At 39.5% G+C, this 72,089-nt stretch overlaps 3 protein-coding genes across 8 annotated transcripts in view; 2 read left to right on the forward strand and 1 right to left on the reverse strand.

Moving 5' to 3' along the window:
- Window positions 1-20,495: 20,495 nt before the first annotated feature.
- grhl3 (grainyhead-like transcription factor 3) lies at window positions 20,496-37,959 on the forward strand. Of its 2 annotated transcripts, none has more exons than XM_017716750.2 (15): window positions 20,496-20,673; window positions 22,545-22,713; window positions 22,830-22,894; window positions 23,992-24,247; window positions 24,429-24,514; window positions 25,002-25,146; window positions 26,271-26,382; window positions 27,100-27,194; window positions 28,453-28,611; window positions 30,065-30,146; window positions 31,151-31,281; window positions 33,042-33,159; window positions 33,457-33,542; window positions 33,857-33,921; window positions 36,895-37,959. In XM_017716750.2, exons 1-15 carry the CDS (start codon window positions 20,657-20,659, stop codon window positions 37,010-37,012), a joined length of 1,704 nt encoding a protein of 567 aa, XP_017572239.1. In that variant the 5' UTR covers window positions 20,496-20,656; the 3' UTR covers window positions 37,013-37,959. The 2 variants fall into 2 exon arrangements, with proteins under 2 accessions (XP_017572239.1, XP_017572238.1); XM_017716749.2 differs by having other exon boundaries at window positions 20,498-20,673; window positions 25,002-25,152.
- A 7,192-nt stretch (window positions 37,960-45,151) lies between these two features.
- Window positions 45,152-52,626, forward strand: si:dkey-221l4.11 (claudin-23). Its single transcript, XM_017716771.2, has 2 exons — window positions 45,152-46,947; window positions 48,945-52,626. Exons 1-2 carry the CDS (start codon window positions 46,699-46,701, stop codon window positions 49,380-49,382), a joined length of 687 nt encoding a protein of 228 aa, XP_017572260.1. The 5' UTR covers window positions 45,152-46,698; the 3' UTR covers window positions 49,383-52,626.
- Window positions 52,627-56,734: 4,108 nt separating this feature from the next.
- The window catches only part of cnksr1 (connector enhancer of kinase suppressor of Ras 1), a 62,158-nt gene continuing 46,803 nt past the window's right edge, over window positions 56,735-72,089 (reverse strand). For 2 of the 5 annotated variants that reach the window (XM_017716751.2, XM_017716755.2), the window contains 11 exons: window positions 70,130-70,245; window positions 68,924-69,039; window positions 67,282-67,315; window positions 65,072-65,247; window positions 64,321-64,394; window positions 62,494-62,565; window positions 59,831-59,904; window positions 59,143-59,216; window positions 58,887-58,989; window positions 58,419-58,594; window positions 56,735-57,875 (listed from right to left, as the gene is read on the reverse strand). In XM_017716751.2, coding sequence (XP_017572240.1) covers window positions 57,567-57,875; window positions 58,419-58,594; window positions 58,887-58,989; window positions 59,143-59,216; window positions 59,831-59,904; window positions 62,494-62,565; window positions 64,321-64,394; window positions 65,072-65,247; window positions 67,282-67,315; window positions 68,924-69,039; window positions 70,130-70,245 — 1,324 coding nt within the window. In that variant the 3' untranslated portion in view covers window positions 56,735-57,566. The remainder of the gene's footprint in view (window positions 57,876-58,418; window positions 58,595-58,886; window positions 58,990-59,142; window positions 59,217-59,830; window positions 59,905-62,493; window positions 62,566-64,320; window positions 64,395-65,071; window positions 65,248-67,281; window positions 67,316-68,923; window positions 69,040-70,129; window positions 70,246-72,089) is intronic. The other 3 variants (XM_037542240.1, XM_017716753.2, XM_017716754.2) reach the window with 3 other exon arrangements.

The raw sequence follows: 72,089 nt of genomic DNA on the forward strand, positions 1-72,089 counted from the left end.
AAAATAAAAAAACAGTGACACTGACCTCAAAATAAAGAAAAACAGTGACACTGAACTCAAAATGAAGAAAAACAGTGACACTGACCTCAAAATAACGAAAATCAGTGACTCTGACCTCAAAATAAAAAAACAGTGACTCTGACCTCAAAATAAAGAAAAACAGTGACACTGACCTCAAAATAAAAAAACAGTGACACTGACCTCAAAATAAAGAAAAACAGTGAGACTGACCTCAAAATAAAGAAAAACAATGACACTGACCTCAAAATAAAGAAAAACAATGACACTGACCTCAAAATAAAAAAACAGTGACTCTAACCTCAAAATAAAAAAACAGTGACACTGACCTCAAAATAAAAAAATCAGTGACACTGACCTCAAAATAAAAAAACAGTGACACTGACCTCAAAATAAAAAAACAGTGACACTGACCTCAAAATAAAGAAAAATCAGTGACACTGACCTCAAAATAAAGAAAAACAATGACACTGACCTCAAAATAAAAAAAACAATGACTCTGACCTCAAAATAAAAAAATCAGTGACACTGACCTCAAAATAAAAAAATCAGTGACACTGACCTCAAAATAAAGAAAAACAGTGACACTGACCTCAAAATAAAAAAAACAGTGACACTGACCTCAAAATAAAGAAAAACAGTGACTCTGACCTCAAAATAAAGAAAAACAGTGACCCTGACCTCAAAATAAAAAAACAGTGACACTGACCTCAAAATAAAGAAAAACAGTGACACAGACCTCAAAATAAAAAATCAGTGACACTGACCTCAAAATAAAGAAAAACAGTGACTCTGACCTCAAAATAAAGAAAAACAGTGACACTGACCTCAAAATAAAAAAAACAGTGACACTGACCTCAAAATAAAGAAAATCAGTGACTCTGACCTCAAAATAAAAAAACAGTGACTCTGACCTCAAAATAAAGAAAAACAGTGACTCTGACCTCAAAATAAAGAAAAACAGTGACACTGACCTCAAAATAAAAAAACAGTGACACTGACCTCAAAATAAAGAAAAACAGTGAGACTGACCTCAAAATAAAGAAAAACAATGACACTGACCTCAAAATAAAAAATCAGTGACACTGACCTCAAAATAAAAAAACAGTGACACTGACCTCAAAATAAAGAAAAACAGTGACACTGACCTCAAAATAAAAAAACAGTGACACTGACCTTAAAATAAAAAATCAGTGACTCTGACCTCAAAATAAAAAAACAGTGACTCTGACCTCAAAATAAAAAAATCAGTGACACTGAACTCAAAATAAAAAAATCAGTTACACTGACCTCAAAATAAAAAAAACAGTGACTCTGACCTCAAAATAAAGAAAAACAGTGACTCTGACCTCAAAATAAAGAAAAACAGTGACTCTGACCTCAAAATAAAAAAACAGTGACTCTGACCTCAAAATAAAGAAAAACAGTGACACTGACCTCAAAATAAAAAATCAGTGACACTGACCTCAAAATAAAGAAAAACAGTGACTCTGACCTCAAAATAAAGAAAAACAATGACACTGACCTCAAAATAGAGAAAAACAGTGACTCTGACCTCAAAATAAAGAAAAACAGTGACACTGACCTCAAAATAAAAAATCAGTGACACTGACCTCAAAATAGAGAAAAACAGTGACTCTGACCTCAAAATAAAGAAAAACAGTGACACTGACCTCAAAATAAAAAATCAGTGACACTGACCTCACAATAAAAAAACAGTGACACTGACCTCAAAATAAAGAAAATCAGTGACACTGACCTCAAAATAAAAAAACAGTGACACTGACCTCAAAATAAAGAAAATCAGTGACACTGACCTTAAAATAAAAAAACAGTGACTCTGACCTCAAAATAAAGAAAAAATGTGACACTGACCTCAAAATAAAAAATCAGTGACACTGACCTCAAAATAAAAAAACAGTGACACTGACCTCAAAATAAAGAAAATCAGTGACACTGACCTCAAAATAAAAAATCAGTGACACTGACCTCAAAATAAAAAAACAGTGACACTGACCTCAAAATAAAGAAAATCAGTGACACTGACCTTAAAATAAAAAAACAGTGACTCTGACCTCAAAATAAAGAAAAAATGTGACACTGACCTCAAAATAAAAAACAGTGACACTGACCTTAAAATAAAAAATCAGTGACACTGACCTCAAAATAAAGAAAAACAGTGACACTGACCTCAAAATAAAGAAAAATCAGTGACACTGACCTCAAAATAAAAAAACAGTGACACTGACCTCAAAATAAAAAAACAGTGACTCTGACCTCAAAATAAAAAAACAGTGACACTGACCTTAAAATAAAAAATCAATGACACTGACCTCAAAATAAAAAAACAGTAACTCTGACCTCAAAATAAAGAAAAACAGTGACACTGACCTCAAAATAAAAAAACAGTGACACTGACCTCAAAATAAAAAAACAGTGACTCTGACCTCAAAATAAAAAAATCAATGACACTGACCTCAAAATAAAGAAAAACAGTGACTCTGACCTCAAAATAAAGAAAAACAGTGACACTGACCTCAAAATAAAGAAGAACAGTGACACTGACCTCAAAATAAAAAAACAGTGACACTGACCTCAAAATAAAGAAAAACAGTGACACTGACCTCAAAATGAAGAAAAACAGTGACACTGACCTCAAAATAAAGAGAAACAGTGACACTGACCTCAAAATGAAGAAAAACAGTGACACTGACCTCAAAATAACGAAAAACAGTGACTCTGACCTCAAAATAAAAAAATCAATGACACTGACCTCAAAATAAAGAAAAACAGTGACTCTGACCTCAAAATAAAGAAAAACAGTGACATTGACCTCAAAATAAAGAAAAACAGTGACACTGACCTCAAAATAAAAAAACAGTGACACTGACCTCAAAATAAAAAAATCAGTGACACTGACCTCAAAATAAAGAAAAACAATGACACTGACCTCAAAATAAAGAAAAACAGTGACACTGACCTCAAAATGAAGAAAAACAGTGACACTGACCTCAAAATAACGAAAAACAGTGACACTGACCTCAAAATAAAAAAATCAGTGACACTGACCTCAAAATAAAGAAAAACAATGACACTGACCTCAAAATAAAGAAAAACAGTGACACTGACCTCAAAATGAAGAAAAACAGTGACACTGACCTCAAAATAACGAAAAACAGTGACACTGACCTCAAAATGAAGAAAAATAGTGACTCTGACCTCAAAATAAAAAAATCAGTGACACTGACCTCAAAATAAAAAAAAACAGTGACTCTGACCTCAAAATCAAAAAGCAGTGGCACTGAGGTGCTTATATATGTGCTTATATATTTAACCCCCGAATACCGATGCTGTTCTTTATGAACTCAGATTGACCTCGGAATGCCCCGGTGGGAACAGTATTTTTTCTGCACTGCCCCTATACTCCGGCCTGCAGATCATTTCCCTGAACATCCAGGAAACTAAGAGTGTATTAAGCGTCACGTTACTGTCTCACTGTCAGCTTATCAGTGTCAGAGAAAATCACACACTGCGAGGAAACATGAGACAAATGTAGCTTACAGGAAAGAGTTTTGAGTATGTGTGCGCATGTGTGTGCTTGTGTGTGTGTGTTACATATAATATATATCAGATATTTTATTATTACATATATGTACTTAAAATAGATTTCTTCACTTTCTGAAGTGAATGCAGTGCTGCATATAGGAAATTTTGTTACATATAGGTACCTACAGTATGATACATATGAGGCACATTAATTACATATAGATATCTGAACATATACATATGGGACATATTAATGTTACATATAGATACTTGCACATATATAATACATATGAAATGTATTTTTTTAAATGTTTATGTTACACTCTGGGTTTTCTTCTCCAGGTATTCTTGCAGCTTGGCCCTGCAGGGACAGTTAAAGGAAAAACAAAGTCAAATTGAAACTGTCTTTAGAGTTGCATGTGCATGTGCATGTGTGTGTGTGCGTGCGTGCGTGCGTGCGTGTGTGCGTGCGTGCGTGTGTGCGTGCGTGCGTGTGCGTGTGTGTGTGTGTGTGTGTGTGTGTGTGTGTTTGAATGAAACTACAATTAGATTTAGCACAATAGCGGTCTTTAGGGTGGCACCCAATTGACTTCTCTTTATCTTACCATCACAATGTAGGACCCCTTACACTTCTCCCCTGGTGTGTCTGTCTGTGTGTGTTTCTCATGTTTGAAATGAAAAGGATGTTATTTATTATCTTCATATATGCTCATAAAGTCCTATGAACTGAGATTGTTCTAAACAGTCAAGCTCCATGGGATTAAATTACTGCTCGCATTCAGTTATGTGTTTATCACTGTGTGTCCTTGTGTGGGGATATACCACCCCCCCATCCCCCCTCCCTCCAACTTTCAAAACAGTTTTGGTCTCCCCAGCATCTTCTCCCCTCCCTTCCCCTTTCCTGGGCCTTAAAGGTGATCAGGTTTACATATGAAATCTCTAAATTATGCAGGTGCACTCTGGCTGCCCAGCTGTCATAATCAGGATGAAATTAAAATAAAGATTTCCATGATTACACTACACATATAATGTGTCATTCCACCCATTCCCTTTGTTACTCTACATATCGCCGCTGTCCAATGAAAACCATTTTTGTTGATTTGTTTTAGTTTTCTACCTCATTTCAACAAACCAGCTGTCCTTCACATTGTGTAAAAAAATTATGATGAATGGACCTATAGAAATACTCTAAAATCACTTGGAACACAATCTCTTTACATTGACTTACATTGAAAGGTAAGGAGTGTTTTTGCCTTCTCCTTTAAAGTTCATGTTTTGGAGATACTTGTTTTTCATTGGACAGAGATGATATATTCTTATGATTATGCTACATTCAGTTCTATGAATATGCTACACTCTTTTCCATGGTTAAGGCACACTCATTTGCATGCTTATGCTACACTAATTTCTTTGGTAACTTTGCACCCATTTTAGTGGTTATTTTCATGATTATGTTACACTCATTTCCATGGTTATGCTACAGTCACTTCCAGTTATGCTACTGTCATTTCCAGTGTCATGCTACAGTCATTTCCATGGTTACGGTACAGTCATTTCCATGGTTATTCTACAGTCACTTCCAGTTATGCTACTGTCATTTCCAGTGTCATGCTACAGTCATTTCCATGGTTACGGTACAGTCGTTTCCAGGGTTATGCTACAGTCATTTCCAGTGTCATGCTACAGTCATTTCCATGGTTACGCTACAGTCATTTCCACGGTTACACTCCAGTCATTTTCAAGGTTATGCTACGGTCATTTCCATGGTTATGCTACAGTCATTTCCATGGTTCTGCTACAGTCATTTCCATGGTTACACTCCAGTCATTTTCAGGGTTCTGCTACAGTCATTTCCATGGTTATGCTACAGTCATTTCCATGGTTCTTCTACAGTCATTTCCATGGTTCTGCTACAGTCATTTCGATAGTTATGCTACAGTCATTTCCATGGTTACACTCCAGTCATTTTCAGGGTTCTGCTACAGCCATTTCCATGGTTATGCTACAGTCATTTCCATGGTTATGCTACTGTCATTTCCAGTGTCATGCTACTGTCATTTCCAATGTTATGCTACAGTCATTTCCATGGTTACGCTACAGTCATTTCCAGGGTTATGCTACAGTCATTTCCAGTGTCATGCTACAGTCATTTCCATGGTTACGCTACAGTCATTTCCACGGTTACACTCCAGTCATTTTCAAGGTTATGCTACTGTCATTTCCATGGTTACACTCCAGTTATTTTCAGGGTTCTGCTACAGTCATTTCCATGCTCACACTACAGTAATTTCCATGGTTACACTCCAGTTATTTTCAGGGTTCTGCTACAGTCATTTCCATGCGCACAATAGTCATTTCCAGGATTACATTACAAGCCATTTACATGATTATGCTACACCCATTTCCATGGCTATGCTGCCATTCTGATGGTTGCAACAAATCAACAACAAACATCCTCACACGCTAACTTTGTCCATCTGGGTTGAAGCATTTGGCTGCGATACTCAGAGTATGAGCTGTACAGCGTTCACGCTTTGCATATGACCATGGTTACACTCCAGTCATTTTCAGGGTTCTGCTACAGTCATTTCCATGGTTATGCTACAGTCATTTCCATGGTTCTGCTACAGTCATTTCGATAGTTATGCTACTATCATTTCCATGGTTATGCTACAGTCATTTCCATGGTTACACTCCAGTCATTTTCAGGGTTCTGCTACAGTCATTTCCATGGTTATGCTACAGTCATTTCCATGGTTATGCTACTGTCATTTCCAGTGTCATGCTACAGTCATTTCCATGGTTACGCTACAGTCATTTTCAGGGTTATGCTACAGTCATTTCCAGTGTCATGCTACAGTCATTTCCATGGTTACGCTACAGTCATTTCCACGGTTACACTCCAGTCATTTTCAAGGTTATGCTACTGTCATTTCCATGGTTACACTCCAGTTATTTTCAGGGTTCTGCTACAGTCATTTCCATGGTTACACTCCAGTCATTTTCAGGGTTCTGCTACAGTCCTTTCCATGGTTATGCTACAGTCATTTCCATGGTTCTGCTACAGTCATTTCGATAGTTATGCTACTATCATTTCCATGGTTATGCTACAGTCATTTCCATGGTTATGCTACTGTCATTTCCATGGTTACACTCCAGTCATTTTCAGGGTTCTGCTACAGTCATTTCCATGGTTATGCTACAGTCATTTCCATGGTTATGCTACTGTCATTTCCAATGTTATGCTACAGTCATTTCCATGGTTACGCTACAGTCATTTCCAGGGTTATGCTACAGTCATTTCCAGTGTCATGCTACAGTCATTTCCATGGTTACGCTACAGTCATTTCCACGGTTACACTCCAGTCATTTTCAAGGTTATGCTACTGTCATTTCCATGGTTACACTCCAGTTATTTTCAGGGTTCTGCTACAGTCATTTCCATGCTCACACTACAGTAATTTCCATGGTTACACTCCAGTTATTTTCAGGGTTCTGCTACAGTCATTTCCATGCGCACAATAGTCATTTCCAGGATTACATTACAAGCCATTTACATGATTATGCTACACCCATTTCCATGGCTATGCTGCCATTCTGATGGTTGCAACAAATCAACATCAAACATCCTCACACGCTAACTTTGTCCATCTGGGTTGAAGCATTTGGCTGCGATACTCAGAGTATGAGCTGTACAGCGTTCACGCTTTGCATATGACCTGTGTGTGAGTGTGTGTGTGAGAATCACAGAGGACAAATTATCTCCTGTCTCCATCTGTGAACTCTCTCACAGGGTTTGAACTGCGTTGTGTCTTCTCGCTCTCTCTGTGGCGTCTCTCCCTCTCAGCTCGCTAAATCTGAAAGAAAGAAATGATGACATGCATCAGGCTTCACAGCAGTCTCTCAAAACACAGCCCAGAAAAATGTACCCTTAGCACACTCAGCATTAGAGCTACATGGACACATTTATGGTGTTTTTAAGTGATTCTGCATAATAGGCATTTTTCACACACGGAGGAGGGGTCAAGTTCCGGGGGAGATGTGTAACTTATTTCCGGTTTTTGCACTGCTCTGCTACGAATACGGCTGCATTTCATTATTCATTATGTTTAGCCGAAGTCCCGGGCTTTAGGCGGGATGATGTGATCAGAATTGTGGAAGAGCTATCGAGCACCAAACGTGCAAAACTCGATAAGGGATATAAATTCTTTTTAGAGCAGTTTATTTTTGATTATGAAGTTAAATCGTTAGATGGCTCCCAGCATTGTAGTTAGCTACCTTACTTAATGTTACAGACACGTTGAGTTTTAGGTTAGGTAGTTTCAGCATTCCTCAGATTTAGAGATTAAGATACACTTTTTAATCCCACCAACGGGGAAATTTCACCTCTGCATTTAACACATCCGTGAAGTGAAACACCACATACACACTAGTGAGCACACACACTAGGGGGCAGTGAATAGCCCTATGCACGGCACCTGGGGAGCAAATGGGGGTTAGGTGTCTTGCTCAAGGACACCTCAGTCATGGATTGTCAGTGCTGGGGATCGGCAACCTTCCAGTCACAGGACCAGTTCCCTAACCTCCAGCCCACGACTGCCCCCAATCTTCAATCTTTAAGTATGTGTCTGTTTAAGGAGTAAATAAACGGTGTTGGGAAAATGGTTGGGATTTACATTACTTCAGCAACCCCAGCTTTGCCTTCTTGGGGATAGAACAGAAATTGCTAACGTAATTAATAATGAATTTAATGTAATAAAAGTGGGAAAAATTACAACCGCCAGTGTAATATTGCGTAATTGGAAGAGCCCTAAAATTCTGATTTAAAAGAGTGGATTGACAAAATGATTGAAATGGCTTCTTATGAAATTATGTTGGGAAGTGTTAATAGTGAAGGGAGAGGGAAGAACTTATGGAAGGAATTTTGGAATCACATGCAACTGAACTGAGCGTGCAAAGGACCATGTATTATTGTTGTTATTTGTTGTCCTCTGTCTCTTTCTTTTGATTTTGTAGTAAAAGGCTACTTTACAAATTGTACATGCGAGTCGGGCTGTACCTGTTGTTATATATCATTAATAAAAAAATCTGAATTCTAAAAAAAAAAGAAGTAAATAAACGGTGTCTAACATGAATTATTGTTTTAAATTATATCCTTCTCAGTGTCCAATGCTGCAGATAGGCAGTCCTGTGTAAGGGCTCGATCTCCCTGTCAAGTAAAGCGAGGAACCACAGAGAATAGTGGTCCAAAAACTTCAAAGAAGTTCGAAGGAGTTGAACCAGTTCATTGTTACAACATTACAGTTCACGAACCCATTTTACAAATTCATTTTAAGCTGATTCAGGTTTATACTGTACGTATCACATATAGCCAGATATCTTTCCTGTAACCACCTGCTATCACCTGGGTCACAGAAGTTCTTTGATGCCAGTCTCGAGGGTCTCATACATACGCCATGATTTCAGTCCATAACAGAAAACCCACGCAGACATGGGAAGAACATGAAAACTCAACACATGACTGTTCAAATGTAGTACAAAGCTGAATGAAAATAAAGAAAGTTGAAATGGGAGCTGACTACAGTGGTTGTTTTTGAAATCTTAGGGGTATATTTTAAAAACTGGGTTAGGGTTTCACACACAATGTAAGTAATGGTTGCCTCTTATATGGGTTTTATATATATATATATATATGCATGTCCTTGTTCTTCCTCCTCTAACCCTGACATATCCTGCTCCACCACCCCCCCCTCCTTCTCATTAGCAGAGTCTCCGAGGCGGGCCCTCTCTCTACTACACACAGACTCTTTTGCTCGTTGACTCCAGCTGAAGTGACAAGGTACTGTGTCCCCTTTTCACCCACGTTTTTCCCTTCGGTGTAATGTAGCGTCCAACGGGTTGAAATGAGTGCTGCACACATAAGTGCTGTTTCGAATGACTTTGAATGTCGGCTCCTCGCTCCTTTTATTGCGATTATCCATTTCTTTCTGAGCTCATCATTAGATGGAAATGAATGAAAACTCAAAAATGGAAATGATTTCACACAGAACATCCCAAACCGGAAGTGTCGACTCCAGAAACTGGAGAAAGACTCATTAAGAATGGTTTGAGTCAGAATTGTTCACAGTGGTGGTGATAGGAACCAGACGTCCACCTCTAAAAGCTCCGTCACAGAAAGCTACTACATGAAATAGTTATGAATTCACTGCCTGATGACTGAGACACTGTTTTTAAAGTTTTAGCCTTAAACTCCATTCATGGTGGAGGGATATATGTGAGGCAAAATGGTCCCCAAAGAAAACTTGCTATTTCATATTGTCCACTATTTTATCATCATCATCAACATTCCATATAAAAGCTCAGAAGACACGTGTGGGTTCACTGGTGGTTTGGATAATAAGTAAATACATTGGATAGTAAATAAACTGTCTATATTTGTGTTGTACTTATGGCAATGCCTGGTTCCTATCACCACCACTGTAAATAAATCTGAACCATTTCACACCAAACCACTCTGTTTACATCTCAACCACTCAACTGTGCAGAAATTTTGAAAAATTTATGGAATTCCCCTTCAACTCTCTCTCTTTCACACTCACTCACTCTCTCTCTCTCTCTCTCTTTCAGAGCTGAAGAATGCTCTGTAGCATGTCAGTGTGTTTAAACTGAAGGATTGCTCAGTAATCTGTGCTGAGCTCCAGTCAAGGGTCATTTCACACAGTTGACCCTGGAGAGCCACTCAGACTGCAGCATTTTCACACTTCTTGCCTCCTGATATAATCCAGCTCTAATCTGAGAGTTTAGTCCGCTGTCCCAGAGCTCCAGCAGCAGGATTAGCCTCTTTAGTTCCCACCAGCTATTCTACAGATTTACAGCCACCCATAGGGTCAAAGGTCGAGTGATGCCATAGCTGATAAACGTGCAGGTATTCAGGTGTAATCTTCTGGCTTTAGTGAACAGGTGCACTGAGTGGTCTAGTCAGACTGTGGTGGTCTTACTGATTAAACAACAGTGATGATAACTCTTTTGCTCTAATTCAGAGAAGAACTTTTTACACATGCTTAAATGGTTCTCTGCATGATGAAGTGGTTCATCAGATAGATAGAGAATGTGTTCTAGCACCAGAAATGGTTCTGGCATTCTTACACTGTCAAGCTTGTAACAGTACAGAGCCCTTTTGGTGCTAGAACATTTTCAAAAAGATTCTATACAGTACTATACAGCACTTTCTCCATCTGAAGAGCCATTTTGCTATGCAGAGAACGATCACATCAACATCACGATGAGGACGCAAACGATTCTGAATCAATTCACAAATATCAAAAATTGATTTTCTAAATATTTAACTGATAATTTACATTTAAGGCATTTGGCTGACGCTCTTATCCAGAGCGACTTACAGTTTGATGATTTTACACAGGGAGGTGAAGGTGGTGTTAGGGATCTTGCCCAAGGACTCTTATTGGTATATTGCAGGGTGTTTACCCAGGTGAGGGATTGAACCCCAGTCTACAGCGTAGAAGGAAGAGGTGTTAACCACTCACTACACCAACCATGGTGATAATGTAATGTTGACGGAACGCAAAAGGCGGAACATGGAAATGCAGTGCCCAGACACATGTGAGGTGCACGTTACAAAAAGGCACACGGATGAGCGAGAAATCCGACCGGCTCCCTCTGCATTAAAAGCCACGTTAGATCAGGTGCCACAACCCAAATATTAAGGAAGAGCCATTTTGTCCTTTCAACAAAAATTGGACTACCATGGCAGTCACAACATTTATGTCCAGTATGTCTCAGTGTATGCGAATGTCCTAGTATAAGTTAGGTTAAAAATGTAAACAAAAACATGGACATGCTCTGCTTTAAGTTTTAGGTATAGCCGCTTTCCTCGCATCTCCGCCCGAAAAGTACTTCCTTTAAAGTAGATCAGTTTCTTGTAAAATGTCTCTCATCGTTCGGCTGTTTTACGAGGCTGAAGTCGCTTCTCATTCTCTAGTTTCTTGTTTGAATTTTCCCGCTCCACCTTAAATTCTGACTGAGGTGCCGAATGTAAATGTGCCACCATTTAAGGTGGAACGGAAAAATTCAAAAGAGAAGCGACTTCATCTTCACAACTTTTTAGTGTTTGACAGTGTCTCGTTGCAGATTTAAGCTATCTTGCCAGGAAACCAACTGCGCTGCTTATAAATGCAAATAACGCATTGTTGCTATGTGACCTGCAGTCTGCACACCAGTTCTCAGTGATTGCGAAACATGGCTTTCGCGCTGTGTTGCACACGTCCCGTTTTGAAGATATTTACACAGCAATCCCCCTGCTCTCTACAACGAGACCAAAACCGAGACCAAAAATTATAAAATCACTAAAAACTGGTAGGACGGCTGTAAGGTGTGCTGCGTGGATATCTATTACCATTAGATCTTATTTCACGTTAACTGTGCATTTTATCGCAGATTAATGGCAGCAGTGTCTCATGTGCTCCAAGCAATATCAGAGAATGAGAGCCTTCTAGTTCACTTTGAAGCTTCCACTTCAAAAATATGCATCGTTTTATAATCATATCGTTTTATAATCACATGGCAGTCGGATTATAATCACATTGTAATCCGTTGCGACTGAATAGATGTTTGTTAAATGACAGATAATTAAATAAAAAATAACAAACAATTCTGTAATGGTTACCTTATTAGTAAAAATGTAAATAAATAAACAAATTAATGGATGTATGAGACTTTGATATGACCGTAATGATGTGTATAAGAAACATGTTTAAAATGACACCTGTTAAATGCTAGCAGACTGTGCGTTGTTTGTTTAGAGGTCCTGCTGGCTTTTTGTTTATTTCGTATATTTCATCACTCCGTCATTGTAAGCAGGGCGGAGGGCTTTACGCTTGCTTTCTCTTCTTCTGTTGGACAAGGAGGGGAAAAGAAGTGAAAGAAGTGAGGGAGGGGAAAAGAGAGAAAGTCAGAAAGAGAAAACGAAAGAGAGGTGAGGGGTGACAAGAGCTGCTGAGAGAAATCGTCAATGCTCTCACTCCCACACAGTACACACACACACACACACACACGCGCACACACACACACACACATGTCTAGACCCTAGAAAAAATACTCTAAGGTCTTACAGAATTGCCATACAGTTCAAATGTAATTACTTAATTAGCAGATTAACATGGTTAGTTATTACATTAGATAATTACATGATGACCAATTGTATTTATTTGGGAAATGACCACGTTTGGTAACTGTCCTGTTTAAACTTGGTTTGAAATTTTCTTTCTGAATAATATATCTTTTATGTTATATATCATATAAATTAAAAATATCTTCACATATTTTAAAGTATGTAGTATGCCAGTGTAACTCTTTGACTTTAAGCAGTTAAAGATGCGAGTGTGTGTGTGTGTGTGTGGTTTCTAGGTGGGTCTGGGAGCATTTAGAGTGTTTCTTTCCTTTTAGCATTCACACTGCTGCTGAAGGCTGGGCTGTTAACACCTTCTACTGATCTGATAAAACTTTCACACATTCACATTAAAATCCAGATTTAGGTTCAGAGTCTTTCAATAAACTCTGACTCTATGATCTGTGCTTTGATAAGGAACCAGAACATAAAGCAAAAGAAGAGAAGAATGAAGGAGGAAAGGAGAAAGAGGGTGAGAGAGAGAGAGAGAGGGAGAGAGAGAGAGAGAGGGAGAGGGAGAGAGAGAAAAAGAGAGACAGAGAGAGAGAGAGAGAGAGACAGAGAGAGAAAGAGAAAGAGAGACCTAGAGGCTCAGAGAGAGAGAGAGAAATGTAGAGATAGAGGGTGAGAGAGAGAAAAAGACAGAGAGAAAAACAGAGAAAGAGAGAGAGAAACAGACGAAGAGAAACAGCAAAAGAGAAAAGGTAAAGAGGGTGAGAGAGACAAAAAGAGAGACAGAGTGAGAAAAAGAGAAAGAGAGAGAAGAGAAAATAAGAACAAGAAACACAATCGAGTGACAGAATGAGAGAATGCATGAGAGAGGGAGGGGGAGAGGGAGAGAACAAGAGAACAACAGTGACAGAGTGACAGAATTAGAGAGAGGGCAAGAGAGACAGAAAGAAAGGCTGATGGAAAGTCAGAGAGAGCAAGAAAGAGAAAATTAGAGACAGAAAGAAAGAAAGAGTGATGAGACAGAGAAAGAACAGGAAATACTGAGAGAGAGAGAGAGAGAGAGAGAGAGAGAGAGAGAGAGAGAAAGCCAGAGTATGTATATGTATTATTATCTAGTATGTATTATTGTTAAAATTGCTGTATTATTATTATTATTATTATTACACTGCAGTAATACTGACATCACTAAAACATCTCTGACAGTGTCAGTGTTTCTTACTCTCGGTTGGACAGTGTACGAGCGCATCTCTCCATTTCTCCTCCTCTCCTGACTTTGGTTCAGAGCCAAGCACCCTCAGGGCCTGTATGTGTGTGTGTGTGTGTATGTGTGTGTGTGTGTGTTTAGGGGGGGTATGCTCATGAATGTAAAGGCACAGTGCACACACTCCTGTATCACCACGCCAGATCCCCTCAGGACTCAACAATAAGTCAAACTCAGAGATCAATACACACACACCTACAGAGCAGAGAGAAAATGAAAGTGAGATTCCAAAAACACTTCAACTGTCCACACAAACAGGAGTATTGAAAGGACTTGGTGTTCATTTCTTTCTCATTATTTTTTTTGAGGCCTTAAAATCCAGCAAATATTACAACCCCAATTCCAATGAAGTTGGGATGTGTGAAACATATATAAAAACAATATTTTTGCAAATATTCACTCATTTTGAATTTGATGCCTGCAACACGTTCCAAAGAAGTGGGGAAAGGGACAACAAAAGACTGGGAAAGTTGAGGAATGCTCAAAAAACACCTGTTTGGAACATTCCACAGGTGAACAGGTTAATTGGAAACAGGTGTCATGATTGGGTATAAAGGGAGCATCCCTGAAAGGCTCAGTCGTTCACAAGCAAGGATGGGGCGAGGTTCACCACTTTGTAAACAACTGCGTGAGCAAGTAGTCCAACAGTTTAAGAACAATGTTTCTCAATGTTCAATTGCAAGGAATCTAGGGGTTTCATCATCTACAGTCCATAATATCATCAAAAGATTCGGAGAATCTGGAAAAATCTCTGCAAGTAAGCAGCAAGGCAGAACCAACATTGAATGGCCGTGACCTTCGATCCCTCAGGTGGATTGAAAACTGACATCATTCTGTAATGGATATTACCACATGGGCTCAGGAACACTTCAGAAAACCACTGTCAGTGAACACAGTTCGTAGCTCCATCTACAAGTGCAAGTTAAAACTCTGAAATGCAAAGCGAAAGCCAGATATCAACAACACCCAGAAACGCCGCCAGCTTCTCTGGGCCCAAGCTCATCTGAGATGGACTGACGCAGAGTGGAAAAGTGTCCTGTGGTCCTGAGTCCACATTTCAAATTGTTTTTGGAAATCATGGACATGGTGTCCTCTGGGACAAAGAGGAAAAGGACTGTCCAGATTGCTATCAGAGCAAAGTTCAAAAGCCAACATCTCTGACGGTGTGGGGGGTGTTAGTGCCCATGGCATGGGTAACTTGCACATCTGTAAAGGCACCATTAATGCTGAAAGGTACATACAGGCTTTGGAGCAACATATGCTGCCATCCAAGCAGTGGCACAAAAAGGGGGTATGCAGCGTATGCGGCGCATATGGGCGCTGCACTAGAGGGGCGCCACAACGATGCCAGAAAATTATTTCTAGTCTGCATTTTCTGTAAGAGCTGTTTGTTCAAGTATGATAATACACATCAAAAAACAGCACAGCACTAATCAGGCGCCCATCCACTCCGTCCCCTACCCTCCCAAACACAGGCGCTTGAGAACGCGCCCCATAGGGAACGCGTCAAGGCGTGTGTGTTCTGCCTCACTGCTGCGCTCCCAAATGCACTTATTCAAAAATAAAGGAATCTAATAGAGGTCAAACCTTCCATAGTTTCCCCAAAGATCCCGTACTTCACACAATCAGAAGAGATCGCCTTTTCAGTTTAAGATGTATGTTACTGTGCTAGCTAAGGCTAGCCATATTAATATTACCCAGCCAGCCAGATGAATGATAGCAGTGAGGCAGCAAGCTAACGTTAAAGCTAAAGTTGGTTCTCCAGCTACGACCTGATTAACCCTGAACTGGTTATTTTCTCGGTTTAACTTCAAAACGAGTGACATTAGTCAAGCCATAGCTCTTTAGCCTGTTTAGCTAGCTAACCTAGCTAGTCAACATTCTAGTTAATATCCTAACCGTGGCAGCCTGGTCTAAAGCTCAGCTCGCTGGTGTCACTAAATCATCTTAAACTCTTAAAAGACACATTCAGCCTGTAACTGTTTTAGTCGAGTTTTCCTTTACATTTTTATTTATTTTGTCCTTTTATTTATTTAATTTTCTGTTTTACCTTTTTATTTATTTTATTCCATACTTTTCACCTTTTACCTTTTTATTTCATTTATTTCTTCCTTTTATTTATTCTGTCTTCTGTTTTACTGTTTATTTCCATAATTTACTTTTTTATATAAACTTGGTGTTTTAACTCTCTTTCTTTGTGCTTATATTTTATTATTCTAATTATTAATCTCTATTTTATTGCGTTACATTTTAGCCTGTCCACTTATCAGTTTATTCTGAATTATTGTATTTCTTCTTAATTAAATCCTCATTGCTTGTTTTTTGCTCTTACCATTTAATTTGTATTCTGTTTATAAAGTTCCTTATTTTAGCTTGCCTGCTTAAATATTTGATTTTAATTTTAATTTTTTTCAGTCACTTTAAGTTAAGGGGCGGGGTTTTGGGGGGGGGCGCCGATAATATGTTTGCATCCACCTCAGAAAGTATGTAGTTGCACCCCTGCATCCAAGCATCATCTTTTCCAGGGATGTCCCTGCTTATTTCAGCAAGACAAAGCCAAGCCGCATTCTGCACCCTGTTACAACAGCGTGGCTTCGTAGTAAAAGAGGGCGTGTACTAGACTGGCCTGCCTGCAGTCCAGACCTGTCTTCGATTGAAAATATATGGCGCATTATGAAGCACAAAATACGACAACGGAGCCCCCGGACTGTTGAGCATCTGAAGTTGTACATCAAGCAAGAATGGGAAAGAATTCCACCTACAAAGCTTCAACAATTAGAGTCCTCAGTTCCCAAACGCTTATTGAGCGTTGTTAAAAGGAAAGGTGATGTAACACAGTGGTAAACATGCACCTGTCCCAACTTCTTTGGAACATGTTGCAGGCATCAAATTCAAAATAACTGAATATTTGCAAAAAACAATAAGTTATCCGTTTGAACGTTAAATATCTTGTCTTTGTAGTTTATTCAATTGAATATAGGTTGAAAAGGATTTGCAAATCATCGTATTCTGTTTTTATTTATGTTTTACACAACATCCCAACTTCATTGGAATTGGGGTTGTAAAAATACATCTAACTTAGCTTAATACTGATACTGTTTAAAGGATTTTTTTTTAATTGCAGCATAATTAAGCAGTTAAGATGTAAACAGAGTCATTTGGAGTAGTTTGGTGTGAAACACTCTGTTCTAGAGAAACTTACAGAGTCAGAATTGTTCACAGTGGTGGTGATAGGAACCAGATGTCCACCTCACAGAAAGTCACTACATGAAATGGTTATGAATTCACTGCCTGATGACTGAGACACTGTTTTTAGTTTTTGGCCTAAATTGTATTTTTTAAGTTCATTCAAGGTGGAGGGATAGATAATATGCAGGGCGTTTTAACGCAAAATTGTCCCCAAAGAAAGCTTATTATTTCAGATTTTCCACTATTTACCATCATCAACATTCCATACAAAACTCAGTAGACACAGGTTTTGGATGGTAAATAAACAGGCCCCATTTGCATTAAAGACTCACTCATCGTCAAGACATCAAGACACAAGTTGCTTCCTTAGTTTTAGTGCTGGAGCTATGAGGCTAATGTAGTGATTTAGTAAAGTAGCAGAAGCTTGTACCCCACCAATTAGCATGGTGCTAACTATGTGCCGACATTGCATCTAAAAATCAGCAAAGCTAAAAACAGTGGTAGCAGTGGTCTTGCAGTCCAAATTTTGTCCATACCCTTGTCATTGTTTATATAATGGGGTAGGGGGGGTCGGTGGCCTGTACACCGGCTGTGGTTGGTCTAGTCTGAAAATGATTACTATGGTATTCTATAGTGTTATTAGGTGGTTGCTAGGGTATTGCTACGTGGGTGCTAGAGTGTTACTAGGTGGTAGCCAGGCTATCCCAGGTGGTTGCTAGGGTGTTGCCAGATGGTTGCTGTGGTGTTAGTAACAGTGTGTTAATAATGAACTTGTACCAAAATAACATTAGCTGGGTGCACAAACTTTTGCACCCTGTTCATTCTGATGGGAAACAAATTCTTCATTTAATAATGATCATACAAAAACCATATGTCTGATCAAAAAGCTGTTTACAAGCACACCATTCCTATCAGACTGAACATTCTGTGGCTGGATGGTGTTGATATCTGGAAAACTGTGGGACGATTTGTGGGATGGACAAAAAAAATTAACTGAGACGAAAAATAATCAAGTATGGGGTAACAATAGTGCTGCGCAAAGCAATGCGCAATCACTAATAAGCGGTGTGTGGATGTTTCACTGCAGGTGATTTTTGATGGGTTGGTGAAGCCTGATCTGTGTAGTTACTGCCTCCAGGTGCGAAGCAATCAACAAGGGTCCTTCATCTTAAATCCTTGAAAACATCTTGTTCTCTGCAGCACAGTAAGTGTGTACACTTACAGAAAATGCTGACCTATTCACCAACATTATGAGGACCCTCAGATTACAAGGACATTTGTTTGCAATCGGTTTTTATTTGATCGATTTTTTGCTATTTTATATACATTAATGAGCTGCAGATCCAGCAGACAACAGTACTTTCAGGTGTACTATTCAATATTTCAGGTATGATGGCAACAAGAAGAAGTTATTCAGGGAATAAAATTACACTGTGATTATATATATATATATATATATATATATATATATATAAAAATTAAGTTTATTATAGGTTCATGTAGTCAGATTAGAATCAAGGAGAAAGAGAGTGGAAGAGAGTGGAGGAAGAAGAGAGAGAGAAAGAGAGAAAGAGGTGGAGGAGGACAGAAAAAGAAAAGTATTAAAACCTGTTTAACTGATGTTTTCATCGAAGAGATAATGATATATAATTACATTTTATTTGTAGATAGATAGATAGATAGATAGATAGATAGATAGATAGATAGATTGTATATCATATTATATATTTGCATACCTTGAGTGGCCCCTCTAAGTCTCTGCCTAGTGTAATTATCCAACAACACACACATTTTCTATAGAGCATTCATGTAGTTTCAATGTCAATCATAAAATCTCACAATGACCTGCACAGAAATGGCCCTTTAAGTTGTGTTAAACCAGCACTCTTTTAAGTTGTTTAACCCTCAATTAACTAAAAAGATAAATGTTCAAATATTACAATATTTAAAAATGAATGAATGTATACATATATAGATATGTATATTTATATATAATACTATGTATATTGTATTTACATGTACAATACATATATTTACATTTTTTAATTAATAAATGTAAACATTACAGATTTTTCCTTTTCTACAAATGTGCCATTTTGGCAGACACACACACACACACACGCACACATATGTATATATATATGTTGTCGGAAGAAAACATCACCTATTTTTGACATTTTTCAGTTAACATAATTTGAAACTTGTTTGGCCTTTATATTGTAGGCAAATTTCATGATGAATGGACCGAATGAAATGAAAGTTGGAAAGATGTCTAGTTCCATTGACTTACTTCAGAAGTAAAGTAGGTTTTTTCCTTCTATAATGTTATAATTTTGGAGATACAAGGTTAATATATAAATATATATATATTTATACATGTATGTCAGAACAAAACCTTCTATTCCCCAAATGATAACTTTACAGGAGAAGGAAAAAATATATTTAGGTCAATGAAAGTCATTTTGGGCCATTTCTTTTAGTCAACAATTTATATAACTTACACTTTAAGTTAAGAATATTTTGGAAATGTTTTGTTCCAACAGCGACGATATGTGTGATATGACTCTTTGTTTTGAGAGTCCATCTACTTTGTAGATGAAAGTCTGTCTTGAACTACCTTTCTACTAAACTTCTATTACATGTAATTGAATTTGAAGTTAAGTGTGAAAAATTCTATTTAAATCAACCCTAAACCTAAACCTAACTATAATCCCAAACCCACTCCTACTCTTAAACTAATGCCCGACCATAAAGTTAATAACTGACTATCACCAAAAAGCTGTGTGAACAAAATGGTAACATGGAGATGGAAAAAAAAACAATTGTTAACACTTAATGTCAAAGTAGAATGTTAATATTTTAATCATTTTAGACCAACAAAAATGGAGGGAAAAGATTTTATTCTATCAGCAAGTAAATATAGAATATAACGATCAACAGACTAAAGAAAAGCTTCACTCGTCATAAATCCAGCAATAACTTTTATCAGTCAAGACCAAAACCCTGGAGAGTCTGATCCAGTGTTAGATCCAGAGACAAATGATGATACCTGGCCTTCATTAGCATAATAAAGGGCTCTTCTCTCGCTCTGGCTTTGGTTTCTGACTTTAAATGACACATACTTCACACCCGTGAGGATAAACCTCAGCCTTCTATTACATGTGCTAATTACTGACACTCACACACTCTCACACACACCGGCTGAAGTTTCTTTCCAGCATGGTGAGAGTTAACAGGGTTTAGGGGTGGGTGGCGGGGCGCATCCACCTGTACCACCACACACCTGTCCCGGCCTGTCGACCAATCAGACGCGAGTGAGGAAAAGCTTACCTGTCAGGGCATTTAAATGTGCGAGCAGCCGCAGGTTCCAAATCAAAACCTCTTCACTCTGAGGGATAAACACACACATACACAGCTGGCTGTCTCCGTTATAGACGGACGTGGAAGATTACGAGAGAGAAGAGTGCAAAGAACGGATTTTATTTCTACAGCCTCTCAGGGAAGAAATGACCAAGGAGACTGAGTAAGTATACTTAGCTTTAAAATGAACATTTTTGGGAAGCAATGTTGGATTTCAGTGTTTAACCTTTTTAAGGAATTTGGGTCATTCCACACTTCAGCTCCTGCAATAACTACATTATTTCCATTACTTTCATAGCATTACGTTAGTTTCATAGTGGCTAATAATAAGTCTTGGCATGCAGGTGTTGAGTCAAGATAATACAAAGATTTTCTCTAAAATGAACAGTAATACACACTGTTCCCTTACTGTCAACGTGGTAGCTTAAGCTTTACTGAAGTTTTTGCTTTTCTTGTCATTAACTAACTTTCAACTATATATATTAATATTACCTTAACCTCAACATAACACATAATCCTAATCTTACTGCGAAACCTTTACATTACCAAACAATTTAGTAATAAAATAGTGGCTAATAGTAAGAATTAGTAGCATTAAACATTGAATAATATGTCTGGAATTTATAGGGTTAATGCAGAAGAGCCAGGAAAATGTGGACATTTGCTCTCCTGTTGTTCTTCTAAACTATGACTAATACATCACAAACAGAACAGTGTCCGATATTGGTTACTTGCTGTTAGCGTGCTATCTTCATTTTCACATAAGCATTTGCATGCTTTGCAAACTCTTAGCTTGTCATCAACTATAATTTTCATTAACATCACTGTAACCTCGACTGAGGACCTAATCCTAATCCTAAAAAGGGTATCAATGCTAAATGCTACATGCTAAGTTTTGCTAACTAATATTTTGGGTTGATTTGGAGGACAATCCTGACAAAGCGAGGAAGCTTGTTTTTGTGTTTTTTTTTATTTTTTTACATGAAATCAACCCACCTGTGTTTGTATTTATATCTCGGCATGTCGGTGGGAGTTTCACTGCTCTAAGCTCTGACACCCCATCCTCTTTTCTGAGTCCATGGGGGCTTTTTGAGATAGCTGACACCGAGACTGAGAGTGTTCACTGAGCTGTGCAAGAGAGAATAATTATAGTATGTGTCTGTCAGTGGACGCGTCTGCTGTCCTAGGGGCTTCTGTCGCACAAAAGCTGGCTTCCACCTGCTTACTGTAGCAAAGACACTTAATATGGCCATTTAGCCATTCAAAAAAGGGCTGAAAAGTCTGGTGAACTGAGACACATTGCTTGCTTTTCAATGACATGGTTAAAACTAAGCATGTGACAAGCCAGTGTTTGAGCTAGCACCCCAGCTAGCTTCTAAATGGACTAAATTCTGGAAGCATGGAAGGAATGTGGAGGGAATGTTTTGGTAGAATGCACAACAAGAAATGTGTTCATTTGCTCTCTTGGCCAAACATGCAATCTTACCTGCGCTGTGAGCTCAGGTGCTAAAGTGCTTGCTGTGAGTAAACTCACTGTTTACTTGCTAGCTGCTAATACAAGAGGCTTCAGGGGGAGCCCACAAAGTGAATCCCACTTAGCCTCTGCTTGAAATGTGTTTAGGTTTAGTTTGTGATCTCTGGGTTTCAGCTATTAGTGTTTGTGACCTATCTAAAGCTGATAAGATCTAGAACCGAACAATTTTAGATGAGTTTCATTCTGCTTCCAGTGGAATTGGAGTGTGCAGGTCAGCCATGTTTCAGCAGGTTTGATGTGGGAGGTGTAAACACTGCCAATCTTAACCGCTGCTCACTCAAAGACGCTCAAGATTTGTGTTTTTGCAATCGAAACTGCTGGCTGCCTCAGGGCGAAACTCAGCAGTAGCTGAGCACAGTTGTTCAACTCACATTGCCTCATCTTGCTCTGCCTTTGACTCGTAAATGGGCAAACTGTTCCATGTATCAATCTTGCATGGCTTGAAAACTTCCCCTATTTCTTGGGCTGTCTTTGCTAACTCTCTCAATATTTTGCTGTAGGGCTCTGATGATTTTGCAGAACGAGAGTTTCAATTACCCACGCTACCTTGACAGTTACCTCATGGACTCCTGGAGCTACATGGACGGTGTCGACATCAGCAAGGCTAAACCTAAGCTGTCCACTGATGACGACCTTACCAGTATCCCCCTTTTCTATGACACTTGCAAGGTAGAAAAACAAATTAGTTCGTTCAGAGTAATTGACTGTCCAGTTGCTACTTGATTGTCCATCATGGAACCTTTCTTGATTGACTCACCTCCTAATGTTCTAATACATCTTTGCAGACTCCCAAAGATCAGAAGTTGACATCGTGTTCACGTGCTGGCAGTACATTCAAACCTATGGAGAGGTAAAAACATTAGCCCAGAGATAGCAAAAAAGAGATGAGCTGTCATTTATGTCCAGTCGCATTCACTGTACAAGTTCATTTTCCCCCCTGCCCAAAAAAGAAATACATACACGAATGGGCGAGAAAGAATACCACAGAGGTGTGTACCAAGAGAGACAAGTGTATGAAACTTAGCATAGCTGTTCTCATAACCTTTTCTCATATACTAACCTTTTATTTCTGTGTGTGTAGATACAGGGCTAGCGGGATTAGCTCAGGTTTAGCTGAGGTCAAAGTTGGTTTAAGATGCTAATCCTCTTCCCCATCCCACCCCAGAGAGGACTGAGTCAGCGGCCTTTTGTCCTGATGAAAAATGACAGGGGATTGGGAGCAGTTTGTTCTTTTCCTTGAGTTCAAGCCCAAGAGAAAGGCAAACAGAGGCAGAGATGTGGATTAGACAGCAAATAGCTCCCACCCAGCTTTATGGGCACTCTTCTCAAACAATGCTGAGATTCAAAGCCACTTCTGTTGACTTTTACACATTATACAATCACGGCTTGGTGTTTATTGGTGTTAGAGTTAGTGTAAGTGACTAGTGAGCACATTGTACTATCACAGGTAGACCATTATGGTGTTTGACTTAGCATAAGTGACTAGCAAAACCACTATATCATCACAGCTGGGCCTTTATTGGTAGAAGAGTTTGCGTAAGCGACTTGCAAGACCACTATATCATCACAGATGGGTGTTTATTAATGGTAGAGTTAGTACAAATGACTAGCAAGAACATTATACTGTTACATCTAGGCCATTACTGGAGGTAGAGTTAGCATAAGTGACTTGCAATTAAAGTAAAATCTATACAGTTAGCAGGGTCAGAACTCGCAAAAGTTTTTATACAAATAAAAACACAAGAAAGAATCATATTTTGCACCTTGTGCTGTTAAATAACATAAAAAGATTTATTTTACATTTTAGGAGTCATAGTACCCCCATTTGGCCCCCATTATCATCCAAATTAAACCAAACTAGCTGGGCAGGTTTATGTGCAGGTTTGCGGAAAATTCATTTTCACAGGTGCATATTTATCACATATCTTTTAACCATCCATTTCTCAGGACATCCACTGGTTCATCCCCTGAGCTGACCACTCTGGAAAACTCTAACATCATGAAGCTGCTGTCCGAGAACATTTCCGTCAGCCAATCACAAGTCACAAAGCAGCTGTCGCCGGGCAACGGCAACTACATCCAGAGCATGGCGGGCGACAGCTATGACAAGCAAGTCATCAATAATATCGTTGAATCTCTTCTACTGACCACACCGCAGAAACCGTGGCATTCAGACACCTCGTACCCAGACGCTAGCACTGAGGTGAGTGTTTGGGGCCTTTTGTATCCAAATTTTGCTTTTAATTTTGAACATATTAAATGCTTTTAACTGCTGAAAAGAACAAGTTAACAAACAATTAAAACAGTTTGAAAATGATTCATTTGAATTGATTCATTATAATGTCTCTAATGTATGACATGTTGGTTGTTGTCCACCAAAACAGACTCTAGGTTACAGCAGCGACTTTGTTGGCCACTCAAGCCCCGTGTATTCTGACTCGTACTCTAACTCGCCTCCTGAGAGGTACAGGTGAGACACGTTTTAATCATTTCATCTGCACTTCACGCTCTCAGTCATTTCTGTCTATTCTCTAACTCTCGCCAGGATTTCAGAGTTGTTGTTTTTTTGTTATAATTAATGTTGTTTTCTATGCATTTAATTAACATCACATAATGATGTGAAGATAATTACATAACCACATATTTAATCACAGTAATTCATTAAATTTTCATTTGATTTGCATTTTGTATGTGCAGGTTTGTGCTTTTTTTTTGTTATGTTTAGATGCAAAAAAATGACAAAAAAACAAGAATAACTTTTCATCAAATTCAAATCTCACTAGAATACCTTCTCTTCAACTTACAAATACAAATGTGGTCTGGATTAAAAGTTTAGAATCTGCACTTTCCACACAATTTCTCCGCTCGTTTCAATGAGCCACGAGTCAGAACTAATTTATATAAAACTGCAGCGCACTTTTGATCAGGTTTTTTTATCATTAATGATTTTGTTCCAGGAATGACTTCCAGTTCATCCTTGGTGCCCCACAAGCCTCCCAAAATAAAAACACAGAGGTGCCCATGGTGTATCTGAACAAGGGTCAATTCTACCCCATCACCCTGCAGGGAGTGGACAGCAGTGCTGGAGTGACATGCAACAAAGTAAAGGTGACCCATCATACAAAATACAGCATCACTTTAGAGAGAAACAGAACAGACGTAGATTGACTAGCATATGCAGCTGAATTAAAAACATCACTGCTGTTGCAATAAAACACAGTATAAAATACATATTTAAAATGCATGCATTATTAAACATACATGCAAAGTGAAGCATGTACAGTTAAATAGGCATAGTGGTTGTTGCACACATTAACATGATAGGCATTATGGGGTCTATATGCTGTTAAATACAAAAGTTTTGACAATACTGGATAGAATTTTGAAGATTGTATCCTGAGGAAAAGAGGCTGTCGGTTCTATTTTTGGGTCATTCTAAAGCTCTGGTGATATCAGCTCTGGAGTGCTAAGGGCTAAACAGTTAAATTCTCAGGAAACGATTATGACTAAACCACTGTATACCAGTAAACCTTGGGTGATCACAGCTGGCAAACTGTTGGAGTGACATTATGTATGACTTGACCCGCTGGAGGTTAGCTAACAAAGTTAGCATGCTAATCCTTTGGCTAGTTCTTTAGCTTTGCCACTCAGCATCGTGTTGAACACGGCGCTCCTTTAATGAAGAGCAGCTGGTAAAAAAAATCATTTCCTCATGATTAGAGGTTAACACTCCTCTTGGAAAACTGCATTCTTGTTGTGGTGTGTGATGGCTAGCTCTTTCGCTGGATGTGCAGAACACACACCCGTGCGTGCAAAATCAGGCCGTGCCCCGTTGCCTGTAGCACAAAGCTTGCGGTGACTAAAGCCTCAGAGATGGAGAGAGAGGGGTGTGACACACACACACACACTGGGCTGGAAGACACTCACTGTACACACGGCTCATATCCTCTGACAAAAGCCATAAACACTGGAATTAGCTCGATGACAAGTTTGTCCTGACAGCGTCATATGCTTGCATTACTAAGAGGCAAAATCTTTTATTAGATGCAATATTTGCCTAATTTAATTGATCTCTGTTTATATTTATATATATGATGAGCTAAATGTGCCAGTGTTAGCCAACTAGCTTTTTCAGCTAATTATAAACAGCTAATACCTCAGGTAGCCTTCGAGTCTTGATGTTGTAAGTCAACACTAATACACTAATCTCTCTCTCTCTCACTCAGACGATGATCATGGCAGTGTTTGAGAATGATAAGAGTGCGGAGATGCAGCTGAAGTATTGGAATCACTGGCACTCACGACAGCCGACGGCTAAGCAGAGGGTCATCGACATCGGTGTGTTCACCAGCACAGTTAGCCTTATGAGTCTAATGAAGCTAACCAGTAATGGGAGCTTATACCCCATTAGCATGGTGCTAAACTCATGCATACACTTCAGTTACTCATTAGCTACACTCTTAAACAAGGAGGCTCACTCTTAGCAAAAAGTGTTCTATATAGTACCAAAAAATGGTTCTTTGGCTTAGAACAATAGCAGAACCCATTTCAAAAAGGTTCTATACAGAGCCACCTACACAACATTCTCCATCAATCTGAAGAACACATTCATGACGCAAAGAATTCTTTAATCATGCAAATGGTATTTGAGTGTCCCTGGTTCTAGACAGAACCACTCAGAAACAGAAACACACCATGAGTTCTATACAGAAGCCCTGCTTAAATGGTTCTTCGCATAGTGAGGTCGTTCTTCAGATTGATGGAGATTGTGTTGTATATGGTTCTATATAGCACCAACAGCGGTTCTGCTATTGATGTGATGCCACGCCTGTAATAATGGAAGTGCTTTGTAGAACCATGTACACATTTTCCATCAATCTGAAGAATGATTTCACCACACAAAGAACCATTTAAGCAGTGAGTGTTCATGGTTGTTTATAGAACCACTATCTGTACTAAAGAACCTCTGAAGAGAACCATCTTTTTAAATAGTGTACATCAGCCTTGTCACTTTTTTTGTTCAATATTCTCACTTTTATTGTGTTTCGACCACAGCCGACTACAAAGAAGTGTTCAGCGGGATCAGCAATGTGGAGGAGGTGGCATTCAACGCTCTGTCCTTCATCTGGAACACCAATGAAGAAGCCAAGGTACGAACACACACACGCACACAAACACACAGAAGGGTAAAGGAATTCTTGGCATGTCACCACACCGGCACCTGTCATGAAAACAGGGAGAGAGAGAGAGAGAGAGAGAGAGAGAGAGAGAGAGAGAGAGAGAGAGAGAGAGAGAGAGAATATCACGAGGCAGTTTAGGGCGGGACGACGAAACCAAGAACAGGTGGAGAAGAGAAAGAGCATCAGAAAGAAAACAAAAAGGAAAAGAAAGCAACGCATGCATACTTGATCATTATCACGGCTGATGACTGAGCCGGAGAAAAGAAAAGGTGGATCGCGCCCCCATAGGAGATGCACTCTGCTAGTTAATTAAGGAATTAAATAATTCATTAACACATTAATATGACGTGATATTTCTGGTATAGATTCTGTGATTAAATCTGTTAAAAGTACCACAGAACAAACTGCTTTGTAAAAAAGATATTCACACATAAAGATGTATAAAAATGTATAAAACGTATTAAACCTCATCAAAATATCTAATATTTTTCTAATATTTCTCGACAAGTTATTAACTTTATGTTTGTAAGTCATTTTATGATGTGAAATTGTCTTGTCCAGTAGAATAAGAAAAATTACCAAGAATGTGTAGAAATAAGCTGAGAATATACTGATAACAATCTCAAAATCACAAATATGTCTTAGACTTCTCGACAGTCTGCTTTTCATTGTAATATTTTGTTGGAATTGTAGCAACAGCCTCTTGAGTGCTGATGTAAATGCATTGTGGATGGCAGTCCAGTATGTATTATCCTCTGAGTTGCTAAGCCCTTCCTTTATTTTTCACCTATGGTTCTAGACGTGTTCCGTCATGCTCCGTTTGTCTTACTTTCATTCCACACCTTTGCTTTAAAAGAAATGCTGCGCAATCGCCACCCACACTAGCGGTCCTATCTGCTCTCCTCTAACAGACAATGAGCAGCAGATTACATCGTTCTGTGGTTCACCTGCAGGACCGTCAGTGCAATCGCATGTTTCATAATCACAGCTCAGGGGTCGCAAAAGGAGCTGATTCAGAGTCAGCTTCGCCTCTCATATATTCAAGTGTTAGTTTGGTGAAAAAGTCACATTTGCAGTTTTCCTCTTTACAGCAAATGTAGCCAGTCCTGTTTGGCCTCTTTAATTTTAGCGACAGTAGTAACACTTCAAGATTGCATTAAATGCAACGAGACAATGTTAAAAACAATGTGTTGCAGCTCACATCTGTTTATATGTTTATTTCATGCAGGTTTATATTGGCATTAACTCCCTCAGCACGGACTTCTCCTCTCAGAAGGGTGTGAAGGGTCTCCCTCTGAACCTGCAGATCGACACTTACGACTTCAGCTCCGGCTCAAACCACCTCATCCACAGAGCCACCTGCCAGATCAAAGTCTTCTGTGATAAGGTGCGCTTTACTTTGGTTATTTGTGTTGGAGTTTTTTCTTTTTTTTATTGGAACTTTTTTTGCATAGTCGCTTCTATTTTCTCTTTTTTTATTTGTACGTTGTTATATTTGTATTGCTTCCTTATTAGAATCTTTTTATTTTCATTTCTTTCTTGATTTATTACATTTTTACCTTTCTAATTGTCACTGTTGCAACAAAATCCCCAACAACTTTTTGGTCCTTAGCTTTGAATGGAAGTGAAAGGAAGTAGATTTTTCTAGCTATTAAAAGAGGCATCTGGTGTTCCAAATGATACAAAAAATGAAAAAATGACAAAAAAAATATAGACAAGTTCCGACTGCGATGTTGCAACATTCAAGAACATAATCGTAAAGACTAACATCTACTACTAGATAATTCTCTAACGTTGATCTCCGACCTTTTAACGGCCACACTCTCGGTAACACTGCTGTAGAAACTCATCTCAGAATCTTTCTCTTTCTCTCTTCTGTTTGGAGTGAAGCATAAACCAGTTTTTGCCAACAGCATGTCCTTCAGATGCAGCATTGATCCTATTGTTCTGTGTTTATCTGATAAAGCCTTGCAGGCCCTCATCTTCCCCTTATCACCTTTATCTGATGCCTTCCGATGCCCTTTGGGGCTAGGCTGCCTTTAGCCTAGCTTCTGGAGGTAGGAAGGGTAGACTAGCTTCAAAAACGCACGCGTCGGACTGGTTTAGTCACAGCAGGTGAACTATGTGCATCTCTGCAGAATGAGGAACCTGCGTGTTTTTCATCAGATGGTGCTGGAAGCTGTTTTTTCAGGACTATGGCTTGAGTTTTGCATGTTAGCAGGTTGTTTTGATGAGAGAAGCTGCTAATCACTCTGATGCCATGTCAGTTTTAGATGGCAATCACAGCTAGTAATGAAAATTAAATCATTTTCTAAGTAACATCAAAAGCTCTTGAGGTCCACAAATGCATTCTTTCATACATACTAGCTTTGCTCTGGTAGAAATCCCATCTAACCTAATGAGAAAGTGTAGAAACTCAGTTTTTTTTTCCAAAATACATATGTTAAAACTGTTTCATTAACTTCAAATGATATTTATTGTGTGTGTGTGTGTGAAAGAACACATTGTAAGATTAGATCTTGGTGCAAGTCTTTTAGGGATACATCTGATTGACTTTGGCTGTTTTAACATGGCTAGCTAGCTTGCTCACACCTTTAGCCACGTAGCATGGCCGATTTGTTGAGCAGCGAGACTTCGTTGTTATAGTTTGATAGCTTCTGTTTTTGCAGTAAGTTCATTACATGTCGCAAGTACAGTGGGGAAAATGTAAGCAGCTCTCTCAGAGAGGCTTTAGCCATGCTAACATTCAAGATAGTGTTGCATTCGTTGGTGTAAGTGATGCAGTGCTCGCCTCTGTTTGTCTCTAACATTGCGAATTGTATCATTTTTTTGTCTGGCAGGGAGCCGAGAGGAAGATGAGGGACGAAGAGCGGAAAAGAACGAAGAGGCGGGTCAAAACCAATGCAGACTCCTCTAATAACAGTGAGTGTCAATCACACCCATCAGCCTATTATACAATTACACTGATCTCATCTCATCCTCACAAATAACCAATTACTGATGGCGATTCCAGTAAAGACTGGGATACGCCCAGCAACAAAACACTGAACAGGATTACAAACAGGCCCGATACTGTATGGGCTGCCAAGTCTCACTCTTAAACAAGATGGCTCTTCAAGGGGTCTTTAGTAAAGACAATAGTTCTATATAGAACTATGAACACTCAAAGAACCGTTTGAGTGTATAAATGGTATACAGCCATATACTATTCTCCATTTCTCTGAAAAACCCTGCAAATAACCAGCTAAGCAAGTAAATGGTTCTTTAAGTGTTCATGGTTCTTTACAGATGCATTGTCTTCTCTAAAAAGCCTTTAAGAACGGTTCATTCTTAATGCATAACTTAAGCTAAGTGAGTTAGAAAAGTGTATTTGTTCTCTCTCTATATAAGATACTGAAGCAACACTTTGTACATTCATGCTAAAGCAATGCTCAAGTTCAGCAAAACAGTGTTTCCCTCTTTATCTCCAATTTAGTCAAACAGTCAAGACATTTACATTTACAGCATTTAGCAGACGCTCTTATCCAGAGCGACTTACAAGAAGTGCTTTGTCAATCTAGTGAAAGTATCTTTGCTAGTTACCAGTGTTTAAGGTTTGCTTCTTCAAAGTTGCACTGCAGCTACAATGCTAATGCAGCTAACAGCTAAAAGAAGCTAATAGGCCAGCCTCTTTAAGCATGGAGATAACTACAGGCCTTAATCATTGCACACTTGCCTCAAACAGTGTGGACATGTTCAGTATCTCTAATAGACTTGATTATGTGGTTTCTGACACTATGTGACTCACTGTTACTTATAAACATTGACTGAAGTACATTAGCATTGCTAAACACAGTAGCAGCATTTTGTCTATACTTTTGTCCATGTAGAATTAAATTATCCTTTGTAAGATCAGTTGAAAACCAGTTTTCTCCACCGTTTTTCAGACTCTAGTAAACACACAGTGGTGTCCAGCTCTATTGGAAAGGACTGTACATTCTTCAAAACACTGGATGACCACATGACCCAACCTGTACTGTTTATTCCCGAGACACACTACAGCAACATGCAGCGACTAGTAAGTACCTGTATGCAATAACAACATGCCCCTTTTGTATTTATGTATCACCGAGGCCAAAACAAATACATTTGTTTTCCAAGTGATTGTGGATGAAAATTGAACATGATTCAAAGATGGTGAAATAGTGAAAAATTACAAAAATGGAGATGCAAAGTTTTTGCCAGACAGCAATGACTTGTAGGTGTATAAATATAATAATAATATGCCATATATGTATAAGTACGTATATCATCCTCATCATATACCATCATCATCATCATGTTCTTTATTTAAACTCTGGTTTGCTTTGAGGAGAGTCCTCACTTTTAATATTGCATTTGAAGTACTAATTTTGCTAAGTACTATATATTAATAAAAAGCAACATTAAAATGATACTAGATTAAGTAACGGATTTATAAATCTATAAAAACAGAAAATGAAGGACTGTTTCGCCATTTTACGCACACACAAACACGATCACACGTGAGACACCTGTAGGAATCCCAGGATTTGCGGTTCGCCTCAGTGCTGTCGAGTCATGTTCCATAACGCCCGGAGCGTAGAGAGTGCAGGAAAAGTGTGGGAAAAAATGTAGTGGGAGAAGAGTGGGCTGGGAAAAGGGAGAGAGAGAAAGTGTGTGTGTGATTGGCAAGTTACAGAGTTTACACGACAGTAAACGAAACTCACCTGAAGAGCAGCCGGCCACGCTGACTGACACACAGGATTAACACGCACACATACGGGGGGTGTTTACACAGTGGAGTGGAGGAGGGACACACACTGTTCTGACACCCCATTTCCCACAGTGTGTGTGTGTGTGTGTGTGTGTGTGTATGTATGTATGTATGAATGTATATATATATATACACATATGCACACACACACACACGACTTGGAAGATAAGATGGGCATTTGACCACATCTCCTGTTTACATGCATGCACGCACCCATATATGCATGTCTTCAGAATCAGAAAAACACATTTGACATAAAATAAAAAACTAAATTATCAGCTGTCTGAGTGTTCAGTGAGTGACTCTTTCCCTTTATTCCAGCTTCTTTTCTTTTCAGGAGACTCACTTTCAGTTTCTCAAAGAAATCTGTAGACACACCTCTAAAGTTCAGTCTTAGAAGTTGGTCGATCATTTTCTGAAGTAATCAAACACATTCAGTGATGTTGGGGTCTGGACTCTGGGGTGGTCAGTCCATTGTTCTAAGAATACCAGTAAAAGCAAAAGTGGAGCTTGATTTTCTCCTCTCTCTCGAAGATTCAAGTAGCTTTGATTTAGTTTTTGAACATTCCCTTTGATTTTCTTCCTCCTTATGCAAATGGTTTATCTTATATACTGTATACATATTGCTGCTGTTGGAGCAAGACCGTGTATCTCCACACACACACACACACACACACACACACACATACATACACACACATATATATATATATATATATATATATATATATATAAAAAATACATTTATTTAAAAAATCATGGTTCAACTTGAGTTTTAATTCCTGTAAATGTTCCCTTATGATCCAGAAGGAAACCAATGTGAGGTCAGAGATTTACACTCCTCATGTGTGTGTGTCTGATCAGGCGGTTAGATACACACTCCAGCGAGTAAGTGTTTGTATCGTTATGTACCGCTAGGCTGCACCTGTACAGGTGAGAGAACGATAAGATCGTCCGAGCCACCATGCAGAAGATAGGAAACGAGGGAACTCTTCCGTGGCCTGTTCAGTTTCTCTAACGCTGATCTTATCTGTTTCTCACAGGCGCCCCCTAGCAACACGGAGGAGAACGAGAGGCATCCCCTGAAGCGTACGCCAGGTTACGACTCAGAGCAGTGCAGCCCACCAGCCAAACAGCCCCGCAAAGAACAGCAACAGAGAGGTGAATATACAACAACACTGCACAGCACACGACACCATAACGACGACATACCAACCACCAACGTAACACAGAATACGCATAAACATCGTTCAGCCAATCAGCAAACAGCCCCTCAGGGAACAACAACAACAAAAACAACACAACACAGTGCAACACAAATACTAACAAACTAAAGCACAGCATAAACACCATCACACCACCAGACCACACCTGCCCCATAACACAAATGCCATAACCTGCGGAAGCGGGACGTTCATAAAGTTGAAGTTGTGATTGTTTATTTGTTTTTGTTTACAGTCCTACTGTACGTCCGGCAGGAGACGGAGGAAGTGTTTGACGCCCTCATGCTCAACTCGCCGACGCTGAAAGGACTCAGAGAAGCGGTCAGTTGAGCTTTATCTCTTTCTTTACTCCTTCACTTTTCTCTTTTCTTGCCATTCTTTTCCACGCTATTTTGCTTCGCACCCGTTTTCTTATCGTCACTCTTCACTTCTTTGAGCTTTGTCTTTTTCTTTTCCACTCTTAACTCTGTTTATTTCTTTGCACTCCTTCTCATTCCACTTTTCTATTGTCATCCGTTTGTCCCTTCTTCTTCTGTCTCGTTCCTACGTTTTAATTGATCTCTTTCTCACACTTGTGAAGATGTCGAAACCTCCTTGGTGTGACACCCGTCTCATTTGGTCTTTCTCGCTCTCAGATTTCAGAAAAGTACGGCCTGCAAGAAGACACCATTGGGAAAATCTTCAAGAAGTGCAAAAGAGGGTGAGTAGCATTTTTTTGCCGCCAAATTAGCAGTAAACCAGATGCAGACGAGATGGCTCTGAGGAAGGGGCAGATTTTAGCGATTGTCTCTGCCGTTTCAAGCTAATGACAGAGCGGGTGCAGGAGATAAAGAAAGGCAGGGATGTGTTGAAATGTCCTCTCGGTGGTAAAGCGAGTGATTTTGTTGGTTTCTCCGTCACCTCTGTGGAAGCTAAGCTGACAGACCGGGTTTGCGGAATGCTGTAATTGCTGCTCGCTTTACAGGAAAAAAAGGGACTTTAAAAAGAAGAACAAAAGGAAGAAGAGTCAGCGGAGGATGGTGTGATGTTTAATGTTTTCCGCCGTGCCCTCAGCAGGAGAACTGAGCAGATTTCAGAGCTGATAGGGAGGAGGAGGTCAGGATGGAGCTAAAGTGGGCCAAACGTGCGATTGTGTAACCCACAGCGCAGTATAATTACAAGAAACTGAGCAAAGCCTGTGAGAGCCGCACTAGTTTATCTCCCCAACTTTTCATTACCTTCATTAGCTTTAGAGCTACGAGGCGTTTTAACTTGAAAGGAAGCGAGAAGTTAGCATGGTGCTAACTGCACGCCTCAGTCCTCACACACGTCATATATGGAAATCTGATATATTGCAATACATGGATTTCAAATATATGACTGATTAGCCTTTATGAATTTCCCTTATTTTCAGCTTGTATTACACACACATACGGAGACACATGTGACATTAGTGCCAACATATTTGAAATGGGCCATTTAAAAAAAAAAATATAGGACATGTATTTAAGTCATGGCAACGTATACAAAAGATATCTGTGCAGTACATCTATTTAACAATATATGATAGAAAACATTCACATATGGAGGGCTCTGTGCGATCCATATATTATGCATATGTATTCATCCACCTTTTAGACATGTAGGGATTATATATCATGCATAGTGTGTCCAATATTTGATATATATATATATATATATATAACATAAATGTACATACATTGTGAAATATATGCCTGACCCTTTATGATATTTGCACATATATGGCCATATATCAGATTTCCATGTGGGACCTTCTTTAGTTTTGGAGCTACTGGGCTCATGCAGCTAACAAGTACTGGAAGCAAGCAGTTAGCATGGAGCTATCTACATGTCTAAATCATCACACTCTTGACTCAAATTCTTTTGTGTTTCTGATGCTGATTAACATGGACATGGACATTAAATCAGGGAGAAAATGATGAATAAATTCATAATTCTGATTTTTTTTTTTTTGCCACACTGTTTGATAGTTCGATGCCTGAATCAAGTTAGCATTTGCAGCAGCGGTTCTCAGTCACAGAAAGAACAGGTTTTTACTGCCAAGCTCAACTCATTATCTACTTTATGAGTTGAGGAAGATGTGTTAGAGCAGAGTGACGTTCTCAGGACTGTAATTGAGCACCAAGTGGTCCATGCAGTCTGGTCCAGGTGCAGATGAACCCACCATCCTCTGTTATATCACACCTCTGTGAATCATAGTTACATAAATGAGCTGCTTTGTTTTACGGCTGAGCCCCGGGCTTCAGACCCTCATTCGCTCGGGATGATGATAGTGTTTGGAAGAGCAGGACAGGTTAGGTCACATTTTCTCTCTCTCTCTCTCTCTCCAACCCACATCTACGATCTGATGCCTGTGCGTGCCCTGAGGCCGCTCAGACCTGGCACATACACACATACACATACAGAAACACATAGTTCAACTTCAGGTGGAACGGCTGTCTGATTTATTACAGATCAACAGGTGCACTGCTGCAGCAAATGATTATTATAGCTGTGACGGGTTGAAATATCTGAGCTTTTTATCATTTTTACTTTAGATAGATTTGATTGTGTTTAATGATATATTCATTGTTAGTCTGCGCTTATTCATGTCTCTGCATGCACTGAAAATAAGAATTATTGTAAGAGACTGGAGCTCGCTGTTAACAAACTGAGCAATAATCACTCTTACTCAGTTTCTGTTGGATTTTTCTTTGATTATTTTGTCTAAGCCCTACCTGTTGTATAAATATACACATTAAATTTGGTGTCTTGATGCTGATAATCTACCAGCAGCCACCACACTAGCTAGTTTAGCATTAGCCCAAAACATTTTTTGTGTGAAATTATTGCGGTTATTTCAAAAAGGCCATTATTGAAGTGCCCACTGCCTGCTAGCCTTCTGGACCAGCTTGACCACCATTGAGCTTCTTGCTGTGCAACGCTGTGCAATCCTCACCCTCAGATGCTGCTGCATAATCATAAACTAATCAAATTAACCACTGCCCCACCTGTTTTTCCTGCATTGTACTATAATACTATAATACTTTATACTAACACTGTTTGCTATCTGGTGTTGACCAGAGGAGGATGGGTTCCCCTTCTGAGTCTTGGTTCCTCTCAAGGTTTCTTCCTCCTGCCCTTAGGGAGTTTTCCTTGGCACTGTCGCCACTGGCTTGCTCATGGGGGCTTGGACCCGGATTTTCTTTTCTTTTTCTTTCCGTAATACTGATTGTTCTGTAAAGCTGCTTTGTGACAACACCTGTTGTAAAAGCACTATATAAATAAACTCTGCTCGCTTGCTTGCATTACTCTCTCAAATCACTGTTATGTGACATTGATATGAGTACATGGACAGGGGAGCTGACACTAAACCAGACTGTATTGTAATTGTACCAATAGGTTTAAATTTAGGGCAGTAAAAGTAAACATTTTTCATGTTTACATGTTTTTTTTTTCATGACTTTTATTTTGAAATTACCGAGGAATTATCGATTTTCAAATTCAGTGCATTCACACATATAAAGGAGAGTTTATGGTTGAGAGTTTATTAATAGTGTTTATAATGACTTTAATATTAAGACAAATTTATTATTATTATTTTATTCCACTTACTGTTTTGACCTTAACTCATCATGGCTAACCGTCCACTCTCTCGTTTCTTCTTCTCCAGGATTTTCGTGAACATGGACGACAACATCATCGAACACTACAGCAACCACTCAGCCTTCCTCATCGACATCTCCGAGGTCATGGTCAATCACTTCCAGGTCACGCTAATGGAGTTATGAGTGATGCCTCGCCACAAGCCCCGCCCCCTCCAGAGGCATTTTCCCCCAACCTGCCTTATAAAAAGCACTGCTGCCTCTTGAACACATTCGAAATGGGCCACAGCCATTGCCATGGCAACCGCATCCAAACCAGCCCTGTGTAAATACAGTTTACTCTCCTTCATTTATAAGTATTTTTATTTTTTGTTTACTCAGTCAGCGAATGCTCATGGCCGCATCTCTAACGACAAATTCCTGAATTGTAAATATGAACTGTAAATAGAAATGAATATGGTTAATGAAAAGAGTATGAGTGTGATTTATGTCATGTACCTTGTGTTAATGTTTCAATGATAGCCTTGCGACGTCTGCCTGTTTTTACAACATAAAAGCCCTCATCATTTCTGTGGGAGGAATAAGAATGCGGTAATGGTATTGCTTACGCCTGCTGGTTGTTTTTGTTTGTTTGTTTTGATTTCAAAACACTTTTTAGGCCCGTACACTTGCAGTTAGGACGCTGTAGCTTCACACCAGCGTGCATGTTTCATGTCCAAAGCTGTCCGAGCCAAGAAAGACTGCTTCAGACTCCGACCCGTCACACATTTCCACCTTCATTTCCCGCGTTTCCGTCAGTGTTTCACCCAGTTTCAAATCCGGCTGTTGCTCACCTTCGCCACACATTTCGTCCTCCCACATTTAATTAAAGAACGAGTCCAAGTGAACCACTGAAATTTAAATTCAACCCTCCAAAAAAAAACACCCCTCTCAAATTTATACTCTAGCGACGAAATGTCGTTAGAATTTTTAATTGTGAACCTTTTCGGATTTTTCGCTTCACAATATATTTACATAACATTTCAACTGCTCTGTGCTTCTTTTGTGTATCGCTGATGTTTTGCATCCTTTTACTTACTTTTGTATTTCACCTGATTTTATAAGGAAAAATAAAAAGAAAAATTAAAAAAATGTTTTGGGAATGTCATTCTGTTGATGTTTAAAAATGAGTTTAAAAACTTGTCATGAGAGTTTGATGTAGTATGTAAACAGTATTACAGTTTTAAAACGTGCTGTTCGCTCCCCAGTCCTTAAAGTCCATATATGCAAACTGTTTTTTTTTTTTTTTTGTGATGTCACTAAACAAGCATATTTACAAATCATCCCCTTGGAGTTATGAGGTTATATCTGCCATTATTGTCAAAATTGAGTCACGTTCTTATTCTGTGACACTTCTTGACATTATATGGGGTGTTTTTTAAGTTGCTTGCATTTGTGGACTCTATCTCCAACATAAGGTCCTATAAGGTTCTATCTGCCATCCAATCAGCAATTCGCATCTGCACAATCGGACCAATCAGGTTCTGCTTCTTTGTCATGTTGCCACTCTGCTCAGTGATGGCAGGAAAAGTTTAAAACTTTGAGATTTTATAAATATTGGGCCTTAAAGTTAATTAGTAAATATTTGAATTGATGGGGTCTTAATTACAACATAAACATTAATTTTATTCGTTCATCTATCTTTTCTTTTTCCTCTTTTCTCTCAAAAATAGGACATTTAGGCTCATTAGAGTCACATTTCTTATATAAAACAAAACCTAATGCTGCCATTAGACTGACCAGCTACACGGACCTGCTGGGCCAGTTTACTACTATAGCTGTCTAACTAAAGGAAACCATCATTAAACTGACCTCTGCGCTGGACAAAGTATTTAGCACTGACCTTCATACTTAATCTGAAAAGCTTTTTTTTTTAATAAGAAAGAGATGATTTGTCCTAATACAAGAAATAGACTTCATAATAAATAAATAAGTAATACAAATAAATGTAAAAAAAATCTGAAAAATATCACAGCATTAAATGTGACTTTTGGATAATGTAGACACTCTGCTACACACTGATATTAAGTTTTTCCATTGACCGTCTGCCTTCATTACGCTCTTATCCAGAGCGACTTACAATTTGATCATTTTACAAAGGGAGGCCAAGGCGGTGTTTGGAGTCTTGCCCAAGGACTCTTATTTATATAGTGTAGGGTGTTTGCCCAGGTGGGGATTGAACTCCAGGTTACAGTGTAGAAGGCAGTGAAATGACAGTGGTGGATAAAGTACAAAAATCATGTACTTGAGTTAAAGTAGAGGTGCCCAAGATAAAATATTACTCCAATAAAAGTAGACGTTCCTCCCTTTAGACCTCCACTTGAGTAAAAGCGCAAAAGTATCTGCCTTCAAATGTACTTAAGTATCAAAAGTAAAAGTACTAAAAGATTAATTATGACTCTCATGTCCTATTATCATTGTTGTAACAAGACTCTTGCTTCATTAAAATGGCTTAAAATGATCGTAAGCACAAAACACTGAAGGCAAATCATTTCCATCAGGTGGAACCGAGTGGCCATGAAATAGCTTTTTGCAAACAGGCAAAGTTTTAGATTAAGATTTATTTGCAACGTAGATAAAAGTTTAAATTCAGTATAAACTGGCTTTAATCACAGATTCATAAATGAGTTTCCTTTACTATATTGATCTGTAGGTCTGTGTTCATAAACATAAACTAGCCAAAAAAATTGAATATAAAATGAAATGGTGTTTATATAAATTCAGAAAAAGACGTGTCAGTCACGACTGCATACATCTATTTACACAAAGTTAGGTTAGTTCATTATTTATGTTGAACAGACTCTCCCAAAATTTTACGTTGTTGAACCGTGTGCTGCACTGGGTCGGTATGACCAACAGGTCAAGACAAGCTCAAAACAAAGTGACCGCTGGGCCCTGATTGGTGCTCTGGCTTTGCGCTTCTTTTGTTTTGACATGTTACGTTTTTATACACACAGAAACCAAAAGGAACGACAGATTTCTCAAAATGTAGTGGAGTAAAAAGTCAGATATTTCCAATAATGGAAATACTTCAGTAAAGTACAGATATGTGAAAAACTAACGAATTACATTTACTTAGTTACTGTCCACCACTGTGAAATGACTACAATATACAGTGAAGGGCGACCGAATGTTCTCCTCATTCAGGAGTCTATGGTTGATTGACAAGATGCCGTACTCTAAAGGTACTATAGTTCTTGAGGGAATACTTTTTACGTTGGCCGCTGTTTTATAAAACCATTACAGTGATTTTATTATGGCAAAGGGGGTTTTACTCTGCTTTGCATTGTGCCTAATAACACCCACCTAAAATCGCAGTAGCACACAGTCTTTTGTGGCTTATTGCTTTATTAGAAAAACAAAAAGCAGCAGTGCAGGAACTCTAGGAGCTCCAGAGAGCGATTTATCAGGAGGCTTTTTTATTAGCGATTGTAATTTGATCAGGGACAAATATTATGAGCCTGTAAATGATCATAAACAGGGGAACTCTTCATGGGTATGAAAAGAAACTCTGTTTATTTGCTGCAGGCTGTCTGACAATCAGACGTGGCAGCAGATGAAGTCTCAGAGGCCGAGCCCACGTCCCCCACAAGGAAGTGTTTCTCTCAAGACGCTGAAGACAATGTGAGTCATGAGGCCTCAAGTGCAGCTAACGTAATTGGGGAGATTCGGATTTCTGCTGCATTTCTGTAGTCGATACATTTTTCTGCTGCACATTAATATGGCTCGATTTATTTATTTAATAAATAAATAAATATAGCCCAAAACGTGCCGGAACGTCAAATATTATTTAACACTGGCCACTTTATTGGAAACACCTACCTTGTATTTTCACTCACTGGCCACATTATTAGAAACACCTAACTTGTGCTTCCACTAACTGGCCACTTTATTAGAAACACCCTGTGCTTCCACTAACTGGCCACTTTATTAGAAACACCTTGTGCTTCCACTAACTGGCCACTTTATTAGAAACACCTTGTGCTTCCACTAACTGGCCACTTTATTAGAAACACCTTGTGCTTCCACTAACTGGCCACTTTATTAGAAACACCTTGTGCTTCCACTAACTGGCCACTTTATTAGAAACACCCTGTGCTTCCACTAACTGGCCACTTTATTAGAAACACCCTGTGCTTCCACTAACTGGCCACTTTATTAGAAACACCCTGTGCTTCCACTAACTGGCCACTTTATTAGAAACACCTTGTGCTTCCACTAACTGGCCACTTTATTAGAAACACCCTGTGCTTCCACTAACTGGCCACTTTATTAGAAACACCCTGTGCTTCCACTAACTGGCCACTTTATTAGAAACACCCTGTGCTTCCACTAACTGGCCACTTTATTAGAAACACCCTGTGCTTCCACTAACTGGCCACTTTATTAGAAACACCCTGTGCTTCCACTAACTGGCCACTTTATTAGAAACACCCTGTGCTTCCACTAACTGGCCACTTTATTAGAAACACCTTGTGCTTCCACTAACTGGCCACTTTATTAGAAACACCCTGTGCTTCCACTAACTGGCCACTTTATTAGAAACACCCTGTGCTTCCACTAACTGGCCACTTTATTAGAAACACCCTGTGCTTCCACTAACTGGCCACTTTATTAGAAACACCCTGTGCTTCCACTAACTGGCCACTTTATTAGAAACACCTTGTGCTTCCACTAACTAGTCACTTTATTAGAAACACCTTGTGCTTCCACTAACTGGCCACATTATTTGAAACACCTAACTTGTGCTTCCACTCACTGGGGTTCTTTGCATTATCAAAAGGTTCTTCAGAATGTGCTGTGGATGGTTCTACACATAACCTTTTTGAAAACGGTCCTATATGGCACCCAAATATGGTACCACCATTGTTACCATTGTAAGCAAAGGACCCCTTTTTTGGTACGATATAGAATGCTTTTTTGCTATGAGTGTACTCTTGTAAAAAAGATGGTCCTTCAAGGGTTCTTTAGTATAGAAAATTGTTCTAAAAAGCCATGAGCACTCAAAGAACCCTTTGCATGATTAAAGGGTTCCTTGCATCATCAAAGGGTTCTTAAGACTGTGCTGTAGATGGTTCGATACATAACCTTTTTGAAAATGGTTCTATATACGAACCCATTCTGTTATGGTGTCAAGCTTGTAACAGTAGAACCCTTCTGGGCATTCCGGCACCTGACTGCTGCCCCATTTATTGTGGAATGACAAATTTCAAGTCCGAGTCAAAGTCAAGGTCAGTTTTCTCAAGTCAAATTTGTGACTCGAGTCAAACTCGAGGCCAAGTCATATGATTCGAGTCCATACCTCTGTTATGTAATATTATGTTTGTGGTCTTGTAGCAGGAGTGCAGGGGGGGCTCCAAGGACCCTGAAGATCGTTGAGGCCTTGCAAGATCCGTTTCAGTGTTCTCAACAGGATCCAAAAGGATCTAAAAAGAAAATAACAGAACCGATCAAACTTAGGTTCCTGTGCAGGTTCTTATCTGAATTTTCCATTCCGCCTTAAATGATGCATCTGTTATATTTAAGGTAGAATGGAAAATTTGTACCAGCCTCTTAGTTCTCATGCTGACGGATGCTGGATGGACTAAGACGTGCCATTCCTTTGTTGCTTTTGTTCAGCTACATATCTTATCGGTACAGTAGACGTGTAATGCCTTTTCCAAAAAAAACCCAAAACCACGTCATCAGGTGAATAAGAGTACATCAGGTGCTGAGGCCAAACTGCTTTGTTTTGTTTTCACAGATGATGTGATAAAATCATAACTATCTGGTCATGGATGGATGTGTTGCTGTTTGTCTTTGTGTCTGTTGTTTTACTCCAGTTTCCGTGTGGCGCTCATGACTAACGACTGACGTCAGGGGGAATTATTAAAGGAATTAATTACACTAATTTCATTCTCCTCCCTTGCTCTCTCTCACTTCGCTTACTGTTTCTTTCTATCTTTCTTCTCTCTCTTTACATTGTGTCTCTCTCTTTTTCCACATGTCTATTTTGTTAGTTCTTAATTCCAAGTTATTTTTAACCCTAGTGCTGTTCCACAACAGAGAGAGAGAGAGAGAGTTTGAAAGAGAGAGTGAGAGAGAGAGAGAGAGAGAGAGAGTGAGTGAGAGAGAGTGAGAGAGAGAGAGAGAGAGAATGAGTGAGAGAGAGAGAGAACAGTTTAAAATTCACTGGCCACGTTACACTACCCCATGCCCACTAAGTGGTCACTTTATTAGATATACTTAACTTGTGCTTCTACTAACTGGCCACTTTATTAGACACACCCTGTACTGTCTGATAAATGGTGCTGTATGTGCTGTAGTATCCATAGATTCCTCTCAATGTTTTCATCACTGCACCAAACTGACAGGACACGTTCTGTGACGGAACCCAAGCAGACATGATGATCTAATATCTGTATGCATGAAAACATTAGAATGTGAGTAGATTAATATCCTGTGTCTCTCAGGCTCTTTAACACAGCATGTTTGTTTTGGGTTGCCATGGCGCCGGGCTGCACTTCAGGGTTTGGTAATTAACACTCTGTGTTGGCTGTGCTGTACCATCAGTGACAAGGTGACGAAACTTTAATATGCTGTTTTAATAATGCAAATGTCACACTGTCACATGAATCCACCCAACCCCACCTGACTTTAACCTCAGCAACCAAAGCTCAGATTTAGCCCTGTTTTTTTCTAATTAAAGCTGCAGTTTTTGGGCAGCAGACTGACAGATAAGCACTCATATTCAGTTCCTCAAAGAATCTGCAGACACACCTCCAAAGCTCAGTCTTAGAAGTTGGTTGATTGTTTTCTGAAGTAATCAAACCCATTCAGTGATGTTGAGGTCTGGACTCTGGGGTGGTCAGTCCATTGTTCAGCTTCTTTGTTTGATGTGTCTCCTTTTCTCAGTGAGGTCTAATTGACAGCTACACATCCTTTCAGACCCATAGTGCTGAGTGGTCTTCTCACAGTGGAAGGATGGACAGAAACCCCTGTGGATGTGTTCAGATCTGAAGCAGCTTGATTTTCAAAGATGAAAGCTTTAAGTGCTGTTTATCTGATGGGGCAGTTTTGGTATCTACCAGACCTTCCAGGTGGTTGTTAGGAGCCCCATTTTCTCTGTAGCTTCTAATAATGAACTCTTTGACTTTGTCCTTCCTTATGGAAGTGAATTGTTTTGTATCTCATACCCTCAAAAATATTTCCTGAAATGTTAATGATTTTCACTGAATGGACGTTTTGACTAAATTGAACAAATATACACTGATCAGGCTTAACATTATGAACACCTCCTTGTCTAATAGAGTGGACAGTGAGTGGACACAGTGTTTAAAAACTCCAGCAGCACTGCTTTGTCTGATCCATTCAGGCCAGCACAACACTCACTAACGCACCACCACCACGTCAGTGTTACTGCAGTGCTGAGAATGTTCCACCACCCAAATAGTACCTGCTCTGTCAGGGTCCATGGGGGTCCTGACCACTGAAGAACAGGGTAAAAGGGGGCTAACAAAGTATCAGAGAAACAGATGGACTACAGTCTGTAACTGTAGAACTACAAAGTGCACCTATATAGTAAGTGGAGCTGATAAAATAAACAATGAGCGCAGATACAAGGAGGTGGTCACATTTATGTTAAGTAATAAATAATGCGCACTAAAATTATCTGAAAAATGCACTTAGATCTACTGCAACTGGTGATCTTATTCACCACAGCAACAGGTCATAATGTTATGCATGATTGGTTTATGTCTCTGACTTTTACTGTAAATGAATTTAGTGCATATGTATGTTTTATAGAAATGACTGATTAGAGATGTTCATAAGTCTATTCTAAGGTGTCCTTTTTCCTTTCCATCTGTAAACAAGTTAGAGGTTATGAAGGACATTCCAAACATCATCTTCCATCTCCTGATTTCTTTCACTTTTGCAGCCCACCCTTGCTGCCCTTGGCTTCGAGCTGAGCGAGGCTTACTCATTTGCTTGCAAGAATGTGTGTCTGTGTCCGACGTCAGATTGTTTTGTCTTCATCTCTATGGGATGCAACCTGTTTCAGAATTCAGACGGCACACTGATGCACATGCTCCCTCCCTGTGTTGACCAACATCAAGGTCAGTCCTGAAAGCTGACCTCAGTAATAAATCCCAGAGAAACAAGGACGCACAAATACACAGCCGAACCCTCTAAATGTGTCAGCGAGCCGAAGGATGGTCCAGGTTGCCGTCTCTTAGCAACAGGCAGACGTTCAGCTCCACTCTGCCGGTTGCCAAGGGCAACAGGGGATGCTTGGAGCCATTCTGTGTGTGAGCTTGGAGCCGAGACAGACCGATGGAGTCAGACACACATACACACAACAGTAACTCGCACTCATCCCGACACCAAGGAAATCGAATAATTCTATCTCAAGTGTTTGAAGAAGTTCATCTGGACTGGGAACGCCTTGGAGCAGGAAACATCTGGAGTCATCTCTCCACGGACTGCGCGTGATCATCTCCTGGTCTTCGAGGCTTCTGTTGTTTCTGATGTCGTTTAGCCTGAATGGCAAGACGCTAAACTCGTAAAAACCTTTTTTAGCTCAACACGACTTTTCTTGGAAACTACGTTACTCGCGGTTTCTCGTAAGATCCAAGCATTCAAAGAGTGGGACGCTAAAACAATCATCTTTTTTGATCAACGTTCCTTTTCCTGGGAACTAGGTTACCTTCTGAACTGATGCTGAATCCTCCATTACCACATGAAGAGCAGAAATCCGACACTCTGAGCTCAAATTTCATTTTTTGAGGAGAAACATTATTATCTAAAGACTTGGAACTACATCACCCATCTGTTTGAAAAGCAACATAACCTTTCCAGCTTAACGTTCTTTCTCCAGGGAACTCCATTACCATCAAAACAGCAGGATACTGCCATCGTGATAACCTTTCAAAGCAACTCTATTTCTAAGGAACTACATTAACCACTTCTATGAGGAGCTGCATATCGATCCTCCATTAGAGCAGGATCTGTAAATCCCAACAATTATTCTGGGAAATCATTCATTTGAAAAGCAGGGAATCCGGAAAAAATGCTTTTCTAGGGACAATCTTTGCTCTTAGGAACCACCTGTCCAAACAGCAGGACACATAAACCCAAAGAACCAACTGATCATCCCTTTTTTCCATAGTAAGAGCTGGACACAATCTCAAAGTAGCCTTTATAGCTTTATATTCCTCTTCTATGGGTCTACAGTATCCACCTGTCAGGACCATGGACACTATTGAGAAGCCCAGATTACTGCATTAAGGGAGCTATCTATCTGTATGAAGAGCAGTACGATTACACGCTACATTTTCACCCTGACCAAAAAAAGTTATATTACTGCCCTCTGTTAGTGTATAAGAGCAGGACAAAATAGAACATCCTCTTCAGCTCAACGGCCCTTTTCCAGGGAACTGCATCACCATCCAAAGAGCTCAACATTTGCTTTTCAAGGAAACCACATTACCATCTCTAATGACTGTATAAGGAGGAAGACACTCAGCATCATTTTCAAAGGAACTTTATTACTCACTCTTGTTCTTAAGGCCTAAATGTCCACAAAGTAGAGCCTTGAAATCCTTTTAAAGTCAGCCTTGCTTTTTAGGGGGGACTACATCGCCTTCCTCCTATTCTATACATGGATCAAGACGATCAAATCTACTCAAAAAACGATTATTATGCTTTGCTATAAGATTACAACCCATGATACTTAAGAGAACCTCAAATAACCTTTTCAGCTCTTTTCGGGGAACTACATTACCATTCTTTACTAAAACCTATATAACCATTTGAGCTCAGCACTCCTTTTCTGGAAAACTACATTACCCACAATGCACACCCCAGCATCCATGGTGACAGGCATCGTCTTCGCCCCACTGGGATTGGTGCTGGTGTTCACGGCAGCCATCACACCTCAGTGGAGGGAGGGGCAAGCTCGGCTAGGTGGAGTCGGGAGAGCTGTGGGTGGAGCCAAAGGGGCGGAGCTCCTTCTCCTTCGCTCAGACGGCCTGTGGGAAAGCTGCCTGCAGGTGGCGCACTCTGAGCTCAGAGAGTGCTGGCCAGTGTCTGGACCATACCAGGTGAGGACTACTGTCATATTAATAATTATTGTCATATATATATATATATACTGTCTAGACAGAAATATTATAAACCAGATACATGAAGGAATGTTTTTAGGATTTTAAGATTTTTGAGAACAATAAGAAGTTATTAAATGATACAACCCCAATTCCAATGAAGTTGGGACGTTGTCTAAAACATAAATAAAAACAGAATATGATGATTTGCAAATCCTTTTCAACCTATATTCAATTAAATACACTACAACGACAAGATATTTAAAGTTCAAACGAATAAACTTTATTGTTTTCTGCAAATATTCACTCATTTTGAATTTGATGCCTGCAACACGTTCCAAAGAAGTTGGGACAGGGGCAACAAAAGACTGGGAAAGTTGAGGAATGCTCAAAAAAACACCTGTTTGGAACATTCCACAGGTGAACAGATTAACTGGAAACAGGTGAGTGTCATGATTGGGTATAAAGGGAGCATCCCTGAAAGGCTCAGTTGTTCACAAGCAAGGATGGGGCGGGGTTCACCACTTTATGAACAACTGTGTGAGCAAATAGTCCAACAGTTTAAGAACAACGTTTCTCAACATGCAATTGCAAGGAATTTAAGGATTTCATCATCTACAGTCCATAATATCATCAAAAGATTCAGAGAATCTGGAGAAATCTCTGGAAGTAAGCGGCAAGGCAGAAAACCAACATTGAATGCCTGTGACCTTCGATCCCTCAGGTGGCACTGCATTAATAAATGACATCATTCTGTAATGGATATTACCACATGGGCCCAGGAACACTTCAGAAAACCATTGTCAGTGAACACAGTTCGTCGCTCCGTCTACAAGTGTAAGTTAAAACTCTGCCATGCAAAGTGAAAGCCAGATATCAACAACACCTAGAAACGCCGCCGGCTTCTCTGGGCCCGAGCTCATCTGAGATGGACTGTGGTCTGACGAGTCCACATTTCAAATTTTTTTTGGAAATCATGGACATTGTGTCCTCCAGGCCAAAGAGGAAAAGGACTGTCTGGATTGTTATCAGCGCAAAGTTCAAAAGCCAGCATCTCTGATGGTATGGGGGTGTGTTAGTGCCCATGGCATGGGTAACCTGCACATCTGTGAAGGCACCATTAATGCTGAAAGGTACATACAGGTTTTGGAGCAACATATGCTGCCATCCAAGCAACGTCTTTTTCAGGAACGTCCCTGCAAGACAACGCCAAGCCATATTCTGCATGTATTACGACACCGTGGCTTCGTAGTAAAAGAGTGCGGGTACTAGACTGGCCTGCACGCAGTCCAGACGTGTCTTAGATTGAAAATGTGTGGCGCATTATGAAGCGCAAAATATGACAACGGAGGCCCCGGACTGTTGAGCAACTGAAGATGTACATCAAGCAAGAATGGGATAGAATTCCACCTACAAAGCTTCAACAATTAGTGTCCTCAGTTCCCAAATGCTTATTGAGTGTTGTTAAAAGGAAAGGTGATGTAACACAGTGGTAAACATGCCCCTGTCCCAACTTCTTTAGAACGTGTTGCAGGCATCAAATTCAAAATGAGTGAATATTTGCAAAAAAGTTTATCCGTTTGAACATTAAATATCTTGTCTTTGTAGTGTATTCAATTGAATATAGGGTGAAAAGGATTTCAAATCATTGTATTCTGTTTTTATTTATGTTTTACACAATGTCCCAACTTCATTGTAATTGGGGTTGTACAAAATAATAGTAATATATTAAATTAATCTATTTGGTGATGCTTTTGTCATTAAAATACTAAAATCTCATTACTATTGAAATATAATGTATGGATATTTTTAATGACACAGCAATAATTCTTGATTTAATACAGCTTTTATTTAGACCCATATGAAAGTCATAGAGTTCTGGCATCATATAAGATATAACCAAATTGATTATAAATTAATTAAAAATACTGATTAGAGACTTTTGAACAAACGTTTACTGCAATTATTATTAACATTATCGTTATTATTACTCCCAGCGTGATGCCCGTGTCCGAGCGGCCCAGGGCCTGGTCCTGTCCTCCCTCTTCCTGTGTGGAGCTGGGATCGTACTGGCCAGCATCGGTCTGCGCTGCTGGACGGAGACTCCCCTCAGAAATGTTGCAGGTGCTGGTGGCCTGCTGGTTGCACTGGGGGGCGTGCTGGGCCTGGCAGCTCTGGGAATCTATACTCATCACCTGCAGGAGCTTGGAGTGGAGCTGGCCTCCACAATGTCCGAATTCCAGGGGCTAAACATCCACAAGCTGCCTAGCCTGACTCTGCGACCGGCTGGGTCGCTCTATTTCGGCTGGGTGGGGGCGTGGGTGCAGGTGCTTGGGGGGGTGGCACTGCTGTTTGGGTTCAGGCGCCCGCAGTGCCCATCCTGCCCCAAACGGGCAGATACGGAGAGGGCAGAGGCGTACGAGGTGAGCTACTAGATGTAGCTTTGGAGAAAAACTGTGCTCCAAACAGGGCAGGACCTGCAAAGTTCTTGACTTTTGACCTCAAAGAATTCTGGAAAACATACCAGGAGATAATGTTGGGCTGGATCTTGGAAGAAAAACAACACATTTGATCAGGTTTTTGTATCAAATCTAAACTGAACTATCACAGAACACAGGTCTTCTGATCACAACAGTAGCCACGTGTAGCCCAATGTTAACATACAGTCATATGTAAAAGTTTGGGCACCCCTGGTCAAGTTATTAATTAATAATACACATCCTGCACCTTTTAATACACACTTACTGTTTATTTGCTGAATCTGAAATTTTGAACATTAAATGTGGCCTGTACAAAACTTACATACAAATACATTTCATGTATTTTGTTTTACAGTAGATGAAACTTAGCAAATAAAAAGAAATTGTGCATTAAAATTTGCAATGAGGGTGCTCAAACTTTTGCATACGACTGCAACAACAACTAGCTCACTATGTAATATATAAGAAGTACAGTTCCTTTAGGTCAGTCAACTCTTCCACATGTTTGCACTGGTTTGTTTATTTATGTTTACATTATGTATTCAGTGCTTGACTCATACTTCTCTGCATATAGATGAAGAAAATGGTTGGCTTAGTGATCAAACCCACTCATAAAAGGTTGTATTGTTCTGCCACGGAGGAAATCTGAATCAACCATGGATTTTAATGCCTTTAAATTGTCTCAAAACAAGTGTTTACCACTAACGATATGGCTTGACATCACATCGCCGCCTCTCTGCGAACTATAATCAGTTGTGGCTGTTGAATTCTGGCAGGAATGCTGGGTATTGTCCCACTGGTGGCAGTTTGGATATTCTGGCCTTCTGATTGTCCGGAATGCAGCAAAGGGAACTTTTGGATGCATCATTGGAGGAAAAATGGACTCTTCCCACTGACAGTACTGTAACCACCTGCCTCCCTACAGAGGGCTAAATGCTAAAGGCTAATTAATTCAGTTTCACTTATGTAGCGCTTTCTACAACATATGTTGTCCCAAAGCAGCTCGTCCAAAAATGTGAGCGCCCCCTAATAAGGTAAGGCAGTAAAACATCTCTAAGTGCATGACGAAGAACCACTGAGAGGAACCAAGACTCAAAAGGAGAACCCGTCCGTCTCCGGGCCCCACCAGAAGCAATGGATGTTTAATGATGTGTTAATGAAGACAGAGCAAAGTGTGCTGCAGACACATAATAGACAGGTGGCCTGAACATCTGCTCATTTGGATGTAGTTAAAGTACCTGACATTATATTAATGCTAAGGATCCTGATGGGCCTATATTTAAAGCTTTTTACAGTAAGATTAGCAGAAATGTCATCTGTTGCCTCTTGCACTGGGCTGTTTTTCAGCTTTCATTGATTCTGATCAGCCTCTTTTCAAATGGCAGTGATCTCTTTGTTGGTTTGCAATAATGACATCTTTTTAATATGTTAAGTTATTAACACATTAACCCTCTGGGCTCTGAGGTCATTCTCTCGATTTGTGCATATCTTCTTACATTCTCCTTTAAAGGGTCTCCATATAACATGTACTTGAGATGCTCCGTTATCTTCATCACTACTTTCCAAAACTGCTGCAGCAACTTCAGCAGCTGTAAACTCTCTGCATGCCACTTCACGTGTGTCTCCAATGTGGGTTTTCGGTGTGATGGTCAGTCATTAATGATTTCCTGAGTGTCCAAAAATAAGATGCACGTAAATAATTTGACAATAAAACATTTTCTTTAAAGGAACAGCCAGGAATGCCTGGAAAAACCTGAATTTCTTTTTCACAAATATTTCTGTAATATTATCATAATATTATTTTTCTCTATATAAACTGCTCAGGCAGTAATATGATCAGTTATTGCAAACCTATAAAGAAAGCAAGGTCACTTCTATCTACAAATCAAGGGGTCAAACAATTAGGGCGGTGCATATGAGCAAAAAAAACACTGATCCTAGATTAATTGCTGCATTTTTAGTAAGGCTGAACAATGTGGCCTGCTTTGTGTTTATGTAGCTCCTAGTTTTTATACCATCGCTGCCCTCTTTGCCAGTGAAAGTAGCTGTAACATGCTGGGAGGTAGCGCACAGATGAATGTCAATTAATTACAGTGTTTATTTTCAATTATCTTCATCCACATATGCATTCTTTCCTAGCTACTGTTGTGAGTTTGGACAAGCTTTACAGAGCCCTGGTAAAAATCCCCTTCGAACTAATGAGAAACTGTAGAACAGACTCAGTTTATATCACAATACCTACATTTAGAGCCAGTTATTCATTTAACCTAATGAGAAACCGTAGAACAGACTCAGTTTATATCACAATACCTACATTTAGAGACAGTTATTCATTCAACCTAATGAGAAACTGTAGAACAGACTCAGTTTATATCACAATACCTACATTTAGAGTTTCTTATTAGGTTTAATGGGATTTTTACCAGTGTCCTCTAAAGCTTGTCAAAACTCACAACAGTCACTATGGAGGAACACACTGTGGGCGGAGCCTGGGGAAGGGAATTTCAATCTAAATTGAGGGCTGCAAAATCAAAGCTGCTTTTATTTCTGATGGTCTACTTCATTAATGTTTTACTGTTGTTATTATAGAGTCCAACTGTGAAGCTAAAGCTGCTTGTTTAGTGGTGATGTGCTTTTGTACTGAGGCTATTTTTCTTATTCTGAGAGCCTTTTACTGATGTTCATTGTGAGGAGTGTTTGATTTGTCAGACGCTATCAACATGCAAAGCTTACAGGGTATTAATTAACCCATTTAATCCCAAACTTTCTACAGCTAAGTAAGTGCAAGAATTACTATAAGCTTTAATATAGAAATCAGTATAACTGTTATTCTTGGCCATAGCTGTATCTGGTGGGGAACTACAGAGCCAGAAATTAGACCCAATTGGACGAGAAATAAAATGAACTACAATCATTTTAATTTATTAACAGTAGGCCCTTTAAAGATTAATTCCACCAACTATGGTGGTTATATCTGTATTATAACATGTTTAGTACATTTTGTAAAGTTTGATGCAGATATTCTCAGGAACATGCTTGAAGCTCATGGCTCTGGTCATGTGACTAATTAAGGAATAAATGGGTTAATAGCTCAATTAAATGAAGAAATACATCTAAAAGTGTTACTGAGTACACTGAAATAAAGTCATGTGCATTTGCTTGGTTCAAATGTGTATCAGGTCTGCATTAATTAAATATAATAATACAATTTTGCATTTTGGTGACTTATTTCTGACTAATTATGTTGATATTAGTTTACTGTTGTGATGTGGAGCGAAGAGGCGGACGCTTGTGCTGAGATATGCGAGATTTATTTGGGGCAAATCCAGGGTCATGGTCCATACAGTCCAGGTTCAGGTAACCAACACGAAGAGCAGGAGGGACAGACATGACAAGGAACACAGAAGTCCAAACACTTAACAAAAACTCTTCAAACAATACATACACAGCGAACACAAGCCTTACATCAAATGTGAATCATATCAAACAAAGCCCAACGAACACAAGGGGCAAACACAGGGCTTAAATACAAACAGGGTTAAAGAGGGACGGGTGGAAACACAGGTGGGAACAATCAGGGGCGGGGTCACAAAACAAGCACATGACAGGACTAAAAGGTAAACAAAAGCACATGAGGAGACTGGGAAGGGCCAATCGTGACAACTGTATTGATGCACACATTTGAATCAGATAAACTCAAAGCTGTATTTGTTTCAGGACAGTAACAGTTCATACGGCAGTATGATTATGTGTGGTGTTCCTAGAAAAGAAGCACCTGAAATATTAACAAACTTCATGGCTCTCGTGAAGGGAAGACTGTTTATGTGTTTAAAAAAACACATAAACAAGGTAAGTAATGCATATGTATGTATTTTTGTTGTAAAGTGCTGCACCTGTGTCATATCAGTGTTACAGTGAATAACTGCTAAACGAAATGAAATCAAATAAAAGGACAGTGTTTATTCATGTGTGTATTCATACATGCACAGTGCATGTGTGTATGCTGATACCTAATCTCAGTATCCATCCAGTATCCAAGAAATATCTACCTGTTCTGTCTACAGCAGCTTAGCCACGCTCATTCTGCCTACAGCAATTTAGCCCTGCCTGCTTTTATAGTGCAGCAGTTGTTTATTATCAATCAGAACACGGCCTGGACGTCAAGTTGAAGTTCAGTCTGTTCAGTGTGTCAGTTAATCACTTGCTCTGAGGAACAAAGGACTGTCTTGTGGGTGAAGGCTTACATGCACTGCAGTAACATGGAGCGAGTTGATTATGGAGACCTACCAAGACTGACCCATTACCACCAATCACGACGAGATTTAGTAGTCCTGTTGTTACCGTTGACTGAAATTACAAACATTAGTTGTACCAAAGAAACAAAAACAGAACATTTTTCACCGACAAGGCTGTAAACCATAGTCCTGACAACACAAACTACAGTCCTTTTTGCAAAAGTCAGAGAAAACCCTTCATTTATTTCAGGCATTTAATGTTTCATGTGAAATGGTTGATTGTGGAGATTTCTTTAAAGTGGTGGTCATAGGAACCAGGGGTCTCCATGACTACAACTCAAATATAGACATTTTATTTACCATCCAAAACCACCAGTGAACCGACACGTGTCTTCTGAGTTTTATATGGAATGTTGAAGATGGAAAATAGTGGAAAATCTGAGATAAGTTTTCTTTGTGGACTATTTTGCCTCACAGTGCCATGCATGTATCCCTCCACCACGAATGGATTTTAAGGCCAGAATCTTTTCAAAACTATCTTAAAACAGAGTCTCAGTCTTTAGGCAGAGTATTAATAACTATTACATGTCGTAACTTTCTGTGAGGGAGGTTTTAGAGGTGGACGTCTGGTTCCTATCACCACCACTGTGAACAAGTTTCTCTAGAACAGAGCATTTCATACCAAACCACGCTGAATGACTCTGTTTACATCTTAACCGCTTACTTATGCAGGAATTGTAAAAACTGGTGGAGGTTTTTCAGTGTCAAGAACAATTTGAACAATAAAAATGCACAGAAGTGTCAACAAAACTGTTTTTTGTGCCAAACAAACTGGCTGTTTGTGTGACCCTGCTATTATGTGGCCAGGACCGGCCGCTTGGGTGGTGGTGAGGCCCCGGGGCTCTCTGGACTGGGGACCTAAACGACGTGACATTGCATGACCTGGTCTGGCTGCTTGGTTGACACTGTGAGGCTGCCTGGACTGGTAGTGCTTGGCTGCATGAGCAGTGCTACGCCGCAGCTAAGAGGCCTCTCGGGCCAGCCGCTTGGCATAGGTGTAAAATTCAGGTCCAGAAAGTAAAAATCCTTCCCAGGATTTTGTTCCAACTGCCTGGACAGCTCTATTGGTGGTTTGATCTAACAAGAGAAGGCCATTGGAACAAAATCCTGGGAAGGACTTTTTATTTTCTGGACCTGAATTTTACACCTCTGCCGCTTGGATAACGCTGCATATGAGGCTGCCTGAACTGGTGGTGTTCGGCTGCAGGAAAATGCTACCCCTTTGTGGCGAAGGACATCTTCAGCCTGCGAGGCTTCTTAGGTCTCTTTACGGCCTAGCTAGTTAGCTGAGTGACTCTATGCTGTGGTCACTGAAATTTCTTTCGCTAGCTGTGGAATGTGTGTGTTTGTTCTGTAGTTTGTTGTGTGTTGATTATGTATTGACTGTAAAGCGTACTTGAGCATGGGAAAGGCGCTATATAAATAAAAGTGATGGTGATGATGACGATAACAAACGTGACATAATATCAGATGTGTTAGTATTCCATCTTCATTCCAGCTTCCATTCTTTTCAGGAGACACATTTTCAGTTTCTCAAAGTATCTGTAGACCCACCTCCAAAGCTCAGTCTTAGAAGTTGGTTGTCTCCTTTTCTCAGTGAGGTTCTTCTTGAACAGCAACACATCCTTTCAGACCCATAGCGCTGAGTCGTCTTCTCACAGTAGAAGGGTGGACAGAAACACCTGTGGATGTTTTCAGATCTGAAGCAGCTTGATTGTCTCTTCTCTCTCAAAGATGAAAGCTTTAGTGTCTACCAGATCTTCCAGGTGGTTGTTAGGAGGCCCATTTTCTCTGTAGCTTTTAATTAATTTTTGAATTCCAGTTTTAGAAACTTCTGGTTTATTTCACTTTGACTTTCTGCTTCATTATGCAAATCAATGACTTTTGCTTTATGCTGTAGATTTCCAAATTTAACATTTTCAAAATGTAAAAATTCAGATCTGGTGTATTGTGTCAGAGAGGAATTTTATTTACAATAAAGTGAACATGGTAACACTTCCATCTGTAGCGTACACTATATTTCCTCCATTCTCAATAAATCATACTTTTGTTCTGCATAATCAGTGAAAAGTCCATCGGAACACATCATTGACATTTAAACCTTTTTCCCATCATTGCACATATGAACAACATGCAGTACAAACACAAGTTAAAACAGATATAATTCCTAAAATATTCTTTAAAAACACTCCTTAAGTGCCTTCAGGTGACTTTGTTCTTTTTTAGAAATACATTTTTATTATAGACAGTCCATCATAGAGAAAAACTCTGTTTCAGAAACAGCTCAGATGATGATGTCAGACACTCATATCCAGCTCCAGTGTAGTCGACTCCAACATTTGAAAGCTAATATTTACCATTTTATTTCCTTTTTTCCCCCCAATGTGTTCTTTCATAGATACTGTTGCTATGCTGGACAAGCTTACAGAACATTTATGAAAATCCAATCAAACCTTTATATCACAATACCAACATTTAGAGTCAGTTGTTCGTTCAACCTAATGAGAAACTGTAGAACAGACCCAGTTTATATCACAATACCTACATTTAGAGTCAGTTATTCATTCAGCCTAATGAGAAACTGTAGAATAGACTCAGTTTATATCACAATACCTACATTTAGAGTCAGTTATTCATTCAGCCTAATGAGAAACTGTAGAACAGACTCAGTTTATATCACAATACCTACATTTAGAGTCAGTTGTTCGTTCAACCTAATGAGAAACTGTAGAACAGACTCAGTTTATATCACAATACCTGAGTATATACTGAGTCTGTTCTACAGTTTCTCATTAGGTTGAATAACTGGCTCTAAATGTAGGTATTGTGATATAAACTGAGTCTGTTCTACAGTTTCTCATTAGGCTGAATGAATAACTGACTCTAAATGTAGGTATTGTAATATAAACTGAGTCTGTTCTACAGTTTTTCATTACGCTGAATGAATAACTGGCTCTAAATGTAGGTATTGTGATATAAACTGAGTCTGTTCTACAGTTTCTCATTAGGCTGAATGAATAACTGACTCTAAATGTAGGTATTGTGATATAAACTGGGTCTGTTCTACAGTTTCTCATTAGGTTTAATGGGATTTTTATCAGAGTTCTGTAGAGCTTACCCAACATTGTGGGCGGAGCATAGAGAGGACAATTCACTCTCCCAATCAGGTGTGAGGTCCAGTGTTGCATTTGGAGTGTCCACTAAGCACTTCTCTGGTTCAAAGCAGATCCTGCTGGTAACATGAAGACTTGGATTTCTCTCCAGTGAAGACAATATGGCTTATAAAGGGTCCGTTCATTCTGTGTATGATTGAAAACGCGGTCATAAAAGTAAAGGTCCATCACTGCACGGGCACAATGACAAAGACTCATCCCACATTCTTTCTTATAAGTCCAGTGCTATTTCTATGCAAATTCATATTCATATTCATGAATCAACAATTCATATTCTAGGCATATTTTAAAAGATAAATGTACAAATACATATAAAATGTTGGCCAGTGCAGTAATGAACCTCACTAACTGGTGGGTCACCTGGTCTTTGGAGTTCCACTTAAGTAAAAAAATAGGTATATATGAATAAAACAAATGGAACTCATTCAAAATGAGCCACTACAACTAGCTAGCTTAGCAAGCTAGCTTTAAAAATATTAATGTTGCTTAGCAACACTCACATCAAGTTTTTCTCATAAGAACAAGGTGGCAAATGGAAACATTTGACATCAGTTCCAACCAGGCTCTGAATGGACACTGGTCAGAGTCTGGGACTGCTCCATAAATAAGAGGTCTAAAGAAACCCCAGTGACCAGTAGCTCAAATGTACTGTACTTCTACATTCGATGAGCTCAAATGTAGAAGTAATTATCTGGGGAGTTGCTTTCCGCTCTTCTGCCAGAGTTTTCCGGCCGGGGATCTTGGTTGCTAGGCAGCTCGGCGTCCACCAGTTGCTCTCCATCGCTCAGGCTCAGACTGCAGGCCTCGCTGGCTGTCTTCCCTGTGGTCGTTTCTGTGTGTTTTTTTCTTTTTTCAGCAGCAAGCTTCTCGATCTCTTGGTGCAGCTCCTCGTTCCGCTGCTTCCACTGACGGAACTTCAGCGGCGTTAGCTCAGAATCTTCCAGAAGCTTATTAAGGAGTACAAGCTCCGCCTCCTTTGCCTGGGAGACACAAGCAGAAAACAGAAGACTCGATGAGTCATGTAAAGCATTCCCTGGCCACTTTATCAGAAACCTCTTCACTTTGCTGGTGTATAGTTAGCCAATTAAGTGGCCTTTTAGTAGAAATACAAGATGAGTGTTTCTAATAAAGTGGCCAGTGAGTGGAAATACAAGGTAGGTGTTTCTAATAAAGTGGCCAGTTAGTGGAAGCACAAAGTAGGTGTTTTTAACAAAATGGCCACTTAGTGGAAACACAAGGCAGGTGTTTCTAATAAAGTGACCAGTTAGTGGAAGCACAAGGCAGGTGTTTCTAATAAAGTGGCCAGTTAGTGGAAGCACAAGGTAGGTGTTTCTAATAAAGTGGCCAGTTAGTGGAAGCACAAGGTAGATGTTTCTAATGAAGTGACCGGTATACTATCATATAGAATGATAGTGATTATCCCAAAATTTTAAAAGGTCAAAGTGTAGTTCTCATGTATTCTGAGTGTGTGTGTGTGTGTGTGTGTGTGTGTGTGTGTGTGTGTGTGTGTGTGTGTGTGTCACCTTGAGTGTGCTCTGCAGCGCACGCAGTGTGTGGATCTTCTCGTTGATGACAGGGTTTTTGTTTCGGCGGATAAACGACCTCCTGAGCTGATCATGAGTGACCGGCTGATTCTGACCAATCAGAGACACTCCTCCCTCTTTCAGCTTATTAAACAGCTCACCCATCTCATCCTCACCTGAGAGAGAGAGACAGAGTGACATTGACATTGACAGTCAATCAATCAATTCTGGATTTTTCTAGCACTTTTCTAATCTCTAATTAATGCCTAATTAAATCATCAATTTGAAAAAGCTTTTGATTTGAACTATAATCAAACTGAGAATCATTTAATCAAATTACAGCAGAAACTAACATTTCTATAATATACAGATAAAGATACACACAGACAGATGTAACAAATCTGTCATATCTACACCTAATCTGATCTGTATAGTAAATCTGACCGTATCTGCTTAGCCTAAATGTACCTGCACCTTTATTGCCCCCTGCTGGTGAAGAGGTCACTGCAGCGCCTCCAGCTGGTTTGTTCTTCCTCCCCAGTGATCGAGGGAGTGTGTTGCATTGGGCCTTCTATCGCAAACAGAAAGAATGCTTGATCACCTTTTATATTTCAACTCATATCTGTGTGCCTCAGTGTTTAAGATATTGAATTTGTGGGGATTTTTTCTGTAACACAGCATGCTGTTCATGAAGCTGCGTGTTTGTGTCCAAGAGCCTCCTCACCGTAGATACTTTCTTCTTTAGCGTACGCGGCGAGTTTGATCCGTCCTCCTCCGACTCCGTCTCACTGTAACACTCTGTTGAAACACACAAACCAATCGGAAAACAGCACAGTCACAAATAATGAATGAATAAGCTTTAATGGGAAATGTTAGGGATTTTTTTTCTACAAAATTAAATGGTTCAGAAAGTTGCTCAGAGTGGTTTGGTGTGAAACCCTCCATTAAAGAGAAACTTACAGAGTCAGAATTGTTCACAGTGGTGGTGATAGGAACCAGACATCCACCTCTAAAAGCTCCTTCACAAAGTTATTACATGAAATGGTTATGAATTCACTGCTTGATGACTGAGACACCGTTTTTTGTTAGTTTTGAGAACTTAAAGTCAATTCACGGTGGAGGGATACATGCAGGACACTGAGGCAAAATAGTCTCAGAAGAAAGCTTATTATTCTATTATTTCAGATTTTCGACTATTTTACCATCATCGACACTCAGAAGACATGTGTGGGTTCACTGGTGGTTATGGACAGTAAATAAAATGTCTATATTTGTGCTGTAGTCATGGCGACCCCTGGTTTCTATCACCAACATTGTAAACACAACTGACTGAATTTGGCAGAAATTCAGAAAATTTGGTGGAACTCCCTTTTAATCATAAGAGTGCATGGTGTACAAACAGATCCACTCACCGGCTTCACTGTCTGGAGGATTCTGCTGCAGCTTTTTGTATTTCTGAATGGCTGTGATCAGACAATTGATCCACCTGATGGAGACAGAAACAGTCAGACGAGCACAAACATCTTCAGCTGCTAAGTGTTTATATTTTTATTGCTTAATAATTGTAGATATTCATCTCTGTTTCTTTTATTTTTAGCTTTTGTCTAGACTGGCAATAATCACTCTGACGACAACCGACGTCCTTCACTTTGCTTGTTATTTATGGTTCTGTGTACCAGGCTTATTAAAAAATACATGAAAATATTATTATTACCACAAATGACTAATAAACTATTCATAATTACACTCTTACTCAAGGTTCATTCTTCAAAGGTTCTCTAATAGGGAATGGCTCTATTTAGAACCATGATCTCTACAGTCTTAAAAAAAGATGGTACTTCAAGGGTTCTTTAGTAAAGGGAATGGTTCTGTTTAGAATGATAAGTTCCACATTCTTTAAAGAAGACAGTTCTACAAGGGTTCTTTAGTAAAGGGAATGGTTCTATTTAGAACTATGAGTTCCACATTCTTAAAAAAGATGGTTCCTCAAGGGATCTTTAGTAAAGGGAATGGTTCTGTTTAGAACGATGAGTTCCACATTCTTAAAAAAAGATGGTTCTACAATGGTTCTTTAGTAAAGGGAATGGTTCTGTTTAGAACGATAAGTTCCACATTCTTAAAAGAAGACAGTTCTACAAGGGATCTTTAGTAAAGGGAATGGTTCTATTTAGAACGATAAGTTCCACATTCTTAAAAGAAGACAGTTCTACAATGGTTCTTTAGTAAAGGGAATGGTTCTGTTTAGAACGATAAGTTCCACATTCTTAAGACAGTTCTACAATGGTTCTTTAGTAAAGGGAATGGTTCTGTTTAGAACGATAAGTTCCACATTCTTAAAAGAAGACAGTTCTACAATGGTTCTTTAGTAAAGGGAATGGTTCTATTTAGAACGATAAGTTCCACATTCTTAAAAGAAGACAGTTCTACAAGGGATCTTTAGTAAAGGGAATGGTTCTATTTAGAACGATAAGTTCCACATTCTTAAAAGAAGACAGTTCTACAATGGTTCTTTAGTAAAGGGAATGGTTCTGTTTAGAACGATAAGTTCCACATTCTTAAAAGAAGACAGTTCTACAATGGTTCTTTAGTAAAGGGAATGGTTCTGTTTAGAACGATAAGTTCCACATTCTTAAAAGAAGACAGTTCTACAATGGTTCTTTAGTAAAGGGAATGGTTCTGTTTAGAACGATAAGTTCCACATTCTTAAAAGAAGACAGTTCTACAAGAGATCTTTAGTAAAGGGAATGGTTCTATTTAGAACTATGAGTTCCAAATTCTTAAAAAAAGATGGTTCTACAATGGTTCTTTAGTAAAGGGAATGGTTCTGTTTAGAACGATAAGTTCCACATTCTTAAAAGAAGACAGTTCTACAAGGGATCTTTAGTAAAGGGAATGGTTCTATTTAGAACCATCAGTTCTGCATTCTTTAAAAAGATTCTCCTCAATGTTTTGTTGTGAAGACAGTGGTTCTTTATAGAACCATGAACACTCAAAGAACCACATACAAGCTTAAATGGTTCTTGCATAGTGAAATTATAGAACCACCTTGTTTGGCTCTGTAGAGCACCAAAACGTGTTCTGGTATTTTGTTACGATATCAAGCTTGTATACAATAGCAGAACCCTTTATATATACAGAATCATTCCCTTTACTAAAGAACCTCTGAAGAACCATCTTTAACTGTTTTATTACTAATAACCATTAATATTTATTGTTGTCTGCAACTATTAAACAATATTAGAATCAACAGAATTTCTATTGTGTTTATTTGCATTTTAGAATCTAAAGTATTCAGTCACAGTAAATACGATGTGGCTGAATCAGTTTTATTATAATTTTATTATTTCAGTTACGAGGTCAGTGTTTCAGGCACTGACTGACTGTGGAATAAACAAGCTTCCCACAACCACATGATGTCTTGTGGTCACTACTTAGTGCATTACTGCAGCTTAGTGGTGTTGAACGAGCTTATGGAAAGTGTGCTTATGACTATAATTACACAATGTGACCGCTGGTTACAACACACTGTAACCATGAAGAGAGAGAAAAACAAAAATTACCAGAGCACCTCCACAGCCGGACCACAAAAACTCCAGAATTCAGGAGGCCAAATTCAAGTGGAATTTGTATGTCAAACAATGGGCACAGTTACAGGTAACAGCCAGCAGGGGTCACTGTTTACCTTAATTCGGGTGTAGAACAATTCATATTTCTCTCTGTGGAGTCCGAATCCCCGCAGGAGAATGAAAGCATAAACATTAAGTGGTTGTGAGGACATCAGTCAGCGCTATACAAGAACATGCAGCTTTTATTGGCGCTCAAGACGCCACAATTTAACTACTGCACCAGAACGGAAAATTGGAACAAGATGTTGGCGAATAGATCCGCTTCACTCTCAGACCCCGTGGAGCTGTTCAGTACCTCTAATAGACCTGATTACATAGTGTTTGACTGTGTGACTCCCTGTTATCTACAAACATGGATTAATGTACGGTGGTGTAGATAAACCAGCAGCCTGAGTTTTACTGGATGTTGGTTTTTGCATGTTTTTGTTGTTTATGTGTTTGAAACTCACTTGCTCATATCAGTAACGTTGTCGGCAGCAAAGAAGAAGCTTTGGAAACGGGGATGGAACATCTTGAAGACACTGGAGAGAGAGAGAGAGAGAGACAAAGAGAGAGAGAGAAAGGGAGAGAGAAAATGAGAGACAGATAGAGAGAAAGAGGGGGAGAGAGAAAAAGGTAAGAGAGAGAGAAAGAGCAAGAGAGAGAGAGAAAAAGAGGGGCAAAGAGAAGGAGAGAGCGAGAGATAGAAAACGAGAGAGAGAGAGAGGGAGAGAGAGAGAGAGAGAGAGAGAGAGAGAGAGAGAGAGAGAGAGAGAGAGAGAGAGAGAGAGAGCGAGAGCAAGAGAGAGAAAGAGGGGGAGAGAGAGAGGGAGAGAGCAAGAGAGAGAGAGAAAAAAAGAGGCGGAGAGAAGGAGAGAGCAAGAGAAAGATAGAAAATGAGAGACAAAGAGAGAGAGAGAAAAAGAGAAGGGAGAGATAAAGAAGGGGGAGACAGCATGAGAGAGCGATAGAGAGAGAGAAAAAGTCAGGTAAAAAGGAGAAAGAGCAAGAGAGGAAAAGAAAGAGGGGCAGAGAGAGATATAAAAAGAGAAAGAGGGAGAGAGTGAGAGAAAGAAAAAGAGGGGAGAGAGAGAGAGAGAGAGAGAGAGAGAGAGAGAGAGAGAGAGAGAGAGAGAAAGAGGGGGAGAGAGAGAGGGAGAGAGCAAGAGAGAGAGAGGAAAAAAAGAGGCGGAGAGAAGGAGAGAGCAAGAGAAAGATAGAAAATGAGAGACAAAGAGAGAGAGAGAGAAAAAGAGAAGGGAGAGATAAAGAAGGGGGAGACAGCATGAGAGAGCGATAGAGAGAGAGAAAAAGTCAGGTAAAAAGGAGAAAGAGCAAGAGAGGAAAAGAAAGAGGGGCAGAGAGAGATATAAAAAGAGAAAGAGGGAGAGAGAGAGAGAAAGAAAAAGAGAGAGAGAGAGAGAGAGAGAGAGAGAGAGAGAGAGAGAGAGAGAGAGAGAGAGAGAGAGAGAGAGAGAGAGAGCAAGAGAGAGAAAGAGGGGGAGAGAGAGAGGGAGAGAGCAAGAGAGAGAGAGAAAAAAAGAGGCGGAGAGAAGGAGAGAGCAAGAGAAAGATAGAAAATGAGAGACAAAGAGAGAGAGAGAAAAAGAGAAGGGAGAGATAAAGAAGGGGGAGACAGCATGAGAGAGCGATAGAGAGAGAGAAAAAGTCAGGTAAAAAGGAGAAAGAGCAAGAGAGGAAAAGAAAGAGGGGCAGAGAGAGATATAAAAAGAGAAAGAGGGAGAGAGTGAGAGAAAGAAAAAGAGGGGAGAGAGAGAGAGAGAGAGAGAGAGAGAGAGAGAGAGAGAGAGAGAGAGAAAGAGGGGGAGAGAGAGAGGGAGAGAGCAAGAGAGAGAGAGAAAAAAAGAGGCGGAGAGAAGGAGAGAGCAAGAGAAAGATAGAAAATGAGAGACAAAGAGAGAGAGAGAGAAAAAGAGAAGGGAGAGATAAAGAAGGGGGAGACAGCATGAGAGAGCGATAGAGAGAGAGAAAAAGTCAGGTAAAAAGGAGAAAGAGCAAGAGAGGAAAAGAAAGAGGGGCAGAGAGAGATATAAAAAGAGAAAGAGGGAGAGAGAGAGAGAAAGAAAAAGAGAGAGAGAGAGAGAGAGAGAGAGAGAGAGAGAGAGAGAGAGAGAGAGAGAGAGAGAGAGAGAGAGAGAAGAGAAAGAGATTAATTTTAACATTAATGGTAACATTAATCTGAAGGCCGAAGAGTGTGTGGCTAAATTGGAATCATCAATCATTGCAGCGTGTGTGTGTGTGTGTGTGTGTGTGTGTGTGTGTGTATGAGGACTCACTACTTCCTCTTGTGCTCTCCTGCGCTCTCTATGCTGTAGCTGCCGATCTTCACCATGCCCACTGCTTTCTCCTCCTACAAACACAGAAACACAGGAGGCTTCATTTAGAGCCCCACAGGAGTAACACACAGGAGGAGAGTACAGGGATATAAACTACAGCAGAAAACCACCTGAAGGCTGAATTATGTCCATACTTTGTCATACTGTGTGTCAGAAACCACATAAACAAGTCTGAAGGGCAGAGTTTGTAAGGCTACATAACACCTACATAAGCCTTTCACCACCTCTGACATAGACCTATGAAGTCTTCATAAAGGCTCATACAAGCTGAGGTGAAATGACACCGAAAAAAAGCAGCTTCAGTGACAGTTGATGCTTGTTGGAATGATCATTTAACAATGTTTATGCAAGCTTGTGTCATGAAAGGCTTATGAAAAACTGGAAAATATGACAATATTTATTGTTATCATTATAAATTACATCATAATTCGTCACAATAAGCTTTCCTGAGCATATCATGGAAATCGTCAGTACTTGAAAACACATCTTAACTATATGTTTGTTTAAAAAGAGCATAATTAGTCCTGTTTCTTTGGATTTAGTGCAGCACAGTGTGTGAAATGTTGAACACAAGAAATCAGATTTTAAAAATGTGGCTCTATTTTGACACGTCTAGCGTCATGTAGCCTTACGAATACAGTCCTCCTCAGTCCGGTGTGGGAGCGGTAGATGCGAGTATGTATAGACTGACCTGTTGGCTGGTGTACCAATACATCGTCACTCCCTTCAGAACGAACCAGAATCGCTGCCACTTCTGAGTCACGAACACGCTCGTCTCTTTCCTTTTCTTCCACAGCCATCCGTCACAATCTGGCCGGCCCAGCTCACGGCACGACACCCGCCTACGGCTCATCGCTGTCCGAGTGCCTGAGGGGTCAGGGGTCACACATGATGATGAATGTAAATAGTGTGACAGTCTGCATAGCAGACACATCCTATACTATAATATGATGTTTGAAAGAATTTTCTCAGTATCTTCTATAAAAAATCAGTTTTTAATGTCTCCTCTTTCTCTAAAACTAGTCTATTTAGCTAGCTAGCTTATTTAGCTAAGTTTGCTACATTAAGAGAGATTTTTACTTTACTATTTTTGCCACAATAACACCCCTGCAGACAAATGAATTATGAATCATCAAAAACTAAAGTTGAAAACAATCATGTTAGAGCTGCCGATTTAGTGCCTTTGGGATCAAACATGATTGAACATAATCAGAGTTTCAGCAAATCAGCAAAAAGTGAATGTGAATGTTAGACAGTATGGCTAACAAACCACCAACAGGAGAACAAGCAATGTGAGAACATAATGGGTAAAATCTACTAAATTCCACCAATATGAGAACAAAATGGCTAAAATCCACTAAACTTCGACAATATGAGAACATAATGGCTAAAATCCACCAACAGCAAAACATAATTCATAAGATCCACTAATAGGAGAACATAATGGGTAAAATCTACCAATGTGAGAACAAAATGGCTAAAATGCACCAAACTTCACCAATATGAGAACATAATGGCTAAAATCCACCAATATGAGAACATACACTGCTCAAAAAAATAAAGGGACCTCTGGTACTCAAAAAAATAAAGGGACCTCTGGTACCTCTGGCGAGCAGATGGAGGGCTGTGCGGCCCTCAAAAGAAATGCCACCACACACCATTACTGACCCAATGCCAAACCGGTCATGCTGAAGGATGTTGCAGGCAGATCGCTCTCCACGGCGTCTCCAGACTCTGTCACGTCTGTCACATGTGCTCAGTGTGAACCTGCTTTCATCTGTGAAGAGCACAGGGCGCCAGTGGCGAATTTGCCAATCCTGGTGTTCTCTGGCAAATGCCAAGCATCCTACACGGTGTTGGGCTGTGAGCACAACCCCCATCTGTGGACGTCGGGCCCTCATACCATCCTCATGGAGTCTGTTTCTAACCGTTTGTGCAGACACATGCACATTTGTGGCCTGCTGGAGGTCATTTTGCAGGGCTCTGGCAGTGCTCCTCCTGTTCCTCCTTGCACAAAAGCGGAGGTTGCGGTCCTGCTGCTGGGTTGTTGCCCTCCTACGGCCTCCTCCACGTCTCCTGGTAGTGCCTCCAGCCTCCGGACACTATGCTGACAGACACAGCAAACCTTCTTGCCACAGCTCGCATTGATGTGCCATCCTGGATGAGCTGCACTACCTGAGCCACTTGTGTGGGTTGTAGAGTCCGTCTCATGCTACCACGAGTGTGAAAGCACCACCAACGTTCAAAAGTGACCAAAACATCAGCCAGAAAGCAGAAAGGTACTGAGAAGTGGTCTGTGGTCCCCACCTGCAGAACCACTCCTTTATTGAGTGTGTCTTGCTAATTGCCAATAATCTCCACCTGTTGTCTATTCCATTTGCACAACAGCTGTGAAATTGATTGTCAGTCAGTGTTGCTTCCTAAGTGGACAGTTTGATTTCACAGAAGTTTGATTTACTTGGATATATTGTGTTGTTTAAGTGTTCCCTTTATTTATTTGAGCAGTGTAATTGATAAGATCCACTAATAGGAGAACATAATGGGTAACATACACAAATAGGAGAACACAATGAATACTCTACCAACAGTAGAACAAAACAGCTAAAATCCTCCGACAGCAGAACAGCACTGCTCAGCATTTCTGAATTTTTTTTTTCAAAAACTTAGGTCTTTGTGAAAGTCATAATTTTAAAGATAGTTGCACACAAAAAACCCTTCCCTAAACCCCCTCAGGGCTCAGAACTGTGTCCAGTTGAGGATTCAAAATAATCATGTCTGACCATAAACATAATGGCAGTTATACCACTTCCTCCGATTATTGTGTATGTGATCAGAAAGCTGTTATAAACACACTCTTTTTGGTTTGCTGTGGCCTACTTTAGCTGACAGAGCTGGTTGTACCTTTGGTGGAGCTTTTCTTGTTCTCCTTCTCCTCCTGTAGGTGAAAGGGAGAATTGTCAGCAGAATGAAAACCAATTCTTGGCCAAATGTCTTCAGGAAAAGTCCTTAAAAATGTTGTGTATGTAAACACTGACTTATAACCCCATTTCCAAAAAAGCTGGGATGCTGTGCAAAATGTAAATAAAAACTAAATGCAGTGAATCATTTAAACACTATATTTAACTGAAAATAGTGCAAAGACAACATATCAACTGTTGAAATTTAGTTTTTTGAAAAATATTTGTCCATTTTGAATTTGATGGTGGGTAATTGGCAACATGTTTGGGAATAAAATGAGCATCTCAGAGAGGCTGAGTCTTTCAGAAGTAATGAGGAGGAGTTCATCACTCTGTAAAATAGTGCAACAATTCAATGATAACGTTTCTCACCATAAAAATAGCATAACTTTTGTTTACATCATCTACAGTACATAATATCATTAAAAGATTCAGAGAATCTGGAGAAATCTCTGTATGCAAGGGGCAAGGCCAAAAACCAGTATCTGCTGGCCACGATCTCTGGGGCCCTCAAGTGGCACTGCATTAAAAACAGACATGATTCTGTAGTGGAAATCACTGCATGGGCTCAGAAACACTTTGGACAAACACTGTCTGTGAAAAAGTTCACTGTGCAATCCAAAAATGCAAGTTAAACTCTAAAACGCAAAGAAGAAACTGCACATAAACAGGATCCAAAAATGCTGCCACCTTCTCTGGGCATGAGCTCATTTAAAATGGACTGAGGGGAAGTGGAAAAGTGTCCTGTGGTCTGACGAATCAACATTTCAAATTCTTTTTGGAAATCATGGAATCTGTGTCTTCCAGGCTAAAGACCACTCAGCTTGTTATCAGTGCACAGTTCAAAAGCCAGTATCCATGATGGTTTAGGGGTGCATTAATGCACAAGGTATGGGTGACATGCACATCTATGAAGGCACCATTAATGCTGAACGATATATATATCTAATGTTTTAGCCACATATGCTGCCATCCAGATGACATCCTTTTCAGGGAAGGCCTTGATTATTTCAGTAAGACAATGACAAACTACATTCTGCATGTATTACAACAGCACAGCTCCGTATTAAAATAGTCTGGGTGCTAAACTGGCCTGCCTGCAGCCCAGACCAGTCACCACTAATAACATTTGGCACATTATGAAATGAAATATATGACAAGACACCCTGAACTGTTGAGCAACTGAAATCCTGTATTAAACCAGAATGAGAAAGATATGCACTTTGTAAACTTCAGCAGTGTCTCCTCAGTTCCCAAACACTTACAGAGTGTTGTTAAAGAAGAAGTGATGAAACACAGTAATAACATGCCTCTACCCAACGTTATGGAATGTTTTTTTTGGTATTAAATTCAAAATAGACATATATTTTACAAAAAACAATAAAATTTCTCAGTTTCATCATTTGATATGTTGTCTTTGTAGTATTTTCCTTGGTTATCGTTAACATGATTTGCATATCATTATATTCTATTTTTATTTACATTCTGCATAGTGCCCCAACTTTTTTGGAAATGGGGATGTAAAAACTTCTGTTTCTTTTTTTAAGTATTAGCTTCTGATTTCTGGCTACATGTGCAAAGCTCACCACGTTGCCCACCATCTCAGGGCAGGAGCCAACCCTGACCCGGTTGGAGTCCAGGCTGAGGGAGGATGGACTTCTTTCCACAGTGCGCACACTGCAATCTAACACTGAACCAGAGTCTGGGACATCACAGACAGACAACAGAGCTAAAGCATGTAGACACTCAGTAATGTTTGCTATATTAATGCTGTTTGGCACCCCCTACCTACCACATCACTAAAACTGTAGCCTATTTACCTAGTTAGCTAACATAGCTAACTTTGCTGCATGAAGACACATATATATGTTATTACTGTTGTCAAAATAACATTGTAAACTGTTGCAGATGAAAATTGTGTAAAATAAAAAAAGTTAAAAACAATTGTGTTAGAGATTTTGGAACATGAGGCAGTGTGGCTAAAAATCTGTCAATAATAGAACATGATGGCTAAAATCAACTGAAAGGAAAGTGATACAGCTAAAATTCCTCCAACAAGAGAATGACACGACTAAAATTCACCAAATGTAGAATGACATTGTTAAAAATCCAATAGTAGCAAACAGCTACGAAGACTAAAAATCCAACAATGCAAGGCTCAGCCCAAAAAATGTGAGAAGCATAGGGCTAAAAATCCAGGAACAAGAAAACGTTAAAGGCAGAAATGCACCTACAGAGGTTTGGCCTGACTCAAATCCAGGAATATGAAAATGGCAAAGCCAGAAATGCACTAATCAGAGAACAGCACAGCTGAAAATCCACCAACAGGAGAATGAAAGGGCGAAAAAAAATTCAACAACAGGGGACTGTTGTTGACTAAAAACCCACCAAGTGAAGAACAGAATAGCTAAACACTCGCCACTAGAAGATTAGAATAGCTAAAAATCCACCAACAGAAGAAAAAATCCCATCAACAGAAGAACAGAATGGCTAAAATAACACCAATGGTAGAAGAAAATGGCTAAAATCCCACCAGTAGTAGAACAAAATGGCTAAAATCCACTAATAGAAGAATTCTATGGCTAAAATCCACCAATAGAAGAACTCAAAACATACAGTGCCACCAAAAGAAGAAGAGAATGGCTAAAATCCCATCAACAGAAGAACAGAATGGCTAAAAATCTACCAATAAGAGAACAGCTAAAAACCTTCTAATCCTCCTCGCACACAAAGATGGTAATAAAAGATCATAGCGCTCCTCTCTCTACTCAGCCTGTTGTCTTGACTCTTACCTGCCCCCTGCTGGTGGGCATGTGTAGTGGGGGTCCCATCAAAGCTATGATCACTTAACAGCTCAGAGTCGTCCTGCACTATCAGCTGTGGCCCATCAGGGGGCGACACTGAGACCCTGAAACACACACGTTAACTTGATATGCATCATATACATCAATAAAAACACATTCAAACTACAAACACCAAAATGCTATAAAACAGATTTTAACATGGATTCTCACACACGCGCGCACACCTGCGAGCGCACACCTGCGAGCGCACACACGCACACACGCGCACCCACCATGAGCATGACCACACAGTATCTCACTTACATCAGTCATTCAGCCACAAAACCCCATCTTACAGTTTCACCACATAGACTCACACCACTGTTAAACTGGCTCAGATACTCAGCTACTGAGTTCAGGAATGAAACATTAATCCGGACTAATCCCCAAAACTAAGAAAACTACAATGTTCAGCTTATCAACACAACTAGCTTCGGACAATTACATCAACACACAGACAGAAAATTATCACAAACAAAAACATGAGGGTATGGGCTAATTGCAAAATCTGTTTACAACCTAATTGCAACATCCAACAATGACATCAAACATGCATCAAATATAGTACAATGTTTAACACAGTGTATATTCAATAAATACATTGTTTAATACAGTGTAACCACCATCAATACTATGAATAAACCATATATCAATAACAGCAATCCAACATCTACTACAGTTTAAACAATACCAACAGCAGTACACCATCTACTACAGTGTAAACACCACCAATAAGACCAATACAACATCTACTACAGTATAAACACCACCAATAACACCAATACAAAATCCACTAGTGTATACACCACGAAAAAGACCAATACAACATCTACTACAGTGTAAACACCACCAATGAGACCAATACAACATCTACTGCAATGTAAACACCACCACACAAATACAACATCTACTACAGTGTAAATACCACTAATAACACCATTGCAACATTTACTACACTGTATACTAGGGCTGCAACAAACAACTAATTTCATAGTCGAAGAATAGTCGAATAATCGATTACTGAAATGAATAATCGATCATTTGGATTACAAATCACTACATTACCAAATAACCTTTATACACCACCTATACAAGCTCTACTACACTGTATACACACCTGATAATGCCAAAACAACATCTAATACAGAGTATACACCTTCAATAACAGCAATACATCTACTACAGTGAAAGCACCAATAACAGCTGTACAACACCTACTACAGTGTGAACACCACCAATAAAACCAATACATCTACTAGAGTATACAACTTCAATAACAGCAATGCAACATCTACTAGGGTATACACCATCAATAATAGCAATACATATACTACAGTGAAAACACCAATAACAGCTGTACAACACCTTCTACAGTGTAAACACCACGAATAACACCAATACAGCATCTACTAGTGTATACACCACGAAAAAGACCAATACAACATCTACTACAGTGTAAACACCACCAATAAGACCAACACAACATATACTATAGTGTAAACACCAACAATAACACCAATACAACATCTAATACAGAGTATCCACCATCAATAACAGCAATACATCTACTACAGTGAAAACACCAATAACAGCTGTACAACATCTACTACAGTGTGAACACCACCAATAAAACCAATACAACATCTACTAGTTTATACACCACGAAAAAGACCAATACCACATCTACTACAGTGTAAACACCACTAATATCACCAATACAACATCCACTAGTGTATACACCACGAAAAAGACCAATACATCTACTACAGTGTAAACACCAACAATAAGACCAATACAACATCTACTACAGTGTAAACACCACCAATGAGACCAATACAACATCTACTGCAATGTAAACACCACCACACAAATACAACATCTACTACAGTGTAAATACCACTAATAACAC

This window comes from Pygocentrus nattereri, chromosome 10, assembly GCF_015220715.1.
Source record: "Pygocentrus nattereri isolate fPygNat1 chromosome 10, fPygNat1.pri, whole genome shotgun sequence".
Classification (NCBI taxonomy): domain Eukaryota; kingdom Metazoa; phylum Chordata; class Actinopteri; order Characiformes; family Serrasalmidae; genus Pygocentrus; species Pygocentrus nattereri.

Bases quoted from the DNA above. Each gene is read 5' to 3' on its own strand.
- si:dkey-221l4.11 (XM_017716771.2), top strand. From the start codon at position 46,699: ATGCACACCCCAGCATCCATGGTGACAGGCATCGTCTTCGCCCCACTG. The intron at 46,948-48,944 runs GTGAGGACTACT...TATTACTCCCAG, and splicing joins CAGTGTCTGGACCATACCAG to CGTGATGCCCGTGTCCGAGC.
- grhl3 (XM_017716749.2), top strand. The intron at 22,895-23,991 runs GTAAAAACATTA...TCCATTTCTCAG, and splicing joins ACATTCAAACCTATGGAGAG to GACATCCACTGGTTCATCCC. The intron at 27,195-28,452 runs GTACGAACACAC...TATTTCATGCAG, and splicing joins ACACCAATGAAGAAGCCAAG to GTTTATATTGGCATTAACTC.